At 44.5% G+C, this 72,089-nt stretch overlaps 1 long non-coding RNA gene across 1 annotated transcript; it reads left to right on the forward strand.

Moving 5' to 3' along the window:
• Nucleotides 1-23,999: 23,999 nt before the first annotated feature.
• Nucleotides 24,000-56,188, forward strand: LOC103887651. Its single transcript, XR_002524373.2, has 3 exons — nucleotides 24,000-25,662; nucleotides 43,805-43,890; nucleotides 55,837-56,188. It is a non-coding gene; the product is annotated as an uncharacterized LOC103887651 (long non-coding RNA).
• The last annotated feature ends 15,901 nt before the right edge of the window (nucleotides 56,189-72,089 follow it).

Raw genomic sequence — 72,089 nt, forward strand, 5'->3', positions numbered from 1 at the left:
GAGGCCTTTAGTCAAGATTCTTCACAGATGACTAGAGAGCAAGAGTGAGAGAGGAAGTGAGGGAGATATATTTTAAGGGACTGTAGGGCAGACTGGCATGCTGTAAATTCAGAGAAGAGTTGATATTGAAATCTCTAGTCTGAGATTTGTAGGGCAGGCTGGCAAGCTGGAAACTCAGGCAGAATTTCTTGAGGCAGAATTCCTTCTTTCCCAGAAAGCCTTTATTTTAGTATGTAAAGCCTTCAACTGATGGAATGAGGCCTGCCTACATTATAGAGAGTACCTTCTGTACTCTATAAGTCAATGTAATTGTAAATGTTAATCACATCTGCAAAATACCATCACAATAACATCTAGACTAGTATTGGATCAAACACCAGGACATCATAGCCTTGCCAAATTGACACATAAAATTAACCAACACGAGGGCCAAAGAACATGGCCTGTTCCATGACCTCAGATCATACCTTTCATCCCTACCATGTCAGAGTGTGGACGAACCCCTGGAAAGCCACCTTCTTTCTGGGGCAGAGATTCTATGGGCTTGGCCCCCACCTTGGGATTTGAAGGGTGGCATTAGCATTTGAGAGTTGCCTGTATGGTGGTTTGTGCTCTGTTATGCCCAACATGGGCCTAATTAATGAACTCCTTTGGCTAAGTTTTTTAGTGAAAAACAAGAAGGTCACTCCAATTCAAACAGCTACCCACCTTGTTGGAGTGCCAAGCACAGGGCTGAAAATTCAGATCCTGTTTATTTGGGGCCACACCACTGGATTGTAAGCAGCAGGCAGTTCTTTCCAAGGGGTCTTGTACAGCTTCTAAGTCCCCTGCTGTGGTTTGACTAATTCTGACTACAGAGAAAAGGGGCAAAAAAATGCTCTACGGTCCTCAAGGAAATGTCCAGTGAGCAAACGCCATGCCATGGGAGGGCAGTAACAGGCACATCTGAGACTTCACGTTTGTGTTTATTCAGGTTTCCCAAGGCACTTTCCAGTCCGTGATTTCATGTTGTTTTCAGTATAACCTGGTGGGACAGGCAGTGTAGACAGTTAACTTCTGCTTTTCTTTTCCCGATTCGAGGAAATGGTACCATCTCCTGGTACAATTGCCTCGAGGTGGATGGCAGATAGGCAAGTGCATGGCTGTGGAACCTGGCCAACTTGAGTTGGAATTCCTGCTCCATCCATTACTATCTGACTGGTCCTGGACAAGTTACCACAACTTGTGAGCCTCGGTTTCTATATCCGTAGTAATGACCTTGAATGTTTGAAGTGAGGATTACGTCACATGGCACAGTGTCTGTCATCCAATAGATGCTTGAAAAATGGTGGTAACTTTTTTTCCAGGGAAAAATTTATCTGGGGGAAAAACCTGGGGAAGTCCTGAGAATCCCCCTTGAGTGTTTTTATCATGACTGCAGTAGACATGCTGTGGGGTGCTGCCCACCATCCCCCTAGCACCCCTCTCTGGCCCTGCTGAGGCTCCTGGTTTATCCTGAGTGCCTTACCCTTAATCGCAGCTAGCTAGGTGAAGGAAGGTTGCTTGACCAGGATGGACTTGGATTCCTCTCCTGGGAATTTAGAATTGGGACATTGAGGAACTGAGCCATTGAGCTGTTGGGAACTGAGCTGAAAGATTGTATGGTCTTGGGAACTGAGGCAACCGTGATGACAACTGTGCACACTGAGGTAGTGGCAGGGAAGCCCTTAGATGGAGAGAATGGGAGATGTGAGAAGAGGCATAATAAGGAGAGATGGGTCATGCGGCCCTTGGAAGATAGAGCCATCGTTCTTAACAGCTTCCTGGTTCCCATGAAGCCAGGTGGAATCTTTCCTGCCCTCGGATTCCATGGGACCTGTATTAAAATGAGTCACCTGCCCTTTTGCCATCTGGCTTGAGTGTGTATCCATTCCTCATTATGAGAAGATCCATGATGAGGAGCAGAAAGATGAAGAAATAGGGTTTCTGAGAGGCACGAGTACTTGATGAACCTAGACGCCCAGGCCAAGGCTCCTGCTCTTGGCTGTCATGTCTGGCAAGTGCAGTTGTTACAACGGCCATTCTCTCTGGTCTTGGGCTGCTAATAGGGAGTCTGTGGAGGTAGGCCGGGGAAGAAAGTGTGGCCTAGGAGGGAATATGCGGTACTGACTGCCTGATATTTTCCCTCACTGACTCCTGCTTTCCCCATGTTCCATGCAGCTGCTCATCCAGGCTCCGCTCAGAGTTATGAAGGTACCTCTGGTGTCTTCCTCCTTGAATTAGGCACTGGTTTGCAGTGGCCCTGCCTATGCTTCTCCAGAGGGGAGAAGTTATTGGATTAGTGGAAATGGATCCCAGGGGATCTGGTTCAACTTGGCTCCCATCCAGTGAAGTCATCCGGCTTAGAAGTCAGGTTTCCCTGATCTTTTGGACCAAACCAGGGAGACTAGGGCTGAAGCATAATAAAGAAAAACCTGGGGAAGTCCTGGGCACTCCCCCTTGAGTATTCCAGAGTAGCTGGTCATCATGGAGCTGGAGTATTGCAGGGAGCCTGGGTACCACCTTAGACTTGGCTGTCCCATGGGCTGGAATGTCGGACATCCCACTAGGCTAGAACTGTGCTTCCCAAATTTGAAGGCACTAAAGAGCTGACTACATCAGAACCACAGGGGCATTTGTTAACATACAGATTCATGAATCCCTTTCTGATTTACAATATACAGGATGAGGCCTGGGAAACTCTAGTTTTAACAAGTACCAGGTGAATCTGATAATCAGCCATGATGGAAACTACCCTCACATAGGTGGCTCGTTAATGTCAGTCTTAGATTCTTTGAAATGGTCCTGCAGCAAACACCATGCATGAAAATTTCTGTAGTCTAATTCTTACCCTCAAAATAGATGCTGTTATAGATTGAACTGTGTCCCTCTCAAATTCAAATGCTGAAGTCCTAACCCCCAGTACCTCAAGGCTTGATCTTATTTAGAAATAGGCTCATTGCAGGTATAATTAGTTAGGATGTATAATTACTAGAGTAGGATGGGCCCTTAATCCAACACGACTCATGTCCTTGTAAAAAGGGAAAAATTTGGACACAGAGACAGACACATATGGAGGGAAGATGATGTGAAGAGACACAGGGAAAGTGCCATGTGAATTATGCAGCCATAAGCCAACGAACATCTGGGACCACCAGAAACCGGAAGAGGCAAGAAAGGATCCTTCCCTTGTAGGTTTCAGGGGAGCACAGACCTGCCAATACTTTGATTTGAGACTTCTGGCCTCCAGAACTGTGTAACAATAAATTTCCATTGTGCTCGGCCTTCCGGTTTTAGTTATTTACAATGGCAGTTCCAAGACTCTAATGCAGATGCTAATAATTTTTTAGTTTTTTTTACAATATTATTTTATTTTTTAAGCTCACAAATAATAACTGTACATATTCTCGGGATACACAGTACATAGGGTACATTCATGGGGTACATAGTAATGTTTTGATACAAATAATGTATAGTGATCAGATCAGGGTAATAGCATTTCCATCATCTCAAACATTTATAATTTGTCTGTATGGGGAACATTTGGTATCATTCTAGCTATTTGAAACTCTATTATTATTACTATAATCATCCTACAATGCTGTGTAGCACACTAGAACTTATTCTTCCTATCTAGCTGTAATATTATATGCTTTAACAAATCTCTTCCTCTACCATTCCCTCTGCCCTGAAATTAATTTTTTAGTTTTGAATATCAGCTACTCTGCACATCATTCCCTTGTTCCACTGAGTTGATCTGCCTTACTTCTTGTGTGTGAAATGAAGCTTCCATAGGGCCTGGGTGTAGCCTGTGGGTGTGCCCTCTGCCTGGGGCAGGGAGTGGTGATTCACAAGCAGGAAATCTTCATTCCCATGAGGAATGTGACAGTGCCTTATGACGCCAGTGAGATGCCAAAGCCTTAACGTAGAAAAGTCGGGTTGCTTCTCCCTTTTATCCCTCCACATAAATCTGACAGACATTTTCAAAGGCCAACCATCTATTAACGTCTGCTGATTCTCTACATTTGGAGTTTGTGATTGTAGGTAGGACAGGAGCTCTTATGTCTAGCATCCAAGTAAATTCGTAGCACAGTGGTTAAGAACAGGGCTGTGGAGCCAAACCGCTGGTGTTTAGATCCTACTTACTGTGTAGTTTTGCCGAGTTGCCTGGTCCACAAGTCCTCACACTTGAGTGTGCATCAGAATTCTCTGCAGGGTTTGTTAAAGGCTAGATTGCCCCACTCCCAGAGATTGTGATTCAGTGTGTCTGGGGTGGGGCCTGAGAAATTTCATTTCTAACAAGTTTCCTGATGTTGATGCTGCTGGTCCTAGGACTAACACTTTCAGAGCTGCCAACCTTAGTTTCTCTAAACCTCTGTTTTTCCATTTGTAAAGTGGGATTTGTGAAGTTGCTAATTTATAGAGTTGTGAGGATAAAGTAAGATGATGAATGTAAAGTGCTTAGCACATTGCTCTGTGTGAAGCTAAATGCTGGTGATCACTGGCTGTCATTAACATAAATTGAAACCCTCTTCTATGCTTGACTTGCTAAGTCTTGCTAACATTCAAAGGAAATTCTAGATGGGGGGCAGAAAAATGTTACCTCCTCTTTTCAGGGGTTTTCAGGGAAGTAAATTATTCTCCTGAAATCATGGGACACCTACTGCTATGCTGAGGTTGCATCTCTCATGGGCACCAGTAGTTGGGCCCTAGGGGATGCCTTTGGAAGAGGTGAGTTTAGAAGGAGAGGAGAGGGGTTGGGTCTCACCCTCAGATTCATCAAGCAGAAAGCCCTGACCGTCACGCTCAGGAATTTGTGAACATTCCTGCCGCCTGGACCTACAGCTGGCTGCCTGTGCTGCTCCATGCGGGCGGGGCCCTGCCCATCTAATCAGAAAACGTTGCCTGGTCTGTGTCCTTTCCCACACTCCCAGTTAAACACAGTGATTGTCTTGGTGTTCAAGTGTCAAGTGTTGGAGGCTTTCAGAAGCCACCGTACATGTTTGTTTTGCATCTCCCCCAATCTGGGCAGAGCACAGAGATACAGACTGTTAATGGGTTGGCCTTCCTAACTCCATATGACACCCTGGCTCTGAGTCTTCTCATTAGCTTGGTCCTTGGGTTTCCAGCTCTGCAAGCAAGACAGTTCATGTCGATAAATAGTGCTTTGTCTTAGAGATTCTGGCTCCATCAGAGGACTGGGGTTGTGTTTGGGAGCTGCTGTCTTGTTGCTAAGATTCTTGGACTTCATCCAAGTTCACATTTCCCAGGATGGTGGAGAATAGTTAATGATTATAAAGCTCTGAAAATGTATATGCTGGTTTCATTCCAATACCACTAAAAGAAAAAAAAAACCTTAATTACCAAGAGGACAGTATTTCTGGTTTTGTTTGATTTTTGTGTAGTTAAACTTTGAAGGCAAAAGTCCTTTTTTGCATATGTGTTTTGGTAAAAGCTTCCCCACTGAATGCAGTGAACTCTTCTTGAGCACTGACTGTGCAAAACAGCCATGTGTGGGGTGGTAAGAAAAAGGCAAGCTTCTTCTAGTTGGAGGAGGTGAAGTGGGTATGACGTAAGGTGAAGCAAAAGGCTGCTGACTTTGGAGAGAGAAGATGTAAAGACATCCTGTTTTCTGTCTTCATGTTTTAAAGTTCTTTGCCCAGCACATGAATCATTTCCCTTAATATACTTGCCTTCCCCTGTTGTAGGGCAACTTGAATCGTTGGCAGCTTCTAACTGTATCTTCTTGAAGCCAAATTGTCTCTGAGTTACCCTCCCTCCTCCATCCTCCTCCCCAAATTCTAGTTTAGCTCCCCAAGCAGACTCACCACTGTAAGTTAATGGGAAAACTCATTTGTTTTCTTGCCTGCTTATTTGTGGTATTTTTCTATCCAGTACTTTCCCCTGATTATGGGTTTTAATTGTATACTTATTCACGGTCTCTCCCTCTAGAATATATTATTCCTGTGGGTAGGGGCTTTCTCAGAGAGTCTGACTTGGCAGTCAAATTGAAAAGGCAAAAATGAAATCAAAGGGCAACTCTATAGCATATTAGTCACCAAATCCAAGTATGCTACAATTTAGGATTATACTTTGAAGTTTGAACAGTTTGTTTAGTACCAGTAAAAGTAGGGCCTGCTTTCTAGTTCTCCACTGTGGGAAGTAAACTCATAACTTACCACTCTCCCCCTATTTTATTAGATAATGCTAGTTAGAAATTGTTTTTTTTACAAAATCAGGCTTTACAAAGCTAAACACAGTCTTTCTCGTACAATCCATCAACCGTGCTCCCTGGTATGTGCCCATATGAGTTGAAAACATTTTTCCTACATAAAATCTGCACACAAATGTTTATAGCAGCTTAATTCATTATTGCCAAAAACTGGAAGCAACTAAGATGTCCTTTAATAGGTGAATGGATAAATAAACTTGTATGTTCAGACAAAGAAATATTGCACAGAAAGAACCACTGAGCCACAAAATGACGTGGGAGAAGCTTGATTGCATATTGCTAAGGAAAGAAGCCAGTCTATAAAGGCTATGTGCTATATGATTCCAACTATATGACATTCTGGGAAAGGCAAAACTGTAAAGGAAGGAAGATGCATAGTTGCCAAGGGTTAGCAGGGAGGTGGGGATGAATAGGCAGAGCACAGAAGGTGCTCAGGGCAGTGAAAGTATTCTTTATGATATGGTGATGGTGAATACAGGACACCATGGATTTGGCAAAACCCACAGAACTGTACAACACAAAGAGTAAACTTGATGGTAAACTGCAGGCTTTAACGAATAGCAATGTATCAGTATTGATTGATCAGTTGTAAGAAATGTACCACACCAGTGCAAGATGTTTATAATAGAGGAAACTGGCCAGATGCTGTGGCTCATGCCTATAATCCCAGCACTTTGGGAGGCCAAGGTGGGAGAATCACTTGAAGTCAGGAGTTTGAGACCAGCCTGACCACCATGGTGAAACCCTGTCTTCACTAAAAATACAAAAATTATCTGGGCGTGGTGGTGGATGCCTGTAATCCCAGCTACTCTGGAGGCTAAGGTGGGAGAATTGCTTGAACCTGGAAGGTGGAGGTTGCAGTGAGCTGAGATCTGCCACTGCACTCCAGCCTGGGCAACAGAGTGAGACTCTGTCTCAAACAAACAAACAAACAAACAGACAAACAAAAATAGGGGAAACTGTATGTAGCTGCGGCAGGGTGGGTAGTGGGGGGCAGGAGGTGGTATATGAGAATATTCTGTACTTTCTGTTCACTTTTTCTGTAAATCCAAAACTTCTCTGAGAAATAGTCTATTAAGTAAGAAACCCAGCATAATAAATTCATTTATTCACTTATTCATTTTTTATTTTCAAGAAATATTTATTGAGCACCTAAAAGGTATCAGACATGCTAGCCACTACATAGCCCACACCCTTTAGGTCATCTATGGCACTTAGAGGGTATGCCAATGTTGTTTTTTAAAGAAACTCAGTTCTCCACAAGGTCGAAATGGATAATGGCAAACATCAATGAACACCCAAAGGGGGCTGTGGAAGAGGTCTCAACCTTTGAGGATAAAGCCAAAGGCCATGAGGCCTTTCCATAATCCATTCCCCAAAGGTAATGATATTCAGAGCTCAGAGCTTTTGCACATGGAAGTATAAAGGGAGGAGGGCTCTGCTACTATATTAGACACAATAATTATATCCAGGGAGAAACTGGGAGCAGAACTCAGGCTTAAGAAGCAATACATTTATGGCTTTTTCTAAATAAAAGTAACACAGCTTGAACACCCTGACCCTATTCTTCAGGTAAAGGAGAAATCCAACATCAGTCATTAGTGGGGCTTCTTCCTTCTCTTCCACTGGAGTGTACCAGATTTCTGGCTCTGGGAAAATGTGGGAGGCACCCGAGTTATAGCTCATGGTAACTCCATTGTTGCATTGCTCCTTTTGCTTCCCTGATGGTGTCTGGTGCTGTGATCTTCCATCATCTGCCCAACACAACTTATTGGAAGGGTATTGTATTAGTCTTGCTCTCCTTTGCAGATTTTAAACCTACTGACCACAGTCTCAGCCACAGGGACCATCTCCACGGCTCAAGGCCACTGTGCTTAGTCTCGGCCATTTGGCAGTCACCTCCTACCCAAAATCCAGGCTCTGTGGGACACTGCATAGGAGTAGGGTATAGGACCCTGCCTCTTAGCTACCCTTGCTCCTCTGTCCATCATTCTCTCCTCCCAGGAACTCTCCTTTACTTTCCTTAGCTACTTCCATTCCATCTTGTATCAGCCCTGTCTATATCCCAGTAGTGCTAGCTTTGGAAAACAAATTCCCCTAAACTCTCCATTGGTGCAAGAGAACCTCAGATTTCCTGGAGTAAAGGAATATGGGAGGAAACAGCAGGGAAAAGAAAATGCCTTTCTTTCTTTCCTGAAATCCTCCCCGAATACATTCCCCAGTTGGGTTATCCAGCCACACTGTAATTGCTAGTGGTGAGAAACTTAGCTGTCTTTATTTTAAAAACAATATCAGTTTTCATGAAACACATATCAATTCATGTTGGACTTCAGGCTCTGGACCCTGGGCCTTCAGAATATCAGGCATCCAGACAGCGGAGTCTTATGGACCTGGGGATGGTTCCAAAGTCAGCACAAAAGATTAAAAGCTTATGCAGTCAAAATTCCCCATGACTCTGCATTGGAAAGTGACCCTTTGCAGTATTTCACTCAGGCCATCACAGAGATCTTATTTTTCAGCATTCAAACATTTCACTGTCTTTGGATGAGCACAAGATGAATTGGTTGGCTTGCATTTAGAAGTCACAACGAATGAAGAATACTTTTGAACACAACAGTCACCTTTAATGTCATGTGAAGCTCTCACTAAGACAGCCCAGGGGACCCGGCCTGTCTCCCTTCTCATATTTACTCAGGGGCATGCATTCCTGGAGTATAATGTCTGGTGCAGTCAAAGCATCGTTTTACCGTCTCTCTTCTTCCCCCTCTTTTCTCTCTGTCTCCATCTCCACTCCCTCAAGTGCATAGAGTTTGCTTGGAATAGGAAAGAACTCCACTGTGCTATAAACACCTGCCTGCTCTGTGCCAGGCCCTGGACAGGTCGAACAAGCCCTGCTCTGTCAGTATCACTTCCTGGGCTCCCTGACCTCTCTGTCGGCACTTTCTGTGGGCTCCCATCTTTGATCATCCTTGGTGGCTCTTGCTGTTTTTTTGATTCCTAACCTTGACTAGATACCTTTCACTCCAGAATGTGTTTAGTGATCAGTTAGGCCTTGGGGTAATCCGGCTTTGGCCCAGGCTCCGTTTAGAGTCATGCTATTTTAGAATTGATGATGATAGCCACAGGCTCCCCTGCTCTGCTGTGATGCTGCAGGAGATCTTCCTTCCCAGTGTCCTGGGCCTGTTCTTACTGGCCTTTTTAGAAACTAAGATTCTTCTCTGTATTTCCATAAGTTCCTGCCTCAGGACAAATGTTTCTCTGCTGAGCACAATTTTGGACATCTTTTCTCAGTGATCTTCCTGGAGTTATAATAAACCAAGTTGTCTGATGCTCATTGCTTTATCTAAGCTGTGAGCAGTGGGGGAAAAAAGGCTTTGCCTTAAGACAGCGTTTGAATATTGACCCTGCTTCTAGTTGTGTGACCCAGCACAAATTCTTTAGCCTCTCTGAGCATCTCCAGAGACTCCACTGTAAAATGGAATTGCATTACCTACCTTGGAGGTTACTACAAGGAATAGAGTTAGACAAAAGGGCCGGGCACGCACAGATCTTCAACACCTGTTAGCTGTTAACTATTACCTCATTCCGTGGGGGCAGGGGTGGGTTAGGTGAAATGTGGGACAGCTGCTTCTGCTCAGAATGTTTGAAGCCATGGCTTCTCTTCCTTTGTATGGCTAGTCTGGTTTTGTTTTAGACCAAGGCAAAGTGCGGCGGTGGAGGCACACCTGGTTCAGGTTCCCATCCTGCCACTCAGTTGATGCCACCCTTGGGTAAGTCTCTGGTCTCTCTCAGTGCAGTTTTCTCATTTATAAAATGAGGGTAATGTTATCCAACTTGCTGATTATTGGAGGAGTAGGAGATAAAGTATGTAAAGTGGTCAGTTCAGTGCCTGCCTTGAAAATCATCACCTGATACTGGGTGCGCCCTTTCTCCTCTCAGATCATACGTTCTTTGTGGGAAGGAACATGTTGGTGTCACTCCTGGCTCAGTGATTGGCACGAAGAGAGGCCTCAGCAGCTAGCAACGGATCAAACAAATAACTCTTCTCTCCCTAGTTCTCAGAAGACCCCGTTTGAAGGCTGTAACATTAAGGTCCCATAGCAATTTAAAAGATAAACAAACCCAAAATAGGCTCCTACAGCATTAAATAGGGCAACTTTCAAATGGGTCATGATGGAAAAAACAAAAATCTCAACTGTGTTATGTAAAAGCAGGCTCACAGGACTTGGTTCACATAAGAAAAAAGCTCTGGAAAATTGTACTTGGGATTTCAAACCAAAGGCAAATATATCTGTGGTAAAAAAAATATTACACATGATTCACTAAACATTTTTTAGACAAAAACCAGTGTTTTAAATAAAAACACGATGATCATAGATCCCTGTAACTGTTATTCTGGGACATAGTTTCCCCTTTTCCAAAGTTTGAGGTCTGGGTTAGATCTAGGGGCCTCGCAGGCTTTGACAAGATGTTTGGATTTTTCCCAAAATACAGAGAGAAGCCACTAGAGTTTTAAGCAGGAGTAGGCTGGATTGATTTATGTTTTTAAAAGCCTGGCCTTTTTCTTACTTCCCCCTGCTACCCAATGACCATTCTCCATCCTGCCTCCATTCTGCCTTCTGCACTGTATCTCCTGTTGGCTTCTCTTTCCACACCATCTCCTCCCCAACCCAAATCACTTGGGCCCACGGCAATGGCTTCTTCCTCTTTGCTCATAGCATTTGCTGGGATCTCATGCACACTCGGCCCCATGACATTGCATGCTATTATTAGCTTCTGCATATGTTAGTTAATGAATTAATTCAGCAAGCATGTATTGAACAGCTGCCGCATGTCAGGCACTGAGCTAAGGGCAAGGGATAGATGCAATTAGGACACGCTCCCTGCTCCCAAGTAGCCTAGAGTCTGGGAGCGGGTTCAGCTATGTAAACAGTGATAAGCCTGGCAAGGTTTCTATGGGATCTGAGATAAGGGACCTCTAACCAAAGGGAGAGATGGAGAGGGTAGGGGTGGGGAGGGTTAGGGGAGACTTCCGGATGAAAAAAGGTTGGGACTGATTCTTCAAGGCTGACTAGGAGTGGCAGGGAGGGGTGGGCGCAAAGGGGTCAGGTTGAGCAAAGGCATGAGGCAGAAACAGGTGAGAAATTGCAAGCAGTTCATTGTTGATGCAGCATTTCATGAAAGGCTGAGAAGCATAGGAGATAAGACTGGAAAGCAAGTGGGAACAATGCAACACAACACAAACACAACTCAACACCCAGGATGTCGCTGTTCAGATCCAAGGAATTCTGGATCTCAACTGGGGAAAAGTCCCATGGTGGGATATAGGAGGCCAGCGGTGTTAGTCATTTATTTATTCATTGAAGTACCGTCCTGGGGATACTGCAGTGAGAGATCCCTGCAGTGAGGGATCTCTGCCTTCAAGGAGCCTGAGGAAGCCCTTGGGGAAGAGCCCTGACCCAGCCTCAGGGCTTAGGAAGCCTCCCTGGAGGTGGTGTCCTCTGGTCAGTTCTGACAGTGGGCTTCATGGAGTTGAAGGGGTAGGGAGTGAGAAAGCCGCCATGCAAAAGAGGTCCTGGTGGCCCACCTTTCCCTTGACCCACCCCCCAGCCTTCCAGGCCCAAGACACTAAGCCACAGATGTGGGCTGGAGAGGCGGGGTGGAAAGTAGGCTGGAGAGAGGCCGGCAGAGCCCTCCTTCCTGACTGTTTTGCTGCCTCCCCAGTCATCTCCTGGAACATGGGCCTGTTTTGTAAACACAGCAAGGCAGCCCAAATATGTGGGGTTTGGCTCTGGCTTGGCCAACCCAGTTCACTAAGCAAATAGTAAGGGATTATTTTCCCCTTTTCTTCCTAAACTAAATCTTCTCTGGGTGCATAATTTACAGAACTGCAGCGAACTGCAGTTTGGCGTCCTTCCCAAGGAAGAAAAACACCTCCTCAGATTTTCCACACGCCCGCCCCATCCTGCTGGCCTAGTGCCAAGACTTGACTGGGGATAGGGCTGCTGCTGCTGCTCTGGGGAAGGGCGGCCGTGGGGGGATGTGCCACCACCCCAGGGTGGCAGCATAGGCCAGAATTTCAGGAGATAGTGGGAGAGTGGGAAATAGGTGTGTAGTTGGTGGGGGGACAGGAACCTATGCAGATAGAAGCATGGAACCATGCTAGGAACCATGCTAGGAACCATGCTGGCACCAGCAGATCCTGGAACAGCTCATTAATGTTGCAAAGCACCTTCTCATTTCATTTCATCTCCCAACAAACGCGTGAGACAGGCAGAGTACATGTGATTACCATTCCCATTTAACCAATGAGTTCGCAACTTGAAATTGGCCTGAACCAAGTTAGGATTCCATCTCTGCTATTGTGTGACCTTGGGCAAGGCATGAACTCTCTTGCAGCCCCCTCTCTCTACTGGGGATAATAATAGTACTTTCCCCAGGGTTGTGTTGAGGGTGAAATGAGATACTGTGAGCAAGGAGCCTGCTCCATGGCTGGCCCTAGCAGGTGCTCCCCTGGTTCTATTATAATGGCTGCAGAGGTTACCTGACTCCTCTGGGTACTGCTGGGACTGTGCCCCAAGTGTTCTGACTTTCAGCACAGCCTTTTATATTGCCTCAGTCACCCCCATGCCCACCTGGCCACTCCTTACTCTGTCGCCTGTCCCTCTCACCTTCTCATTTCTCCCTCCTTCCCTCTCCCCCACACTCCCCCAGCAGAAGATGTTGCAAGCTTTGAGGTTGCCCATGTGCTTTCAGCTCAGAGATCTATGCTGACAGCTGAGTGGTCTGTAAGTCCACCAGGGCAGTCCTTAAGTCCAAATTCCTGCCCTACTCTGTGGGAACAAGTGACCCTAGAAACTGCATAACGGGTGAAACTTAAGCTTCAGAACCTGAGCCCCAGTTCACAGTCTGCCTGTTTCCTCTTATAGTCAAGGGCAAGCATCCAAATGCCCCTTCATTTATCATTGTCATTGCCACTCTGAAAGGTCAGAGCGCATTCCTCTCATTGCCTCCAGACACTTGGCTCTGGGCTGTGATTAGACTTGGAGGCGCTGAGCCTTGCATGCATTCGGCACTCATGAATGTTTGTAGAGGAGGAGTCAGGTCATGCCCCTTGCCAGGGCCTGCAGGGTCTATGTTATCACAGCATATGGGAAAACAGCATTTTCTCATCTGGGTCAGCTCAGTGGCTCCTTTGTCATAGACCCAGATTATTTCCCTAATGAAAACTCAACAACTTTTATAACTATTTCCTCTGCCCTCTTCCCTTAGAATTCTCAGGCTCATTGTTGCTTCCTTAAGGGCCTGTCTAACCATCCCATTGAAAGTGACTCCTCCTGCCCCACCCAAGGCACTATCTCATCATCTTTTTTTTTTTTTTTTCATGCTACTCCATACTGTCTGAAGTTATTTCTTTGCTTATTGTTTTTGTGACTACAAAGCAAGCACCATGAGAGCAGGACGTTTTCTATCGTGGCCACTGGTATCCCAGTGCCTGGCATGCATGTAGCTGGAACACAACATTTATTCATTTATGGATAAGTGAAGCAACCTGAAGATCATGGAGTTCAATGTCTTCATTTTGCAGACAAGGTTGCTGAGACCCAGAAAGCTTAAGAAGCCTAGTGTCAATTCTCTTGGGCAGAGCCCTCTGCCATGAGCTCTTTCTCCAGGATATTCTTCCTCAATTCTGAAGGGCCTCTGGAACCAACATGTAATGGTCTGCTTTTCTATTCAGGAAGGAGGACAACTTTGTGTCTCTGAAGAGTTACAGCATTAAAAATGTATCTGACAGGCACCCTAATAAGCCAATGGACAGTTTGCTCATTGGGGCTGAAAATGGAAAACACAGAGATGTACAGAAAACACCCTGAAAAGAAATTAACATGAACCCACTTGTGGGTAAGGATTGATTGTATAATATGATGTCATCCTTTTGGGTGTCAGCTGGCCAGGGAAACCCATAACTGGGTCATGACTATTGGTGTCGGGGGAGATGTTTCCCCTCTAGATTCTGGTGGAAGAATAAGGGGTCCATGATGAGTCATAGGGAGCAGTGGGCTGGGAGGCTTCCTCATAGTGTAATTTGAGGATTAACTACGAAGAGATGCATAAAAGGTTCAGCATGGTACCTGCCCAGTAAGGAGTAGTTCTGTTTTCATCCCTAAAGATGGATGATTCTGGCTGAGGACTTATTTGCTTCTCTGTTTCACTGACTCCCACTGGTTTTCTCATATTTTTCTTATGGGAGATGACAGGAGATGACTCATGCCAAGTAGCAAAATGAGCCAGCATGCTAGCTCCGGTAAAACATTGTGTGGGGCAGTAAGGAACTAATAATAATAATGATTATAACAGTCACTGCTTCACTTAATTTACAAGTTTTATGTCCCAGCCAATGGGCTAAAGGCTTAGGTGTGTTACCTCAGTCACTTGTCTAAAGTTGGAACTATTTTTGTCTGGCTTAACAGATAAGAAACAATCATTCAATCCTATGAGAAAGGAACTATTTTTACTCCTATTTTCCAATTTAAAAAATGAAATTTGGAGAGGTCAAGTGGCTTGCCCAAGGTTACTTAGCCGATAAGGGGCACGGACAGAATTCCAGCTGTGGCACGTGATCTGACTCCAGAGCTCAGGCATAAAAATATTTCCTGTACTGCCTCTCAGGAGGTTAAATAAATTAGAGGTGGTAGAGTTTTGGTGACTGTCAGTCTCTTGTTGTCTCTAGCCCCTTTGTTTTATTAACCAGCTATAGATAACACATGTCCAGTAAGAATTCATAGGCTATATTGTCACAGACAAAAGAGAATGAGTTTTACAAGAAGACACCTGGGGCAGCATACATGATTGTCATAGCCATGACGATCCAATGAAGTGAATTTCCAAGCAATAAGTGTTCTGTGCTCACACCACCTTGCACCTGAAAGGCAGGGATTGCATTATTTGTATTCGATTAAATAAAAAAATATACAAAAACACTGGCTCAGTGCCTGGCAAAAAGTAGGCACTTAATTGCAAAATACTCTCATCTGTACCTTTATTTCCCTAATGCCTAACACAGTGCTTGGCGCATAGTAGGTGCTTAAAACATATTAGTTTTTTTTTTTTTAAACTAGTAGCACTTAGTACTCAATAAAATGACTATTTATTGAGGTTCCATGCTAAATATTTCAAGACAGTATCACTTCTGCCCCCTATACTCATTCAATGAAGTTGTGGTTAATAACCCCATTTAGCAATATGACTTCCCTTAACAGAAGGAAAAGCAGGCATATGGAGGTTAAATACTTAGGATACCGAGCTGTCAAGCTAGTAAGTGGCAGAGCCAGGGGTTTAAGTGAATGACTTATCAGAATCTCCTTTGATGGTCCCCATAGTGACCAGAGGAGATGAGTGTCATTCTCTAGGTGATCTGTGGGCCATAGCTTGAAGCTTGCTGCTTCTTAGACTCTTACTTATTTTTTAAAAAGTTTTGCCATCTTTGCTTTCTAATATATCTATGGTTAATTCAATCTAAATTAATGTTTGAAGCCATTGACAAGTTTCATTACTTAAATCATGCTCTCCCCCAATCTTCATATTATCTTGATGCTTCAGAAAGATGTACCATGTTTGTCCTGTGGCTTCCCATTCTCCTGGCAGACCACCAGGGACATGCGCATTCTAGGTTGAGCATGGGACTGCGGGAACCTGGGAAGCTTCCTGGGAGAAGTGAGTCTTGAACTAGAATTTAACTAGCTGGCAGAGGCAAAACTGGGACCTGGATCTTATAGCTCTTCTTCCATGCGTTCCCTGCTCCTTACCCCAAATCCTTTCACCCTTTATTCCTTGGTAATGGTAGAGCAGAGTGGAGGCTCAGTACAGAGCTTAGAATATATGAGGTTGTCAGTGGCAAATAAATGAATGAATAACTGGGTGGATGGATGAAGTCTGGTCAGTGATAGGTATCAGCATCCCCTTGGAAAGGCCAATGGCCCGAGAGAAGCCAAGGAGGGGCTTTATATTATGAAGGGCTCCCTGGAGGAGGAGGCTACAGCCACCAAGGACACCATAACCTTGCCACCTAAAACGTCTAGGTTTTAGGCTATTATTGATGCTGCTGTGATCACTAAATGTCAGTCAGTGAGGGAGCATCTTGTGCCACTAGAACTGGGCACTCATAATCAATTGGGAAGGTAATTTAGAGGGTCCTAGAGATTTTCTAGTCTCTTCTTCCCATTTTATAGATTGGGAAATTGAGGCATAGAGAGGGAAAACAAATGACCCAAGGCCGCATGGCTTGGTGGAACTGTTCATTGCATATTCAATAGCCATTTCTTGCTCCTTATTCCTTCTCAGCAGAGCCCCAATTTTGATTGGTATTGGGCATTCATGGTTTGATGGAAGACCTTACCCCTCTCTGTCCCTAGAGAATAAATCTTGGTTAGTTTGAGCCAATCACAATCATTTTATCCTCTTTGCCAGTGACTGGTTTGGGATGAGCATGTGATTGAATTCTAACCAACAAAACACGAAGTGAGGGGCTTTGGGGGAAGTTTTCCTCCATCTTAAAGAGCAATGACAGTAAGGGCTACACAATCTTAGTCTCCATGGTTTTAGAATTTGCTGGATGAGGACAGGGTGCTTGGTGTACTTGCAACCAAAAGAGTCACACTGAGGACAAATGCCGGCACACTGTGTACCAACCACGGTACACTGTGGTTGGTCAAGTTGCGTGATGAAAAGAACCTGAATCCATGGTGGTGTCACTGAGCCACTGAATTAACAAGTTCTGGAACTGTTCTACCTCTGGACTTCTTATCAAATGAGACAGCGAAATGTCCTTATTGTTTAAAATAGTTGACTTGAGCTTTCTATTATCAGTCACCCAATGCATCCTTATTGATACATATCACCAGGTAGGATCAGATTCCCAAATCAGTGTTTAGATGGCCCTTTGGAGTGGCTGGAGTGGTCTCTGAGACCACCAGGAAGCAACAGGGGAAGTAAAGAAGTGCTTGGGATTATCCACTGGGTTGCGTCTCGATTGCTCCTGTAGAATATTTGAGGCTCCCAGGAAGATCCCACAGTCTGGCCTTGGATTTGGACATAAACTTTGTAATCAGTAGAATTAGGGTTGGCTTCTATATTTTAATGTTAAATATGATTTTTACTTATTTATTTACTTATTTATTTTTGAGATAGCCCATGAGGCAGGAAACACAAAACAATGATTTTTACCCTCAAGGCTTTATTCTGTCACATAACATTAGTTGTGGCAGTTCCATAAAGACATTAAGGACTCGGACTCCTTACACATCTCTGATCCATTATTTTCAGGGTGTAGCCCTCACCCTCATGTCCAAGATGGCTGCCAGAGATCCACCATCACATCTATGTCCCAGACAGGCAAATAAAAAAGGTGGGAAGAATGTTACCCCTCTTTTGTTTAAAGGCTGCAATAAGATTTTATTGTTTTCTGAACTGCTCTTCCTCATCCCTTCTCCCCTCTTTTCTTTCTCCCTCATCCCCAAATGCCAACACAGGGTCTCCAAGTAGAGCCTCCTACATTTCAAGTTAGTCTTTTGATATGTAAGTGCTCAATAAATGTTTGTTTCTGATGATGAGGGGAACAAATGACTCCCTTTGCATTCCAGGTTCTGGGGCAGGGCTCACATTCCCCAATGCCTTGCAGAGCCAGGGAAGAAATGATAGAATGAATGTAACAGTTTGGTATAAGAAAAACGAGGAGTGGGCTAGGCGTGGTGGCTCCCTCCTGTAATCCCAGAACTGTGGGAGGCTGAGGTGGGTGGATCACCTGAGGTCAGGAGTTTGAGACCAGCCTGGCCAACATAGTGAAAGCCCATCTCTACTAAAAATACAAAAATTAGCTGGTCGTGGCAGCACATGCCTGTAGTCCCAGCTACTTGGGAGGCTGAGGCAGGAGAAATGATTGAATCTGGGAGGGGGAGGCTGTAGTGAGCAGAGATCGTACCACTGCACTCCAGCCTGGGCAACAAGAGCGAGATTCCATCTCAAAAAAGAAAAAAAAGAAAGAGAGAAAAATGAGGAGTGGTAGCAACCCTCCTGAAAGGAGGTATTGTTATTCAGCTGCTGCCAATTGTTGTCAAGAGGGACTACAAGTTCCATGTTATCAACTCTTCCATTATTCAACAGAAGCTGAAAATTTGTATTTTAATGTTAAATATGAGTTTTACTTATTTATCTTCTTATTTATTTTTGAGATAGAGTCTGGCTCTGTCACCCAGGACGGAGTGCAGTGGCACGATCTTGGCTCACTGCAACCTCTGCCTCCTGTGCTCAAGCAATCCTCCTCCTTCAGCCTCCCAAGTAGCTGGGACTACAGGTTCGTGCCCTTGTCTAATTCTTAATTTTTTTGTAGAGATGAGGTCTCAATATTCTCCAGGCTAGTCTCAAACTTCTGGACTCAAGTGATCCTCTTGCCTCAGCCGCCCAAAGTGCTGGGATTACAGGTGTAAGCCACTGCATCCAGCCTAAATATAATTTTTAAATGTTAGGCAACACTGTGTGTTTTTTGGGTTGAGAGTAAATCTTGAGGTCAAATGTTGTATTTGATTAGTTCAGCAGAATCTGGAATATAATGAGTACTCAATGTTTACTGAATAAATACATTAAAGCTTTCCAATGGCTTTTTTTCTCCCAGCAGATTGAATGAAACATGTGGAGCAACTGATGAAAGACAAAGGCACTCATGTCTTTGTTATATATTAATTGTTCTAGTGTTGTTTTATTTCTCTCTCTCAAACTAGAGGCTAAGCACTCAAAGACAGAGATCATATTATCTATCACATCAGCCTCTTCCTTTTTAAGGAGAGTTCCCCAAAGGTCTGTATTAGGCTTCTTCTTCTTCTTTTTTTTTTTTTTTGAGATGGAGTCTCGCTCTGTTGCCCAGGCTGGAGTGCAATGGCGTGATCTCACCTCACTGCAACCTCCATCTCCCAGGTTCAAGCGATTCTCCTGTCTCAGAGTCCCGAGTATTTGGGATTACAGGTGCCCCCACCACACCTAGCTAATTTTTGTGTTTTTAGTAGAGATGGGGTTTCAAGGCTGGTCTTGAACTCCTGACCTCAGGTGATCTGCCCTCCTTGGCCTCCCAGAGTGCTGGGATTACAGGCGTGAGCCACCACACCTGGCTTGAGGCTTCCTCTTATATCTCATTGGATAAAACAGTTATATTGTTGGAAATCTGGGAAATTTAGTCTTTTACTGAGTTATAGTTGTTCAGCTAAAAGCTGGAGTTCTTTTACCAATGAAGGAGGAAAGGATATTGGGAAGCTACTAGTAGTCTCTTCCACATGACCCTGAAAAGAAAACTATGGGATGCTGCAGTCAGCAGTCACTGAATTCCATGCTATAGTAAATAACGTGAATTGTAAAGTGTCAACACTAGAAATGGTTGCTCATTTTACAGGTAGGACATTTGAGGGACAGAGTAGTGAAGGGATTTATCCAGGGTCACATGATAAGAGAAGCTGTCCTTCTAACTCTGTCTTATACTTGATGTCTCGCCAAATCTTGTGAGTGTCTAAATCATAGCATTTATCCCTCATTGATTCCTTCCTGCCATCGTGAGGCACCCAGGCCCTCTTACCTTCTCACCACCTTCTAAACTTGGCACCATCTCACCCTTTGCCCCAATCAAGTCTTCACTAATGACTTTCTCAGTCCCTCCAGCCCACAGTTAGCTCATCATTTTCATCATAAGGAGCAACTAGTATTGATTGGTAGAGGCTTCCAGGGATGGTCTCTCATGGATAATTCTGAGGACTCAGTGAAAAAGAGTACTGAGATTGATTAATGAGGTTTACTGTGGTTGTTCAAGAAATGGTGCCTCTTGGGGCAAGAGTTCATCTGAACCCTGGCTTCTTTCCTGTAGGGGCTATGAAAAAGCCCCTTTCATGGTCTTACCCTACAAGGTATCTGGCATTCATGTAGAACAGCCCTGTTCCTACAAGCTAGGTGAACCTCCAGCCACACTGCAGCCATCTGGGATGGGAGTGGGCAGTGGTGTGACTTATCACATATCAGAAGTTCAAGGCCATCTATCACCAGGGCAGACCTATCTGATTCTGTCTTGCGTCAGACAGATAACTCTTATCACCACTCTACAAACCTCAGCATGTAAAAATAGACAGGATTAGGTTGTGACCAGTGCCCTGGAGTTACTGAGGCAGCCACATAGTGAGATTGTAATGACAGCTCTCTCACAGGCCAGATGCTAAATATATCTTCCCCACAGTTACAAGGACGGTGCCAGGGAGCACACCAGCTGCGTGATCCTTCCCGGTCACGAGGGGAGAGATCCTGAGGACTTTGCTCTCAGAGTCTATTCCTGAATCAGGCTCAAGCCCAGACCAAGAATAGATTCTCTGTGTCCTGGCTAGCTGTCCTACCTGTGGTCTCCAGATAGGATACCATATGTCACACCCTGACAAGCATGTAGGCAGCTGTGGAAGAGATGGCAGGACTCTTGGGCATGTCTTGAGAGAAGTCTTTGGGTCGGTAGGGCACATCTTCTACCTGCCTCATGAACCGTAGGAAAAGGAGGGAGCCTTGGGTTGGTGGTATTGGAGGGGAAAGGGCTCTGGGAGTACCCCATCTCCCCCTGCAAATCCACAGAAGCAGCCAATCTGATTCACTCCAAAGCAAATCCATGGTTGATGACTTAGATTTGGTCATATGTGCCCCTTCCTTCCCTAACACTTCATTTCTTGAATAGCATACAGCTATTTGCCAGCTTAGCTAAAATTTTAACTACACAAGTATAACATTAATGCATTTTTATTGTAAAAACCTTCAAACAGCACTTTGGGAGGCCGAGGTGGGCAGATCACCTGAGGTCAGGAGTTCGAGACCAACCTGGCTAACATGGTGAAACCCCGTTTCTACTAAAAATACAAAACATTAGCTCAGCATGGTAGCACACACCTGTAATCCCAGCTACTCAGGAGGCTGAGGCAGGAGAATCGCTTGAACCTGGCAGGCGGAGGTTGCAGTGAGCTGAGATCACACCATTGCACTCCAGCTTGGGCAACAAGAGTGAAACTCTGTCTCAAAAAAAAAAAAAAAAAAAAAGAACACTGGCTTTTTGGAGAATCCTTTCTCCTGATCCCCAGACAATTTTCTTTTTTGATTCAGCAGAGGGGGTGCTTCCCTGGACCTGCAGACAGGTTGACAATACCTAGGCCATGGCAGAAATGTCTCTGCTATATAATATCCTTTAACTCACTTAGTCAGTTTCATCACTGGGAAACATAAAACAACAAATTACTCTATAAAAGCTAAGAAAAGAATTTCTCTTCATCCTTTTCTAACGAAACATGCTTGCATAGGGTTACAGTGAACTGATCTTATATCAAATTCTGCTCAAAAGCAAACAGTGTTCTAGCAGAGGAAGACCAGGGTAAATCTCCCACTTGATGATAGCCAATGCAGGGAATGTTGGCTGGTACATTATCCAGGCGGAAGAATCATATCTCCTGGAAAGTGAAGTGGATCTTTAGTGAAGTGAAGAGAAAATATTTTAAGAGTCTCACTATTGATATAAGAAGAGATTGAGTTAAAAAATATATAAAAAGCATCCTGAGTTTGTTGAATGTAATTGGACTCTTGTAGACAATTCTAGAACCAACTTCATGCCATGTATGGATGCAAAACAAGGGCTGAAGTAACCCATAATCATCAGACTTTTGATAAATATAAGTGGGGCTGGTAGCATCTTAATTTTCTGGTATGTTACAGTAGAAAGAAGGTATTTCAGAGTTCCTGGTTGGAATCCAATTTCCAGTTCTTACTAACTATGTCACTCTGAGCCAATTACTTTCTCTGAGCTTTAGTGTCCCTCTTTGTAATACTACCTACCTGACAGGGTTGTTATGAAGATTTAAATAAAATCATACAGGCAAAATGTCAGGCATACAATATTGCTTCTACTACTACCACTACCTCTGCTACCACTACAAACACCATCGCTACCACCACCACCACTACTACCCCTGTTACTACTTCCACTGTTCCACCACCACTACCCCTACTGATACTACTACTACCGCTACTGCTATGATTTGTAATGCAAGAGACAAAGCAGGCTTCCCATTACTGTTAGCACTCTTCTGTTCCAGATGGAGGTATTTTAAACAAGGAAGACAAATCTTCTTTTCAATGAACTAGGAGGAAATAAAACCATAGACTCAAATTCCTTTTCCCTCTTGAAGACAAACTACCTTCCTTTGGGTTTTGGAAGGAACATCTGGCATGTCAATTGGTCTTACTGCTTTAGGCCAGACAGTGGAAATGTTGTCTGCATCTCCGCTGCCTGGCTCTGTAACTGTGTTTGGGATTTGAGGTCCTTGCAGGAGGCATGCAACATACCTATGCACTGTTCTCTTTGCAGGACTATGAATTTCAGTTTCTGTCTTCTAGGAAAAATTTATGATTTCCTCCCTAGTTCCCCCTCTCCTCTGAGTTCCTGAATGAAGACATTGCTTCCTTGACCACCTGCAGATGCTGTGGGGTACCATATAAAGTCTGCTCACATGGTGGGTGTGAGGACAGCAGTATGGCCAATGTGAAATTCTGTCTTTTGGCTCCCCTCTTCCCCAGCCAGAGGGGGCTTTCTTCACTGATGAGTAAAGTGATGCTAAAAACAGTGCTTCTAATTTTTTTTTTTTTTTCTGAGACAGAGTCTCACTCTGTTGCCCAGGCTGGAGTGCAGTGGCGTGATCTTGGCTCACTGCAACCTCCGCCTCCTGGGTTCAAAAGATTCTCCTGGCTGGGCGTGGTGGCTCATGCCTGTAATCCCAACACTTTGGGAGGCCGAGGTGGGCAGATCAAGAGGTCAGGAGATCAAGACCATCCTGGCCCACATGGTGAAACCCCGTCTCTACTAAGAACACAAAAATCAGCTGGGCGTGTAATCCCAGCTACTCGGGAAGCTGAGGTAGGAGAATCGCTTGAACCAGGGAGTTGGAGGTTGCAGTGAGCTGAGATCATGCCACAGAACTCCAACCTGGAGACAGAACGAGACTCTGTCTCAAAAAAACAAAACAAAACAAAACAAAAAAAAACAAAGATTCTCCTGCCCCAGCCACCTGAGTAGCTGGAACTACAGGCACCTGCCACCACGACTGGCTAATTTTTGTATTTTTAGTAGAGACAGGGTTTCACCACATTGGCCAGGCTGGAGTGCGTCTAATTTTTAAGAAATGCTGCTATACCTTCCTTCTTCAAAAACATGTTTTCCTTTTGAAAATTGTATTGCACTCTCATTATGAAAAATATAGATAAACAAAAAGGAAAATAAAACTAACTACAATCAACAGTGTATCATCAGTATTAACAAACAATGTGGATGCTTTCAACCCCTTTCCTGTACATATTTATACACTTTATTCTCAAACTGGAATGTGATCACAATCCGTTCCAGTTTGGAATGGATTGGAAAGCCAATCACCAATGGCTTTCCACATCTTTCAGTACTCATCTTCAACATCATATTTATTTATTTATTTTTTGAGACGGAGTCTCGCTCTGTTGACCCAGCTGTAGTGCAGTGGCCCAATCTCAGCTCACTGCAAGCTCCGCCTCCTGGGTGTACACCATTCTCCTGCCTCAGCTTCCCAAGTAGCTGGGACTACAGGCGCACGCGACCAAGCCCAGACAATTTTTTGTATTTTTAGTAGAGACGGGGTTTCACCATGTTAGCCAGCATGGTCTTGGTCTCCTGACCTCGTGACCTGCCTGCCTCAGCCTCCCAAAGTGCTGGGATTACAGGTGTGAGCCACCGCGCCCGGCCTTCAACATCATTTTTAATGGCTCATAGAATTCTATGTTATGGGACATCATCATTTACTAGTTTATTTACCCGATTTCCTGTTATTGGACATTTGGGTTGTATAAACTTTTTCCACCATTACTAATAATGCTGTGGCAATTAATAGCCTTTGCACTCATCCATGATTTTTTTCCCCAGGGCTTATCAGATGATTTTTCTGGAAAGGGTGTACATATTTTAAAGGTTAAAAAAACTCATGTCCCTAAATGGCCTTCCCAGAAAGACTGTCAATTTGCACTATATGTGACAGCATCTCATACTTTTTAAGGTGCTGTCTCAGTGGCTTCTCAGCATGGCCCTGTGTGATAAGCAAGGCAGATATGATGACTTATCTTTCGGAAACTGAAAAAACTAAAGTGCAAACAGATCCCCCCAGGGAATGTAACAAAGTGAGTTGCCATAGAGAGACACTGAATCTGATAAAACAATGAAACGCCGGGAGACAGTTGACAAAACAAAAAGCTATGGTAGCTGCTCTGAAGCTCCTGAGAGAAATTAGATCTCAGGGACAATTGTCTGTTAAGTGTTTGGCAATCAAATCATGTCATCGGCATGCAGGAGAAAGCATACCTTTCTGTATTCTGTTGTGAGAGCAAGCACTTGAGGAGCCAGGAGTCCAGCTCATCCACGATTCCAGAGTGGATAAGTGATTTAGACAAGGCCACTCAGAGAGTTAGTGGCCGACTCAGAATGGAAAGCCAGGTATCCTGACTCCTAGACCAGTGCTCTCTGACAAACAATGTGCGTCTCCAAGACACCTGGGCTGTGGCCATTGACCAAGTCACTCAAACTTCAGTAGTTGTCTAGACTAGAGCAGTGACCTGGGGATCTTATTAAAATGTAGATTCTGATCCAGTCTGTCTGGAGAGGGGCCTGAGGTTATGCCTTTCTAGCAAGTTCCCAGGTGATTCCTATGGTCCAAACCACTCTTAGAGTAGCAAGAAGCTAGAGAATGGCTCAGGTTAAAGACAAAGCAAGTGACCTAGATAAAGACAGGGCTTATTGGCAAATAATACAGCATTTTAAATGCTGATGATGGAAAAGGTGTTCTTGGTTGTTATGAGTCTTAAAATAAAGGTCTTGTCCCTCTTCTGCCATAAACACCCTGACATGAGACCAACTCAACAAGCCAAAGGAAAGCCTAGGGCCTTGGTGGCAGAGCGCGGTTTGAATACACCCACCAACAGCACAATTGGCCCCTTCATTATGTGGAAGAAGCCGCAGCAAGGCAGCCAGAATAAAAACCACTTTGTTTAACATTCCAAAGGCGTTCCCAGTGTCCCCCAGAGTCCTCATTAATTACCTGGAGAATTACCAAGGGGTTCTTGGACAGGATGAGAGCCTCCTTCCCCTGCAACTCACCACCCTTATGACACTCGGATGACGAAAAACAGCCCTTGATGAGGAGAGAAGAGGAACGGAGCCAGGGCACAGAAGAAGGGCATTGACCTGTGAGATTTCCAAGGCACAGACATGGCTTGCTCTTTCTCAAACAGAGGCAAAGGATGCCGGTGCTGTTGACAGTCCTGAGCATGAATCTTTGGGACTGCAAATGGTAAAGATTTTCAACACTTGGGGAGTAGGCCAGGGAGGGGTGTTTGGTGCCATGGAGGAGTGATGGGACTGGGCCCAGGCAGGGCTCAGCCTGGGGCCAGGGAAGGACCATTGTGCATACTCACTGTTTCTTTGGATTTGGAACCAGGAAATGCTGGCATTAAAGCTAGAACAACGGAGTCACAGGAAAAGATCTTAGAGGTTGCATAATCCTGACATTTTAAAACCAAGTTCCCTGGAGCTCTACAGAGTCTATGTGAAGGTGTTTTAGGGACTGCCATTTAGTGTGAGGTCTATGAGGATGTGGGACTGGTCTCCCATTCTGGCATCCCTTTGTATCTGTCTTATACATTGGGACTGTAAATGTGATTGATTTCTGTAAAGGTTCTTGCACTTAAAAATTGCTCTTCTGGCCCAGTACAGTGGCTCATGCCTGTAATCCCAGCACTTTCAGAGGCTGAGGCAGGAGGATCACTTGGTCCTGGGAGTTTGAGACCAGCCTGGGCAATATAGTGAGACCACATCTCTACCAACAATTTAAAAAAAAAATAGCCAAGCATGGTGGTGGGCGCCTGTAGTCCCAGCTACTCAGGAGGCTGAGTGGGAGACTTGCTTGAGCCTGGGAAGCAGAGGTTACAGTGAGCTAGGATCATGCCTCTGCATGCTAGCCTGGGTGACAGAGTAAAACACTGTCTCAAAAAAAAAAATAAAATAAAAAAATAAAAATTGCTGTTCTTTTCTGACCTGTTTGTTTTATAGCTCAGGAAAGAATGATGACTTTTTAAAGACTCACAACTCATTCATGACATAACACCATGCGTTCTCCCTGACAGGGTGTGGTGATACCAAGGTATTCTAGGTTAAACAAGACCCTAAACACCATGTTAGATTCTTTCCCCTTAGAGCAGACTACTTGTTTTGCTTCATTTTTGCAGTTTCGACCCCTCCAAAACTCAAGCTAGTGTCCAGATTTCCAATATTCCAGTGACACTATGGTGTGGAAAGAGGACTGGCCTCAGGTCTGGTAGAGGGAGTTGCCTGTGTGGTGTGATGTGTGTGGGCCTCAGCCAGACCCCAGTAAATTCTTACCTAACTGGAATTCCCACTATGGGTTAGGCCAGCAGTTTTCAAATGAACTTAGGTGCCAGTGTAGCTGAGGAAAGAATTCTTGAGTGACTTAATTCCATCACACAAATGAGAAGCAACTTACCAAGTATGAAAGCTAACTGTATGATAAGCACACAGTAGAACATCGTAAATTACACATACTATGTTAGTTGCTAAGACTAGTTGCACATATTTTGGCTGTCTGTATCCTTTGATAAGGCATGGTCACATAACATGTTTTAGACAAAGAAATCTAAGTGGAAGCTTTCAAAGTCAGTGTATGATCATCTTCATCCCCTTCCCTATGGTGCTGTATTCGTGAAAGTCCACCAGGAGGTGGAGTCTCTGTTTGCTGGAGTCCCAGGGTTGCTATGAGGGGTACAACCCTTCTGCCAACCCACATCAAACATACAGTGTGGACAAGAAATACGTTTTTGTTTGTTTAAGTTATATTTTGGAATTTTGTTACCACAGCAAAACCTAGCCTATCCTAACTGATACAGACATTTATCAAAAATAAACCAATGAGCTGTTAAATGGGACATTGTAGATTTTGTCATAACCTTTCCTTCTCTTCTCTTCCCTTCCCTTCCCTTCCCTTTCCTTTCCTTCTCAGTCAGTCTTGCTCTGTCACATGGGCCGGAGTGCAGTGGCATGATCTCAGGTCATTGCAACCTCTGCCTCCTGGGTTAAAGCAATTCTCCTGCCTCAGCCTCCCGAGTAGCTGGGGCTACAGGCCTGCACCACCACGGCCAGCCAATTTTTGTATTTTTAGTAAAGACAGGGTTTCACCATGTTGGTTGGTCTCGAACTCCTGACCTCAAGTGATCCACCCACCTTGGCTTCCCAAAGTGCTATATGACTCATCTCTAAGTCTGGAAGTCTTGTACCAAAGAGCTATGTGATTGGAGAATTTAAAACTGTATAGGAAAAATATATATATTAAATGGACAACGATTACAGATGAACTGATGAAAGCTTATAATCTTACATGCATTAAAACAGACCACAAAGATGGTGCAACATATAATGACAAAATCAATATTTGACGCATGATAAATTAGTATCAGTGGAGTCTGAACCATTAATTTCTATTTATCATCTTTATCCAAGAAGACCTTTTGGGGATTATTCTCCTTCACATGCTAAGAGGCTTCTTTTTTCTGAGTCTGGTCGTCTATTTCAGACTCCATGTCTTTCTCATTTAATGACAAGAGGTGGCAGGCATCCATCTCCTTTAGTCCTTATTGGTACCAGAGAACGAAAATAATTTGGATTTTTGAGATTGAAATTATTTTGTGCAACCCATATTTAATTTTTCTCTCAAACTGTCTTATAGCTATACAACCCTAGCTCTGTTCGTGCTAATGTCATACTTGCTTTTTATCTGGCTTTCAGCTAACTCATTGCCAATACTAGTTCCATTTTCACACATTTGTATGGCTCCAAATAATTGAATCAGTCCCTAAGTCTTAATTCTAAATTTCTGAGAGAGATAGAAAGAGAATCAGATTGGCCCAGCTTGGGTCAGGTGTTTACAACTATAATTGATTATAGTCGGCGGAGGATCACATGGCACATAAAGAGCAGGATGAAGGACATTAGGACTCTTAGGCACAGAGGAACTTGTATTCTTAGCAGGAAATGTTGCTGGTTTCCAAAAAAGATTTTACAGAAGCAAAAGACATATTCTTGAATTCTATGTGAGGGATTGGAAGATGCTATTGTTTCATTTGTTACTTGCTTATTCTGTTGACTTTTAGCATTCACTAGTGGAAAGCAGCCATGCATGCCAAAAATATAAGAAAAATTCATTGGACAACTTTAAGTAACATGTTATCCACCAACTAATTTTTGCATAAAAAAAGATTTTTAAAAAGTATTTTCATGGCCTAACACTTTGGGTTGGCCTGTAGAGTATCATGAAGCACTGAGTTAGATAAAAAAGGAAGAGCATTATCTTCATAAGCCCCAAGTGATCATGAGTGTAGGGATAAAGCTGAGGCTCTGATCCTTTGTTATTCATTAGAATCATCAGGGGAACTGAAAACAAGATAATATCTTCACACAGTCACCAGAATGGCTTAACAATAAAATTGATGATAGCAAATGTTGGTGAAGATGTGGAATAACTGGAACTCTCACACAATTCTAGTGTAGGGGGTATAATTTGTACAGTCACTTTAGGTAACTGTTTCACAATATCTGCTAAAGAAGAATGTAGGCATATGCAGTCACCTGAAATTCCATTCCCAAGTATTTATTCAAAAGAAATGCATGTAAGATGTTCATCAAAATATATCTACTGGAATATATACCATTTGTAATAGTCCCAAGCTGGAAACTACCCAAATGTCCATCAACAGTGGAGCAGATACACAAATTGTGGTGTATTCACACAATGGAATATTACACTGCAGTAAGAGTGAAAAAACTATGACCACACCAAACAATGTGGATGAATCTCACAGACAGTTTTTGGCAAAAGAAATCAGATGTAAAATAGGACATTTTGTATATTCTATTTATATAAGGTACAAAAAGAGACAAAAGTAATCTATATATTGGAAATCAGGGTAATGATTATCTTTGGTGTGAGTTTTAGGTTCTGGAGATCTTTTGTTTCTTGATCTAGATTCATGAGTATGAAAATTCATTAATGTGTACATTTATAATTCACTTTTCTGTATATATGTTATGCTTTATCTTAGTCTGGGCTGCTCTAACAAACTACTTTAGACAGGGTAGTTTTTAAACAATAGAAATTTATTTCTTACAGTTCTGGGGGCTGAGAAGTCTAAGATCAGGGTGCTGACAGATTCAGTATTGGTGAGGGCCTGTTCCTCATAAATGCCTTTTCTGTGTCTTCACAGGGACAAAGGGGCAAACAGCTCCCTTAGGCCTCTTTTATAGGGTTACTGTCTTAGTCCATTTATTGTTGCCTAAGGCTGGGTAATTTGTAAAGAAAAGAAGTTTATTTGGCTCACAGTTCTACAGGCTGTACAAGAAACCATGGCACCAGCATCTGCATCTGGTGAGGCCTCAAGTTGCTTCCACTCCTGGGGGAAGGCGAAGGGGAGCCAGTATGTGCAGAGATCACATGGTGAGAGAGGAAGCAAGAGAGAGGGGGAGGGGCCAGGCTCTTTTTAACCATCAGCTCTTGTGGTACCTAATAGAGTGAGAACCCTATGACCTAAACACCTCCCATTAGGCCCCACCTCTAACACTGGGGATCAAGTTTCAACATTAGATTTTGGGGGACAAACATCCAAACTATAACAGTGATTAAGCCCATTCATTAGGGCTCTGCCCTCATGATTTAATCACTTCTAAAGGCCCCACCTCTTAATACTGTCACATTAGTGATTACATTTCAACATATTAATTTTATGGGGACACATTCAGACCATACTTCCATAGCATACTTTGATAAAAATCTTTTAAAAAATTAGTGATGTCTGGATGCCACTCTAGACAGATTGAATCCTCTGTGGGGATGTGAAGCCCAGATACAATACTTTACAAAGCCCCCCAGGCAATCTTCATGCACAGCAAGAGGTGAGAACGGCTGGTCTAGTGGAAGGAGTCTGGGAACAGGGAAACCTGGATTTAGATTCTGACTCTGTTGCCAAATTATGGAGTGGCTACGGGCAAATCACCTCCTGCTCTGGGCCTTGGTTACCAGGGGACTTAGCAGATGACTGATTCCTACCAGCCCTATAAGACATTACCATGACTCTTAGTCTAACAGATTAGTTGACATTAATAGGTTCTGAGGGGATATGATGGTTCAATTTTATGTGTCAGCTTCACTGGGCTAAGGGATGCCTAGATAGCGAGTAAGATATTATTTCTAGGTGTGTCATATGCTATTCTCTTCCAGAAGAGAATAGCATTTGAACTGGTAAATTGAGCAAAGTAAATAGCTCTCAACCAATGTGGGTGTGGGGCAGGAGAATAGAATCTGGAGGCTGTTTCACACTGAGTTCCTAGAACTAAATTGAAAGGAAAACCCTAACTTTCCACACCTAAATAACAAGAGGAGGAGAGCCCACTCCCTTTGACTTTTTCTGTGTGGCAGATGGGAGACTGGCTGTCCACAACAAATCATACTAAGTGGGCATCAGGTCTTTGTTTGCAACTTTGTAACTTCACTCCAGCCTCTAAATGGTTGCTGTCCACAACCAGTCAGACTGATTGCCGGCTACCACTTCAGTTACATGAGATGAGCATGAAGTGGCTAATGGGAAACCTCTAGTGGGTATTTGAACCCAGGAAGATTCTGTATCTGGGTCCTTGGGCTGCTGCTGCTCGGGTCTGTTCCCACACCGTGGAATGTACTTTCATTTTTCAGTAAATCCCTGCTTTCATTCTTTTATTGCTTCATTCATTCTTTGCTTTGCTGGGCGTTTTGTCCAATTCTTTGTTCAACACACCAAGAACCTAAACAACTTGCAGTCACAACCCTGTATCGGTGACAAGTGGGCATCATCCAATCCACTGAGGGCCTGAATAGAACAAAAAGGTGGGAGAAGGGCAAATTTGCTTTCCCTTCTTCTGCTGAGATGTACATGTCTCCTGCCCTTGGACATTAGAGCTCCTGGGTCTCCGTTTTCAGACTGAGACTAGGACTTACACTTTCCCTGATGCCATCCCCTCAATTCTCAGGTCTTTGGATTCAAACTGAATTACAATATTGGCTTTCCTGGTTCTCCAGCTTGCTGATGGCAGATGGTGGGACTTCACGGCCTCCATAATCACGTGAGCCAATTCCTAAAACAAATCTCTAAAATATTAAATACATCTATATATATTTTACTGGTTCCGCTTATCTAAGAACCTTGAATAATATGGGGAGGATATGATGAAAAAACAGATTTGTTGTGGAGGTGTGTGTGAGGATTATACTCTTGCTGTTTACTGGCCCAGCAACACAATGGCATGTTTAGGCTGGGTGGTGTCAGAATGAGAGATGTACAGAGGACATGGGAACCTATCTTAGTTTCATTCACAATTTTTCCTGGAGGTGGAGCCAAGTGGAAATTAAATTCACTTTTTTTCAGTTCAACTGCATTATCCCTTTGGAACAGGCTATGAATAACCCAGGAAATTAAGTTGGAAAAAAATCAGAGCTTGGTGGAATACTATAGATCATTTGATTCAGGAGTTCACAACCATTTTAATGATATCTCCTCTACTTTTCTCCAATTAAATTTATTGCAGGACTCAAATTTATACCTAAATAACAAAGATGAATGGATTCGCAGGAAGTTAGAATTTTCATTTTAGTGAAGAATATTTCTTGACAAATCTCTAGTATCATAGAACAACTTATATGGGACAAATTTCCAATTTTATAATTGGGCAATTGAAGTTCAAAGAGGAGAAATGACTTGCCTCAGTCACATATTAACTAGTGATAGAGACAGAAACAAACCTTAATGTCCTGACTCAGCGATTCTTTTACTCATTCAGCAAGCATCTGCTGAGCCTCTACAAGTTCCTAGTACTGTGCCAGGCTTGGGGGATCTGATGGTGAACAAGCTACAGTGAGTCCTGCATCTGTTTCTTGTGACTAGGGTCTAAACTGATGTCTGTCACCTTCGTCTGTGATTATCCCACGGGCAGAGTCTGGCTTTCCATAGTAACCCTTGGAATGGCATCTATGGCACTCGGTACAGTGGGACTCTGCAGAGACTCTCCTCTCTGAAGATGGGATGGGGATAATTCAAGAAAAGCTTGGCTGCAGGAGGTGTTGATGTGTGGGAATGGCACCATTCCAGGTTGTCCATCACTGAAGGGTGTTACGCAGGCTGGGCACCAATACCAAGACATGGTTGAGCTGTACAGAGAGCTCCAAGTGACCACAGCAGGGCAGCGCTCTTGGATCCAGGGTCATAGTATTTGGTTCTCTCCTGTACTCAGTGGATGCTTCCAAAGTATGACAATGTGAGTTGTGCAGTGTAGCATAGCAGGTAATGGCGCTGTCTTTGGAGTTACTTGGTTTGCAGCCTGGGTCTCTGTTTTTTGGCTGTTTGGTCTTAGGACATGTATGTTGCCTCTCTCAATCTCATCTGTAAAATGATGACAATGGTTTTGCCTCATGGGGTTACTGTGAGGCCTAAATGAAATAAGCCATTCCTGGGACACAGAAAGTTAGCTATTCATTCAATAAATCTTTATTGTGGGCCTACTATGTGCCAGGTCCTCAGGATCTCATGATGAACAGAGTCTCTGCCTTCATGGGACTTATATTTTAGTAAGGAAGAAACACAGCAAACAAATAAATCATAACAATAATAGCTAGCATGTATTAAACATTTTCTATGTGCCAGTCACTGCTCTAAGTATTTTCATGAATTATTCTATTTTTGTCCTCACAAAAATCCCTTGAGCTACATACAATTATTACCTGCTTACAGATAGGAAGCGGAAGCTCAGGGAGTTAGTAATTTGTCCCAGATCACAAAGCTAGAAAATGTTGAAGCCAGGCCTTGGATCCCCACAGACAATTAGACATCAAAGCTTGCTTTTAAGTGTTAGGAAGAAAATAAAGCCAGGAAAGAGGAGAGGCTGAGGGGTGTACCTATAGCGGGTAAGGGAGGCTAGGGAAGGACTCTGAGATGGTGACATGAAGCTGGGAAGGTCATAGTAGGCCGAGGGAGGGGCTGATGCAGAGAATTTGAGGCAGGAATGAGCTAGACGTGTGGAGCTGCAGGAAGGTCAGTCTAGCTGGGTGCAGTGGCTCACGCCTGTAATCTCAGCTACTCAAGAGGCTGAGGCAGGAGGATCACTTGAGCCCAGGAGTTTGAGACCAGCTTGGGCAACATAGCAAGACCCTGTCTCAAAACAAACAAACAAACAAACAAACAAACAAAAAGAAGGCCAGTCTAGTCAAGCTAGTGACCAAAAGGAGAAGGGTATGAGAGGTTGAAAAGTTGTTAATATTGATTATTTTAACTGCTAGTAGTTTACAGCCACTATAATTATAGGTCTTGCTTCTCCCTTTAGCCTGTGAGGCAGGAACCTATTTGAGTGTGCCCACAGGGCCCAGCTCTATGCTGTGGTCATAGCAGGTATTTAATATCTTTTTTTTTGTTGTTGTTGATTAGATTTTCAATCTAATTGGGAAAAACATGGGCCGTGCTGAAAGCAAGAGAAGGCTTTGCATCCTGACCCTGTCAGGCTAGCATGCGTGGGCAGCTCACTTTCTCTCTCTGAATCTGCTTCCTCGTTTGTCAAATGCAGAAAGGTCACATTTCCCTTTATAGAATTTTGTCAGGATTAAGAGAGATAATGTGTATATAAAATAGCCACTGCATTGTAGACAATCAATAATGATTCCTTCTTAACCCTTCTCCTTCTCCTAATGCTATGATCTCTTATCCTTAGAACCACCCACTAATCACTCCCAAGACTTTTCTCTTTTAATTCCATGAATGGCTTGAAAAACTGAACCATCCTGACTTCCCAGATGATGTCCATGGACAAAGGTGTCCTCTCCCCTCATTGTCTGGGTTCCGTGGAAGCTTGGCATCAACACACCCTTAGCCAGTCCTTGCTCCAGGTGTCCTTTGCAGGGACCACCTTGACAGCAAGCTAAGATTTCAGAACTGTGCATTACTTCAGAGGTCCCACTCAGCCCACAGATGCCAGCCAACTCAGGCCCAGGAGGGAATTGGGGGGACCTCCCTCTAAGAGGAGAGCCAGGCTGCAGCCCTCCCCTGCTGGCTGGGAGCCCACCAAGGTGGGCAGTATAATTTACCTTCCCCTCCCAAGTGGTTCCTCATAAGAGACCTTGTGTTTCCTCTGCTAGACGTAGGATTCTGATGTTAGCTCTGGGTCAGTTCTTTGATGATAACATTACCCAGGACACCCTCAAATGGGAGGCTACCTCTTTCACCATTGGTCAGTCCCACTTCCAGTCACTAAAGGAATGTAGGCCTTTTCCTTCTTTAGTCTGTGACCTAAGAACTAAAACATGGTTCCTTGTTCCTCCATCCCCCTTAAACTTGTTTTGCAGTGAATCATCTAAAGCATATGACCCAGGGTTAAATTTTACAACCTTGTGAGGAATTTCAGGGTATATGTGATGTGCAGGAAGGCAATTTGCAGGCATGCTCCAAAATCTAGCTTGGCCCAGCTGTATGCATTGTACTCATTTCCCAGTCTGGCCAGCGAGTTTGCTTAGCCCCAGCTTTTGGTGAAACTGAGTCTTCTGTGGCTGGAACTCAAGTCCAGGTCTTCTGCAGTCACTAAGTGCTATTGGTTCCTTCTCCTGGATTCTATACTCACTCACTTGGAAATCTGTAATATTTCCTCCACCAAGGCCACCTTAAGTCAGGGGAGTATTTTACTGATATTCAGTATCTCCCCTTCTCACTCAACTTAAAAATAGTTATCTTTTCTACAGGCAGGTACCCACTTACTCCCAGACATACTTTTTTCTTTTACATCTTCACTCAAAGAATTTTTGTTTATAAAGTAGTTATATATTAAGATTATTGTTAGTCTCAGCAAAAACAGGAAAGATACACAGTGTTAATTGAACCTGACTACTTCCCAGGTCATATAGTAGTTGCTGGAATTAAATTAATTTTTTGATGAATATATAAGGTTACATATTTTGCAGAAATCCAACCCAATCCTTAGTGTGTACGTCTCAGCTAAGATGCTTTCAGCTTTATCACTTGCAAGTACTTCTGTCTTTTTTGAGATAAGGTCTTTTTCTGTTCCCCAGCCTGGAGCACAGTGGCATAATTATAGCTCACTGCAGCCTCCAACACCTGGGCTCAAGCAATCCTGCTGCCTGAGCCTCATGAGTAACTGAGACTACAGGCATATGCCACCATGCCTGGCTATTTTCTTTTCTTTTTTTCTTTTTTTTTTTTTTTTTTTTTTTAGTAGAGACAGTGTCTCACTGTGTTGCCCAGGTTTGTCTTGAACTCCTGGGCTCATGTTATCCTCCTGCCTTGGCCTTCCAAGGTGCTGGGATTACAGACGTGAGCCACAATGCCCAGCCAACTTTCGAGTACTTCTGTAGGAAGGCAGGAGACCCTTTTTCATAGTCCTTTCAAATGGAAGAGGTGGTAACTGGCTAAGGAGCAGAAAGAGGTAACAGTAATGAAGGCAGAGCTTGTGCTACAATTTGATTAAAGCTTCAACCTTATTTATCATCCACCAGCTTAACTGTAAGAGGGCAAGTGGGGTACTGCAGTGCCCTGTGCTGTGTGGCCTTCTAGTGTTCTAGCTGCAGGCCCAGTGCACTGGCAACTGTCACACTGACCAACATAGACCAATATAGAATCCTCTAGCTTGGCAGGCTCTGGAGACAGAGGCTGTGGCCTTTTAAACTTTGCATACCCATTGCCTGGACTTGGTACATAATTGGTGCTCAATAAGTATTTGTTCAATGAATGAACAAATCAAGATGTGGACTATATATATAAATGCTATAGGAATTTTAGAAGAGATATTATTGTGGACTTTCTCTAGACCTTGAACCTGAGATCGCTGTGCAATAAATTACTGGGTAGGAAACAACCTGCAAAAACCACAACTTAGAGTAGAAGCTGCCAGCATTCCTTTGAGAAGATGGACATAGTGGGTCACCTTGGTTTATGAAAAGTTGCTCAAATGGTGTCTCCTAGTTAAACAAATATAAGCAGACACCTATTGGTCTGGGAGAAAGATGTAATGGGGACTTATTTTCTTTTGTGGCTTAATAGCAACTGTTTCTCCCCTTGGTTTGCAGTGTGCAGAAGTTGGGTTGACTTGCATAAGAGGCTCAGGATTTTTCTGGGTAGGAAAGTACAGAAGCACAGGCTCTTTTTATGGAGTTTGGAAGTGAGAGGAACGTCATGAGTGTATCCTGGGGTAGCCAGGACCTCGGAATGATTGGCAGAAAATTACTCTAATGTGTTCAGAGTGGGAGTTACTGTGGGGGAAAAGGGTGTCTGGCTTTGTGACTTGGGCTTATCACAAACCCTAATGATGGTTGTGGGAGCCACCAGCATCAAGCTCTGGGCACATGACACAGCACATAGGTGTGATTAGAGGAGCTGAAACCTGCAAACTGGGTCAGGATCTGGGCCAAGGACATAACCACAGGGCAGACAAATATCCTAAGCTAGCAAAGGCAGAGCTTCAACAGCATGAGGCAACAAGAAGCAATGACAGTAATGACCAGATTAGATTTTTAAGTTGTTATTTCATTTGACAAAAAGAAGTCCCTGGAATTCTTATATAATTTTGAGAGAACAGAAAGAGGGAAACATAGTTCTAATAGGAACATACAGGACCTTCAAAGCGTGAACTGAAAAACAAAGTGTGACTATGTTTGTATCCCAAGCTAGTGAAGTAGGTCACACCAATTACAGGTTGAGAAACAAAGGAACTTTGTCACACAGGAGGCACCAAATGAGCAGAGGGGTGGAGATGGAAATGAGTCTGCTGTGTGGTTTGTGGGGGACCCACAGTGAAAAGGGTCAAGTTGGCAGTGGTCAGATATGAGCTTGTGTGGGTAAATGAATGATATGGTTTGGCTGTGTCCCCACCCAAATCTCATCTTGAACTGTAGTTCCCATAATCCCAATGTGTCATAGGAGAGACCCAGTGGGAGGTAATTGGATCATGGGGGCAGTTACCCCCATGCTGTTCTTGTGATAGTGAGTGAGTTTTCATGAGATCTGATGGCTTTATAAGGGGTTCCCCCTTTTTGCTCTGCACTTCTCCTTGCCGCTGCCATGTGAAGAAGGACGTGTTTGTTTCCTTTTCTGTCATGACTGTAACTTTCCTGAGGCCCACCCCCTCCACAGCCTGGTAAAACTGTGAGTCAATTAAACTTCTTTTCTTTAAAAATTACCCAGTCTTGGGTATGTCTTTATAGAAGTGTGAGAACAGACTAATACAGTAAATTGGTACCAGGTAGTGGGATGCTACTGTAAAGATACCTGAAAATGTGAAAGTGACTTTGGAACTGTGTAACAGGCAGAGGCTGGAACAGTTTGGAGGGCTCAGAAGAAGAAAGGAAAATATGGGAAAGTTTGGAACTTCCTAGAGACTTGAAGGGACTCAGAAGACAAGAAGATGTGATAAAGTTTGGAACTTCTTAGAGATTCATTGAATGGCTTTGACTAAAATGCTAATAGTGATATGGACACAAAACTCCAGGCTGAGGTGGTCTCAGATGGAGATGAGAAATTTGTTGGGAACTGGAGTAAAGGTCACTCTTTCTATGCAAAGAGACTGGTGGAATTTTGCTCCTGTCCTAAAGATCTTTGGGAACTTGAGAGAGATGACTTAGGGTTCTGGCAGAAGAAATTTCTAAGGAGCAAAGCATTCAAGAGGTGATAGAGCATAAAAGTGGAAAATTTGCAGCCCAATGATGCAGTAGAAAAGAAAAATCCCATTTTCTGGGGAGAAATTCAACCTGGCTATAGAAATTTTGCATAAATAATGAGGAGCCAAATGTTAATCACCAAGACAATGGAGAAAATGTCTCTAGAGCATGTCAGAGATCCTCACAGCAGCCCCTCCCATCACAGGCCTGGAGGAAAAAATGGTTTCTTGAGCTGGGCCCAGGGCCTTGCTGCTTTATGCAGTCTTGGGACTTGGTGCCCTGTCCCAGTGTGGCTAAAAGGGGCCAACATACAGCTGAGGCCATTGCTCCAGAGGGTGCAAACCCCAAGCCTTGGCATCTTCCACATTGTGTTGGGCCTGTGGGTGCACAGAAGTCAAGTATTGAGGTTTGGGAACCTCTGCCTAGATTTCAGAGGATGTATGGAAACACCTGAATGTCCAGGCAGAGGTGTGCTCCAGGGCTGGAGCCCTAATGGAGAACCTCTGCTAGGGCAGTGCAGAAGGGAAATGTGGAATGGGAGCACCCACACAGAGTCCCCACTGGGGCACTGCCTGTTGAAGCTGTGAGAAGAGGACCACTGTCCTCCAGACCCCAGAATGGTAGATCCACTAACAGCTTGCATCATGTGCCTGGAAAAGCTGCAGACACTCAATGCCAGCCATAAAAGCAGCCAGGAGGTGGGGCCATACCCTGCAAAGCCACAGGAGTGGAGCTGCCCAAGGCCATGGGAACTCGCCTCTTGCATCTCATGTGATCTGGATGTGAGACAGGGAGTCAAAGGAGATCATTTTGGAGCTTTAGGATTTGACGGCCCCGTTGGATTTTGGATTTGCATGGGGCTTGTAGCCCATTCATTTTGGCCAATTTCTCCCATTTGGAATGGGTGTATTTACCCAATGCCTGTACCCCCATTGTATCTAGGAAGTAACTAACTTGCTTTTGATTTTGCAGACTCATAGGCAGAAGGGGTTTGCCTTGTTTCAGATGAGTCTTTGGACTTAGACTTTTGAGTTAATGCTGGAATGACTTAAGAATTTGTGGGACTGTTGGGAAGGCATAATTTTGTTTTGAAATGTGAGGATATGAGATTTGGGAGAGGCCAGGGAAGGAATGATATGGTTTGGCTATGTCCCCACTCAAATCTCATCTTGAACTGTAATTCCCATAATCCCGACATGTCGTGGGAGGGACCTGGTGGGAAGTAGTTGAATCATGGGGGCAGTTACCTCCATGCTGTTCTCATGATAGTGAGTGAGTTCTCATGAGAGTTGATGGTTTTATAAGGGATTTTCCCCCTCTTTGCTCTGCACTTCTCCTTGTTGCAGTCATGTGGAGGAGGATGTGTTTGTTTCCTTTTCCATCATGATTGTAAGTTTCCTGAGGCCCATCCCCCACCCAACCCTGCAGAACTGTGAGTCAATTAAACCCCTTTCCTTTATAAATTACCCAGTCTCAGGTATGTCCTTATACCAGTGTGAGAATGGACTAATACAATGAAGTTAGATTATGGATGGGTTATGGTGGTGGCAGACCGGAAATGTGGGCATTATTCCCAGAGGCTATGGCTTTTGAAGCATGTAAGCCCAAGCAGTAATTCTTTTTTTTTTTTTTTTTGAGACGGAGTCTCGCTCTGTCCCCCAGGCTGGAGTGCAGTGGCGCGATCTCGCTCACTGCAAGCTCCGCCTCCTGGGTTCATGCCATTCTCCTGCCTCAGCCTCCTGAGTAGCTGGGACTACAGGCGCCCGCCACTGCGCCCAGCTAACTTTTTGTATTTTTAGTAGAGACGGGGTTTCACCGTCGTCTTGATCTCCTGACTGTGTGATCCGCCCGCCTTGGCCTCGCAAAGTGCTGTGATTACAAGCGTGAGCCACCGCATCCGGCCCAAGCAGTAATTTTGATGGTGCCTTGAAGAATGAGTGACAGGGGTAGGGGTCTGGAGGCAGGGAGGCCAGCTGAAGGATTGGGTCCAGGGGATGGCTGCCTGATGCCTCGAGGGCATGGATTGAGTTTTCATCATCCCCAGTCCCCAGTGGAGTGTCTGATGCATAGTAAGTGCTCACGAAAGACTTGCTAAATTGAATTACAAGAATGCTGTCACCTAGTGGGAAGCAATCTCTAGGTGCTAAATGGAGCTCCTGGTTTCAGAAACTGGGATACCTGGATTCCAAGTTCTGGCATTTCTTGTCTATGTGATGTGCAACTTATTTCACCTTGTTGGAATTTCAGTTTCTTTAGGTATGAAGATCATTCAGCTATTCATTCACCAAGCACTTGTTGATCATAGCCAAGAACCACATATTTTGCTAAACTTGGGAGAATCAAAGAGGAACAATATGATATTCCTGTCTTCGAAGACTTTGTGATTTAGTTGGAGAGATGTATGTACAAGAAAATCATTTATGGCCGGGTGCGGTGGCTCAAGCCTGTAATCCCAGCACTTGGGAGGCTGAGAAGGGCGGATCACGAGGTCAGGAGATCGAGACCATCCTGGCTAACACGGTAAAACCCCTTCTCTACTAAAAAAGTACAAAAAAAAATAGCCGGGCGAGGTGGCGGGCACCTGTAGTCCCAGCTACTTGGGAGGCTGAGGCAGGAGAATGGCGTAAACCTGGGAGGCGGAGCTTGCAGTGAGCTGAGATCCGGCCACTGCACTCCAGCCTGGGCGACAGAGCCAGACTCTGTCTCAAAAAAGAAAAAAAAAGAAAGAAAATCATTTATTACTGCATAGAGTGTGTTTTCATTGAGGGATGCACAAAGTGCAATGGGATTGCAGAATGATCCCTAACGTGTATTCAGCACTTACCATGTGTTAGGAACTGTTCAAAGTTCATGCAGGTATTTAATCCTCATAATAACCAATGAGGTAGTTATTTCTATGATCTCTATTTTCTGGAAAGGAAACTGAGGCACAGAGCTTAAATAACTTTCCCATGTTTCTACATTTGATAGATGGGAAAGGGGCAACTAGCAGAGAGACTAGTACAAGTAAAAGTGCAAGAGTCTGAAATAACATTTTGTTTGCTAGAACAGTACATGAGACTAGAAAAGAGTACGGAACCAAAGCATAATGGGCTTTGAATGCTATATTAGAAAATTTGGACTCTACCTAAGAAAGCTTTCCAGCATTTTCCAAAGTGTTTGGAGGAACTTAAGTTCTGAGAAACCTTAATATAGTTGTGTATTAGTCAGAGAAACAGACTACTGGCTCTGTTCTTCAGAGAACAGAAACAGAATCAATAAGTTATGTTTTTATGTACTAACTTGTCTACTCATCTTAAACAATTACAGGTTGAAAAAGTCCAAGATTTGCAGTCTGCAAGTTAGAGACCCAGGAGAGCCAATGTACAGTTGCAGTCTGAGTCCAAAGGCCTGAGAACCATAAGAGCTGATGGTATAAGTTCCAGTCCAAAAGCCAGCAGGCTTGAAACCCAAGAAGAGCTGATGTTTCGTTAGAAAAGATCAATATCTCAGCTCCAGCAGTCAAGTGGGAAGAATCCCTTTGACTCAACCTTTTTGATCTATTCAAGCCTTTAATTGATTGGATGAGGCCCACCCACATTAGGGAGGGCAGTCTGCTTCACTCAGCCCACCACTTCAAACATCAACACTTCAAATATCAACCTCATCCAGAAATACTCTCACAGACACACCCAGAATAACATTTGACCAAATGTCTGGGCACCCTGTGGCCCAGTCAGGTTGGCACATAAAATTAACTACCACAAGGTGTTAGGTGTAAAAAGGTGTCTACAGTTGCAGTGAACAATGCTGGCTGCTTACCATTCTCCTCTTTGCCTTCTTAATGGAGCTCTAGTTTTGTTCAGGAATCTGTTCCTCCTCCATGCAGCTTTATAGTTAGGGAAGCTGGCCCACCTCCAGCTTGAGAGGGATTGGTCAAAGGAAAAATTTCATTTGTTTTTTTGCTCAGTGATTGGTTCAGGAGTGGATGTGTGACCAGATTCTGGCCAATGAGACTTGAGTGTATACCAGGGAGATTGTGGGAAACTTCTCTCCTAAGAGAGGCCATGTGAAGAAATGATCCTTCTTTTTCCTCTGTCAGGCCTGAGTGTGATGCTGTAACTGTCATCCTACTACTGGCCTGAAGATGAAGCTAACACTGAGGGTGCTAGAGTAGAAAAATGTGGACACAAATCTCCCAAGCTTGTCCTACGTCTCTGAACATCTGGTTTGTGAAGCGTGACAAACAGTTCTTATTGTTTATCCCAGTTTTGAGTCAGGGTTTCTGTCACTTGTAGCTATATCCTACATGATATGATCATAAAATAAGATTGGAGGCTTGGCTTAAGCAAAAATAATGAGGCTTTTAAGATTCCAGGGTTTCTCACTCAGTGCACAGCATTTAGTATGCAGGTGTGCTGTGCAAATATCCAAAGTTGGATATAACACACAGCATTTCCTAAACAGGTGTGACCCGGGAAACCTTTGTAGAGAAGAATCCACGGTACTGATGTCCCACAGAAATACTCCCATAGGCAATGGGAAGACTTGGGAATCCTCAAAGTAGGCGGACAGTAACATTACATGCTCAATAAAATTCCACCTTCTCCTCTCTAGCTGTGTGAAGTATCATGTCTCTGATGATCATAAAATGTAAGGGAACTCAGAAATACCTCCCCAGAAAAAGATTGCAAGCCCTTACTTACTAGACTAACTGATTTCTTAGTCCCCTTCCAGTTCTCAAATGCTGCAGGGCTTGCATAATTTGGTACATTCATCTCCGAGCATTGAACAAAGTTTCCCTTCCTTTTCTTAGTCACTTGCCAACATCTGTGAATGAAGTTGGTGATATATATATATATATTCAACCAGTTATTTTCTGGATTGAATTATTTAAAATAACCCACTAAATGAATCCCTGCTCAGTAGGTCTTTGACTTAAATGCCACTCAGGCTCTGAAACGCATTTTTTATTTCTCTGGCTTTTTATTTTTTTAAGTCAAACAGCCCTAGGGAAATGGCTTGAGGCTACAAAGGGCAGTTTTTAGAATGTTTTCTCTGCAGTTAGTGACAGGGCAGACAAATAGCATAAAATAGAAGACTATACTCCATTCCAGATGGGAAACATTGCTTCTGTTGTTTTTCTTGATTTATGTTAAATTCATCATGGTTTCAAACTGAAACCACTTTGGCCCCTAAAAGCAACAGGAAAAAAAAAAAAGGAAGAGAAAAAAAAAGTGACACATCTCTATGTTAAATAATTGGATCCTTTAGAGATATAAACTGCAAATCTGGGCAGGTCAATGATCCTTTCTCCTGCTCCATACAATGGGAGTACTGGTAATTATTTCCCAGGATGGCACCACGGTTGTGTGAACTAAGAGACTTAGCAAACAGTAGAGCTCTTGTGTGATGAGGCGGATACACGGCTGCTGTTTTCTGTCCTCATGTTGTACTGTGGTAAAGTCACCTTTGAGAACAACCTTGGCTCCAGAATGAGGGTGACTTATTGTGAACTGGAAGCCATGAAAGAAACACTTTCTCTATCACGGTCTCTCCTTTGTTAGAGGAAAAACCCCATTCCTATCCCCAAAGCCCAAACCTCAAAGATCTTCCTTAGATCTCCCTTTAATTCTTTAGAGTCCCATGCTGTTCAGCTTGGGTCTCACATTGACCCGGGGTTGCGCAACTCAGAAGTCCCTCAATTCTTTAACAGGTGACTGAGGCCAAACCAGTATGGGAGCTCCTTTGAAAAACCCAGCGAGGGCCAGGAAGGCCAGACAAGTGGACTTTCATTGCAGGGTAAGTATTGCATGTTTCTTCTGACCAGGTAATTATCGGTTATAGGACAAAGAGGAAGCCCGATTTATCAACAAAGTGAAATTAAAAATTAACATGCTCCTGTTTGCTCAATTGTAATCTTTGAAGCAGTCAATATCTACAGGCTGTGCCAGTAACCTGATTTCAGGGCAGCCACAGAGTCTGCTCAGAGACCAGCCCAGTTAAACAGTTAAGGCTGAGATCAGTTGGGGAAGACTGGAAATTAAATATGTTTAGGCAATGAATACTCACAAAGTGCTTAGGGATTTCTCGCTGGGGGCTGGTATTGGTGGTGCGGGTGTGCTGGGTTTGAGAGGACCCAGAGTCCCAGTCTTTCTGGATGATGTTTACTCCAGCTCTCCATCCCAAGAAAGGCAGGGGCAGTAGGCAACACATTTTTCTTTTCTCTTCTCTTTTCTTCCGTTTTCTCTTTCTCTGGCCTACCACGGCAGACAATATGGCAGGTGGAAGAGTGTGGGACCTGGTCAGAATTAAGAGTGATGGACTTGTAAGAGATTGAGGTGCAACCAGTTAGAACCTGGGGATTTGTTGCCACTCCGTACCTTCATTTTCGGGGGCCGAAGTAGATACTTAGTTATAATAAGTTTATTGAAAATATATCTATGAGCATAGGTCCTAGCACATCACAGGTATTTAATAAATATTTGGGGAATGAAATAAAGATTGAATAATTGAACGAGGCTCACACAAGACTGGAAATCAGAGAACAGGAATATTAATTTACATTTAACTAATTATAAACAGTTGTTGATACCTATATGTATGTATCACTATCTCCTCTTTCTTGCCTTTGTTTACTTGTTTTCAACTCACTTTCACTCTGTGGATGTATATAGAGTGCTCCTCAACAGGCATGGGACACAGGGGAGTAGGAGGGAGTGGCAGGATATAATTTTGTCTGCTGGGGGACATTTATCAATGTCTTAAAGTATTTTTGGCTTTCACAACTGGGGGAGTGCGACTGGCATTTGGTAGGCAGAGGCCAGATATACTGCCAATCATCCTACAACAGAGAATTATCTGGTTCCAAATGTCAACAGTGCAAGACTGGGAAACACTGACTAGCACAGGAGCATGTCACCAAACTGTTATGATGATTACTTATGGGGAGGCCTGTAGAATAGCGTTTTGGAAAACTTTACACTTATTAAGTTTAATCGTTTATACCTATTTGGGGGATTTTTAAAAATAACATGAGGGTATCACATTTGTAATCAGAATCAATGAGAGAGGCACTGAAATATTTACTGGACATTTAGTATATCTCAGGTGTGACCTAGATCCTGGGGATACAGCAGTGAGTAAATAGTAGATGCTGCACTAAGGGACCCAGTTCAACAGGAAAGATCAGACAAGTACTCACTTAGCAAGACAGGAAGTGCCCAGGGCCTGCTGAAATAGTACTTTTTTTTTTTTTTTTAATTACGAAGAAAAAGTGCTTGGTGTTCCCAGGTGTAGTTACTGAGCAGCATGGTTCCAAAGGACAGCTAAAGCACTTCCTGCCTTAGAAGGAGGGGAGGCTTTGCCAGGCCTAGGAAACCCGCATCTGGATCTGGCCTCCAGGGTAGCCTCCTGTCTGCCTCCCTGGTCAGGCTCAGCTTCTCCAGTTCCCCTCGCCCTGAGGGTGCAGGGGACAGGGTCCCACGGGAGCATCGGTGTGAGAGGGAGCTCCCAGCACTGAGGGAGAAGCAGGACTCACTGACCAAACCCTGTGTTTGTGCTGGAAGGGCCTTAGGAACATCACTGCAAACACGCTCATCTTATGGAAGAGGAAAGGAGGTTCAGAGAGGGAAAGGCTTGCCTGAGGTCACACAGTGAGTTAATGTCAGGGTGGGGCTGGCATGCAGGTTGCTGATGCCTCAGCTTGGGGGTCTGCTGCTGTTCTAGGACACCCCTTGCTTCTTACTGGGCTGACCAATTTCCTGCCTTCCCTTCCTTACCACAACAGCCTCCAAGCATGTCTGCCTGGCCCCGAGCTTGGTCTGTGTTCCCAGGTGATAGTGTTTACCCCTGAGGGTCTGAGTGGGGGGTGGGGATATGACAAGAGCAGCCCACTCAGAAGCACAGCCTGGGCCAAGTGCACTATCTTAACCCTCCTGTGGGAGTCAAGCCAGTGTGGTCTGGAAGGCGGGGTGCGAGGGGTAACTACACGGCAGTAACCTCAAGTTTTGCAGGTTAGGGCTAGGGGTGGAGGCAGTGCCAGTATCAATAACCTTGGGGATGATGTGGTGTGGGATGAGGTGGGGTGTGTGCACATGTATACAATGTGTGTTTGTTAGCATAAGTAGATGTGCTTATGTGCTTGGCTATTAGGAAGAGTTAGACCCATATGTTCCGAGCTGAAGGAATGTCCCAGATATAGTGTTAAAGATGCAAATTGCTGAAAAAGAAATTTAGTAATAATCCTATTTTTAGATCTAACATTTCTTGATGAATGTTTATATATGTTTGCATCAGTACAGAGAAAGATACAGAAAGATATGCTGCAAACTGCTAACACTGATTATGTTAAGACAGGGCCCCCAACCCCTGGACCGTGGACCAGTACTGGTCCTGGCCTGTTAGAAACTGGACCACACAGCAGGAGGTGAGCAGCGGGCCAGTGAGCATTACTGCCTGAGCCCCGCCTCTTGTCCGATCAGCAGCAGCATTAGATTCTCACAGGAGTGTGAACCCTATTGTGAACTGCACATGTAGTTGAATAAAAAAGAAAGTATGTAATTATGTGTGCACATGACTATGTTGATGTGTGTACACACGTCCATACATGACTTTGTGTTTATGTGTGTTGCATATTTGTATGTACGGGGAAGGGAGTCTCAAAAGAGAGCAGAACTTTTGGCACAAATTCCAGACAGTGGTCACATCATCCAACCTTTGCGCTTTGGAAAGAAACCTCAAGGGTGTATACCTACTTGAAAGTTTTGACATAAAGATCACCTGCCTTGCAGGTGTGGGCTGCTCTGGGGCTCCTGGCTTAACCAAATGGCCTTGGATAAATTACAAGTGAGAGAGGCTGCTTCCTTGCAGCCAAGACCAGTGGTGGTTTAGAGCCTTCTCCAGGAAAATCTGCAGCCCCCTGCACAGTGTTTGTGCAGTGCTTCCAGTGTGTAGAGCGCTGTGTGCAGTAGGAAATGGTTCTTCTGGGAGGCCAGCTGCACAAAGGATGGGGCTTAGAAATCTCAGCCTGGGCCAGGCGCAGTGGCTCACACCTGTAATCCCAGCACTTTGGGCAGCTGAGGTGGGCAGATCATGAGGCCAGGAGTTTGAGACCAGCCTGGCCAATATAGTGAAACCCCGTTTCTACTAAAAATACAGAAAATTAGCTGGGCGTGGTGGCGGGCGCCTGTAATCCCAGCTACTTGGGAGGCTGAGGCACAAGAATCACTTGAACCCGGGAGGTGGAGGTTGCGGTGAGCTGAGATGGTGCCGTCGCACTCCAGCCTGAGCGACAGTTCAAGACTCTGTCTCAAAAACAAACAAACAAACAAACAAACAAAAAAAGAAATCTCAGCCTGTGCTGGTCAGTTATATTCTACAGGTAGAACCAGTTTCCTTCCCCTGCCCCATTATTCCTGATATCTAGATTTTTTTCAGGTACCAGGATTTATTAATTTACTTGACCATGGCTCAGCCAACTGGTTACGGCTGGTTTCTGTGCTGATCTAGGCTTTCTAATTCCCATTTACAGCTGCAAGAACCCATTGAGACCAATGTGGGGGGCGGTTAGAATGACTTTTTCCTAATGTCACGTGAGTTCCTGTGTGTGTGGATGTGTGTGCACACACATGTGAGAAGAGACAGCCCTGCTCCCTTGAGGAGACACAGGAGGGCGGACAGAGAGTTGTGCGCCCTGTACCTGGCCACAGGCCTGAGCATACATGCTCGCTTAGCAATAGAAGTTGATTGTGCTAGCTGGCTGATGCTCTTCCTGCCCTAAATGTCGCTTCGTCCCCTCTCTCCACAAGCTGGTTAGCAGCAGCTTGGGGGTTTGGAGGGCAAGAGGAGGTCCCTATGTGCTCTGAACCCTTCTTTTTGGACAGGTTTCTGGGGACGCAGCAGGAGCCAGGCTGGTGGGAGCAGCAGGCCGAAGTGTTTTAGAATCTTCCAGAACCCAGCAAAGGGGTGGATCTGTCCTCCAAGCACTGGGGTGGGGTTGGAGGGGCAGTGGGAAGAAACTGTGGCTGCTTTTCCTGCAGAAGCCAGAAAGTTCGAATAGGAGGAGGAGGGGTAGAAGGAGAGAGGGAAAGAGAAAGGGGTGGGTCAGGGGCTGGGGAAGGAGAAGGAAGAATGGGAAGGAGAAACAGATACTCCTTCATGGAGATTTCCAAAAGGCCTGGGAGGGACCTTGCCAAGCCACTTCCTAACCATCTTGGGGTGTCAGTGTGAGGCTTAATGGGAATGAGGAGCATGCGTATATGTCCTCAGCCTGCACAAGGGGAAATTCTGGTCTCCTCGAAAGAAAGCCCTGGAGCCAAGCCTCTTGGCCTCTGTGTCCACTCTCTGCATTTACTCTTGGAGCTCCACTCTTCCTACCTTCGTTTATGTTTCCCCAATCTGTCCATCTTTGTTCTCGCTGACTCTCCTCTCCCGCCTCCAACCACTTTGAAACTCAGGCTTCTGTTTCAGGGGTGGGGGCCCCTAGAGATTCTCCTTGTCTCTAGCTCCCCCTGCCCACCTCAGCGGGACCAAGGCCACACTACTGCCCAAGAGCCTGCGTCAGCTGCCAGTAGATGGCAGGCCTCATCAAATTCAAACTCCTCACTCTGCCCTTCATCTGTTCTCAAGATCTTCTCTCCCTGGTCTTGTCCTATTCTCTGACCAGGCTTCCCTCTGAGTCTCCCTGGTGAGCCCTGAACGTTCAGAGTTCATCTCTACCTCTCTGCCTTGCTTTGCCGCCCAGGTCAGTTCCCACTCCCCAGCATTAGTCTAAAGTCAACTCATCTTCAAGTCCTGTCCCCAGGAAACCTCCCTGGTCACTTCAGCCTGACTACATCATTCCTTAGTTCCCACTGCATGTTCAGTTCAGAGCACCCACAGTTTTGCTTCTCATTGTTTTTGGTCTAGCTATATGTAGGCTCTATAAGGGCATGAACCGTGACTTTCACTTTCTTCCATCTCTGTCTCAGCCCCAGAACCCAGAAATGTGATTACTGATTGATAAAAAATGGGCAAATTGTAGTCAAAGAGATTCAGGGTAGGGAAAGGCCAGATATTCCCCCAAGGTCTTTTTGAGCAAAATGGCATTCTCTGGGGCTATTTTACATGTTTGGCCATGCTGTGTTTTGCCAATACTATGGCAAACACTTGGGTGTTCAGTTGCATGGAGCCATTTGCATTTTCCCTTTCCACATACAGGCAGATGATTATTGAGGATGGGAAAACATCAGCATGGAAATGGATTTGGGGCTCAGCTCTCCTGCTCATTTTCTGATATAAGAACAAATCACTTGAGGCTGGGCACCATGGCTCATGCCTGTAATCCCAGCACTTTGGGAGGCAAAAGCAGGTAGATCACTGAGGTCAGGAGTTTGAGACCAGCCTGGGCAACATGGTGAAACCCCTTCTCTACTAAAAATACAAAAATTAACTGGGTGTGGTGGTGTGTGCCTGTAGTCCCAGCAACTTGGGAGGCTGTGGTGGGAGGATGGGAGAATCACTTGAACCTGGTAGGCGGAGGTTGCAGTGCACTGAGATTTCACCACTGCACTCCAGCCTAGGTGACAACAGAGTGAGACTTTGTCTTAAAATGAGACAAACAAACATAAAGAACCAATCACTAAATTGATCAGGACTCCCTCCTCTCAAGACAATCCACTGAGCCTCCAGTATTTACAAGCATGGGAGCGTTCACCCTTCTTCAGAGGGCAAGCTTGCTTGCCAGGGGGCATCATGCTGGTCATCCTGCCACTGGCATTTGGAATTGTCCCCGTACTTTCTCTCCATGGTATTATGGTCTCTTTTCCCACAGAATAAGGGGTCAAGGAGGGTAGATTTGAATGAGATTATCAGTAAAATGTCTTACCATTTAGATTTCTGTTCCAATTGTAATAAGCATCTTTATCACAATGAGTCAGAGAATCTGGTTGCAAGTGACAAAACCCCTACAGATGTCTTTAGGTGTCCTCATTCTTCTGGTAAGTACATCTTTCAGTGAAATACCAATTTGTGTGGCAGACACTGTGTCACTTCCCACAGCCATACCACTCTTCCTCTCCACTGACAGAACCCCAAGGTGACCAGTCCCCAGAAAATGAATCATTCTTGGTCTAAGACCATTGTGACTATCTGTGTCAGGGTCCCCGAGATCACTCCCAGGCCAGTGATTTGCTAGGAAGACTCACAGGATTCAGCATATAGTCACACTCATGGCTAAGATGTATTACAATAAACTGATACACTGAAAGCAAAATCAGCAAAGGGGAAAGGTGCATGGAGCAAGGACTACAGGAAATCAGACACAAGCTTCTAAGAGTTCTGTCCTATTGGAGTCACGCAGGCCATGCTTCATTTCTTCAGGGAGTTGTCAGTACATGTGAAATGTTGTCTCTCAGTGAAGCTCATTAGAGACACATTGCCCAGGGTTTCTAATGGGGGCTGGTCACGCAGGCACCCTTTGCCTAGTATATACTAACATTCCAGACCTCCAGAAAAAACAAGCAGGTGTTCAGCACATACCATATTGTTTGCACACACAGTTTCAGCACAGTGAACCATGCTTATCAGTTCGGACAATGGTTGGACCCCTCCAAAAATCCAAGTTCCCAGATGCCAACCAAGGGCCAACCTTGTAAGCAGGCCTTCCTCGGAATAGCTGTCTTAGGCCTATTATGTTAATTCTTTTCTGCATACAATCAATGCTTTTTTTTTTTTGAGACAGAGTCTTGCTCTGTCACCCAGCCTGGAGTTCAGTGGCATGATCTTGGCTCACTGCAACTTCCACCTCCTGGGTTCAACCGATTCTTGTGCTTCAGCCTCCTAAGTAGCTGGGATTACAGGTGTGCGCCACCATGCCTGTCTCATTTTTGTATTTTTTGTAGAGATGGGGTTTCGCCATGTAGGCCAGGCTGGTCTTGAACTCCTGGCCTCAAGTGATTCACCCACCTTGGCCTCCCAAAGTCCTGGGATTACAGGTGTAATCCCAGCACCCGGCGTGCATACAATCAATTTTATATCTGACACTTGCTTACTCAGCCTCCCTTGCAGCTATGAGTGGCCGCATGACTCAACCGTAGCCAATAAATTCTAAGGGGAAAGTGTTGTGATAATATCTGGAATCCTGGCCGCCATCTTATGACAAGTGCAAGGACAAAACCTCAATATATCAAAGGCAGCATATGGGAAGGTGAAAAGAAATGAGGTCTTTGGTAATATCTTTAAGTCAATGCACCATTCCAGGGACAAAATATTGCCACACTTTTTTGTTGTTGTTATGTGAGATAATTAAATGTATTTATTGCTTGAGTAATTTTGAGTGGGGTTAAGTTGAATGCAGGTCAGGTGCACTCCTGACATGATGTGTTCCTCTCTGTTATGGGCTGCCTTGTGGCCCCTTCCCCCAAAATTGGTATGTTGAAGCCCTAACTTCCAGTATCTCTGAATGTGACTGTATTTGGAGATCGGGCCTTTAAAGTGGTGATTAAGTTAAAATGAGGCTGTTGGGGTAGGGCTCTACTCCAATCTGACTAATGCCCTTATAAGGAAAGAAAATTGGGACCCACACATGTGCATTCTCAGAGCAAAGACCCTGTGAGGGCACAGCAAGAAGGAGGCCATCTACAAGCCAAGGCAAGAGACTCATTAAAAACCAAACCTGCCAACACCTGCATCTTAGACTTCTCACCTCCAGAACTGTAAGAAAATCAACTTCTGTTGGTTAAGACACCCAGTTTGTGGCATTTTATTTTGTCAGTTCTAGCAACCTAATGTGCTCTCCATGTGTAGATATGGAAAAGGCAAACATAGCAAATTATAACTGACAAAGTGGAAACGTAGATGAAATGGTCAGATCTGGTGGTCACATACAACACCCAGGCAAGAAAAGGATCCAGGCGGGGGAGCCAAGAGAATGGACTGGCCAAATGCCCCCAGAGGAGAGCCGGCTGCACCCACTCAATCGCTCATCTTCCAGAGGCTAAAGCTTCTACACAACTGTACTAATTATGATGAGATAGTAAAGAGACAGCAGGTTCAGGGGTGTCCAGTCTTTCGGTTGCCCTGAGTCACATTGGAAAAGAAGAATTGTCTTGGGCCACACATAAAATGCACTAACTAATGATAGCTGATGAACTAAAAAAATATATTGCCAAAAAGATCTCATAATGTTTTCAGAAAGTTTACATTCAAAGCCATCCCGGGCTGCATGCGGCCTGCAGGCTGTGGACTGGACAAGCTTGAGGTAAATGGTAAATGGAGATAGGATATCTGGTGACCATAGTTAATACACAAAAGAGAGGAGGGGGAGGCCCTAGCGAAGGGACAAAGGCAGAGAGAAGAAAAAGTCTGTATTCCTGGAAATGTTGATAAACCAGATTCCTCTTTGTGTCACTGGGGCTTGGACAAGCCACGGCAGGTTATGGGCTTTCTGTGGAGGCATGGTTGTAAGGCGAGAATCAAGGGAAAGCAGTTACTGCTGTGTGGCTTCTGACTCATTACTAGGGAAGATGGCCAATTTCATGTGGGCTGCCTTGGATATGTCCTTCTGGTCAGACCTGAGTTGGTCCTACTAATTTGGGGCTTTTTGAAGGACACTATGTGGTCCCACATATTGGCTAAGGTGTGAGTGAGGCAGAGTAGCCGCAAAACCAACTCAGATTGATTGAAGCAAAAAAGAGGAATTTATTGTCTTATGTAACTAGCAAGTTACTGGATCAAGGGGCTCATCCAGGTTGGTTTTCTTCCTCTGCCTCTCTGCTTGTCTTGCCTCTCTATGGCTCATTCCTTTGACTGGCTCTGCCTCCATGACAGTAAAGAAAGCTGCTGGTACTCCTGCCAAAAGTGTGTAAATGGAGTCTAACCATGAGGAAGAACCAACAAACCTACACCAAGAAACATTTTACAGAACAACTGGCCTTTCTTTTTTAAAAAGTGTCAATGTCGTAAAAGAAAGGCTAAAGTGCTCTTCAAATTAAATAAGACTAAAGAGATATGAAAACTGAGTGCAATATGCCATCCTGGATCCTGGATGAGATAGATGGGGAAAAATTCATTATAGCAGACATTATTAAGACCATTAGTAGAACTTTAAAATGTACTGTATATTAGATAAGAAAATTGTTTCGATGTCAAATTTCCTGAATTTGGTCATTGTATTGTGATTATGTAAAAGAGTATTCTTGTTCCTAAGACGTAAATGCAAAGTATTTAAGGATAAAGGATCATGATGTCTACAATGTGCTCTCAAATAGCTCAATCATGACAACAAAAATCCTGTATTACATAATGTAATAAAGTAAAATGAACAGAGAAGGTGAGACAGAGAAAGTGATTGATAAAGCAAATATAGCCAAATGTTAATCTAGGTGAAGGGCATACTAAAATCATTCTATGATTATTGCTACTTTTTCATGGTTGAATATTTATTTATTTATTTTTTGAGATGGAATCTCAGTCTGTCACCCAGACTGGAGTGCAGTGGCGTGATCTCAACTCACTGCAACTTCTGCCTCCTCGGTTCAAGTAATTCTCCTGCCTCAGCCTCCCGAATAGCTGGGATTACAGGCACCGCCACCATGCCCACCTAATTTTTGTATTTATTTTAATTTTTTTAGTAGAGGCAGGGTTTCCCCATGTTGGCCAGGCTGGTCTCAAACTCCTGACCTCTAGTGATCCGTCTGCCTCAGCCTCCCAAAGTGCTGGGATTACAGGCACAAGCCACTGTGCCTGGACTTCATGGTTGAATTATTTTAAATTTAAATTTATTTTAAAAAGGTGTTGATGGCAGACCTCTGTCTCTTACCATCCATGTATCAATCTCAGCGAAGAGTCTAATTGGTTAGCCTGGAACATGTGGTCTTTCTTTTTTTTTTTTGAGACAGAGTCTTGCTCTGTTGCCCAGGCTGGAGTGCAGTGGCACGATCTCGGCTCACTGCAAGCTCCGCCTCCCAGGTTCATGCCATTCTCCTGCCTCAGCCTCCCGAGTAGCTGGGACTACAGGCACCCGCCGCCACGCCCGACTAATTTTTTGCATTTTTAGTAGAGATGGGGTTTCACCGTGTTAGCCAGGATGGTCTCGATCTCCTGACCTTGTGGTCCGCCCGCCTCGGCCTCCCAAAGTGCTGGGATTACAGGCGTGAGCCACCGCACCCAGCCATGTGGTCTTTCATCAAGAGGCAGGGTTAGACACTGTGACTGACAGCCTGGGCTCACCAGGTATCATATGAACTGGAGAGGAACTCCCCAAAGAATCACAACCTCTCTAAGTCTTTTCTGTTATAGCTCCTGGTCTCCCAGATCCTCCTCTGCTGGTCACCCAATGCCCACATGCCACCTGGCTCCGTCTTCCCAAGCCATCCCTTCCTTCAAAATGGCACCAGACAAAGACAGATTTTTCTCAACAAATAGCTCCACATTTGAGCCTTTTTACGATTCCTTTCTCCCCTCAACATTCTCATCTGGACCCAAATTCCTCTTGTTCCTACTTTCTTTTAGCTCATTGATAAGGGAATCTGTGTTCATGTGAAAAGTGTTACCAAGAGTTACCTTTGTGCTCTTACCTTGAGTTTACAGATCCATATTTTAACTGGTCTTTAATCCAGGGAAGAGAAGCCAATGGCAAGAGTTTCACACACAGAAGCAGTCCAAGGAGATGAATGATTTGGGGCAGGTGGGCTTCTGGCTTCTTTTGCATCTTTCTGTGTTGGTGGCTTTTTCCTTTATCTCAGGCCAGAGTTTCTGACAGGGAGGCCGACCGCTGTCCCTCTTGGTTGGAGAAAGCCAGAGTAGCCAAAAGGAACTAGGCCAGAGTCACTTCATTTCCTATCAAGCAATTTTGACAACTGATTTGTTCCCAACCAGTAAAGCAGAGTTAGCAATGAGGTTGCTGGGACTCAGTCAGTGTGGTCTTGGCATGGCTACCTCTGCATTCAGCCTTTTTGAAAACAAGGCAAGATTTAGGGAGTCCGTTTGCTGAGGGTGAAACTCGTAAGGCTAAATGAAGAAAATTCATTCATTTATTGTATATTAATCCATTTATTTATGAAAGATTGAACTGCATAGTTTTTAAGGTAGGCCCACATGTACATTCTTGAAGGTTATTCTGTGTGTTCTGCACAACGCCAGGGTGCTGTTCACAAGGATTATACAGAGCTGCCCTAAGTGAGGGGCACTTGCTCTGAGATTGCGTTTCCTGGTTTACAATTCGTCTCCACCACCTCCAACTGTGTGGCTGTAGGCTAGATTCTTCCCTGAGCCTGTTACCCAGTGGCCTCATATATAAAGTGAGGATGATCCCTGCCTCAGAGGGTTGGTATGAGGATTAAGTGAGTGAATGCATTCCAAGTACTCTGGAACACATTCAATAGCATTATGATTACCCATCACATTAAATTAAAGGGTTGGTAGAATACTCTTGGGAAGCCATCTGGGTGTAGGGCCTTTGTATGTGTGTGTGAGAGAACGGGTGGGTAGGTTTTTCCTGGACATTTAAAGTCAAATCCCAGACAGCATCTTCTTTCACTCATAATATATGCAATATATGCATGTATATTGCAAATATTTCAATATATGCCTGTAATAGAAAAGAAAAAAAGCAAAACCCACCAATAAAGAATGCCATTATTATTATATATAATTAATAATTCCTAAATACCACTAATATCAAGTCCTTATTCAAATTTCCCTGTCTGTCTCCATTTTTTGTATCCAAAACGTGTTTATTGGGATTGTTTCCCACTCTCGTTGATGCAGGTGCCTTCAGTGCTGCTGTCAGAGGAGCATCCTTCTGTGAGCCTTGCTTTTCCTTCTGCAAACTGGCTAAGAGCTGCAGAGCACTCGACACCCATAACCACAGTGTGTGCGTGGCTGAAGGCCGACGCGACTGTGTCGCATCCTGGGCATTTTACATCTATGCAGTAGGAATTGGGGCTTTACCCTGGGTGCTTCTTGGGTTCCTTCTTCTCTACCTGAGAGGGATGAAGGTGATCTTTTTCAAGAGGCTTATTCTCGTGGAGACATCATAGCTTGAAAGCTCAGTTACTTTTTTTTTTATTATTATTATACTTTAAGTTCTAGGGTACATGTACACAGCATGCAGGTTTGTTACATATGTATACATGTGCCATGTTGGTGTGCTGCACCCATCAACTCGTCAACACCCATCAACTCGTCATTTACATCAGGTATAACTCCCAATGCAATCCCTCCTCCCTCCCCCGTCCCCATAATAGGCCCCAGTGTGTGACGTTCCCCTTCCCGTGTCCTAGTGATCTCATTGATCAATTCCCACCTATGAGTGAGAACATGCGGTGTTTGGTTTTCTGTTCTTGTGATAGTTTGCTGAGAATTATGGTTTCCAGCTGCATCCATGTCCCTACAAAGGACACAAACTCATCTTTTTTATGGCTGCATAGTATTCCATGGTGATATGTGCCATATTGTCTTAATCCAGTCTGTCACTGATGGACATTTGGGTTGATTCCAAGTCTTTGCTATTGTGAATAGTGCCGCAATAAACATAAGTGTGCATGTGTCTTTATAGCAGCATGATTTATAATCCTTTGGGTATATACCCAGTAATGCGATGGCTGGGTCATATGGTATTTCTAGTTCTAGATCCTTGAGGAATAGCCATACTGTTTTCCACAATGGTTGAACTAGTTTACAGTCCCACAAACAGTGTAAAAGTATTCCTGTTTCTCCATATCCTCTCCAGCACCTGTTGTTTCCTGACTTTTTAATGATTGCCATTCTAACTGGTGTGAGATAGTATCTCATTGTGGTTTTGATTTGCATTTCTCTGATGGCCAGTGATGATGAGCATTTTTTCATGTGTCTGTTGGCTGCAGAAATATCTTCTTTTGAGAAATGTCTGTTCATTTCTCAAAAGTGAATGAAAAGTCATTCACTTTTCGATGGGGTTGTTTGTTTTTTTCTTGTAAATTTGTTTGAGTTCTTTGTAGGTTCTGGATATTAGCCCTTTGTCAGATGAGTAGATTGCAAAAATTTTCTCCCATTCTATAGGTTGCCTGTTCACTCTGATGGTAGTTTCTTTTGCTGTGCAGAAGCTCCTTAGTTTAATTAGATCCCATTAGTTTTCAAATCAGAATCAAAATCAAGTCCACACGTTGTATCTATTTTATATTTTTTCCCTATTCGCTTTCAATCGATGATTATCTCCTTTTCTCTGATCTTTTTCCATGAATCATTTGTCCTATAACATTTCTCCCTTCTGAATTTGGCTGATTGCTTTCCCACAGTGTTGTGTAATTTATCCTCTATCTTCTGCATACCCTGCAAATTGATCCCTTAGATTCATATTTTTGATTAATTTTTTGTGTGAAAATACTTCAAAGGTAGTGCTGAGTTATATCAGCAGGCACATAATATCTGGTTGTTTTATTTTTGGCACTTGATTAGTGGGTTCAGATATTGCCAACCTGATCTCTTTGTTTAAAGTTCATAAAAAACATTCAGCCACTGAAGATTGTTCTCTAGATCATTTAATTAGACGTCACACAATGGTGACTTTCTTCTTTCATTAATAAAATGTTTATGTGTATTTTCCACATTTATGATTTTTTTTTCCTTTTTTTGAGATGGAGTCTCACTCTGTCACCCAGGCTGGAGGGCAGTGGCATGATCTCAACTCACTGCAACTTCTGCCTCCTCAGTTCAAGTGATTCTCCTGCCTCAGCCTCCCAAATAGCTGGGATTACAGGCATGCACCACCGGGCCCAGCTAATTTTTGTATTTTTTTAGTAGAGATGGGTTTTTGCTATGTTGGCCAGGCTGACATTGAACTCCTGATCTGCCCTTCCTTGGTCTCCCAAAGTGCTGGGATTACAGGCGTGAGCCACTGTGCCCATCCCGGTTTACTTTTATAACTTAGTTTAACATTCTTAATCTTCCACTTATAGTTTTCTATTCTTAATTCTTAATCCTCCATTATAGAGTCCCTATTAATTTCCAAATGTGAGCAATAATAAAATCAATGTATTTCAATGTATTCCTTTTCCTTTATAAACTTCTCATTCTCTTTTACCACCTAATTTTAGTCAAAAATATTATTATTCTTAGTTTTTAATCTTTGTGCTGTGAAATATGCTTTACCTGTCTCTCTTCTTTGGCTTGTCAGCTTTTAATGACATCCTTTGACTCATTGTATTGTAAAGAAAAGGGCATCTGTGTATTTCTCTATTACCTACCACATTGCTTTCCCTTTTCTCTCCTTTGGTTAGTTACATCTTTTCTACATTGTTGGAACATATAGTGTTTGCCTTCTTTTCTGTCAGCTTAATCCCCACATGTGTTTTCTTAATAGACCTGTGGTTAAATGAAATCTACTAATTCACTGCCAGTCCTTTTATACAATTTTTGTGCTCACTGTGTGATTCACATGAGTTAGTCCTCCAGTATGTTCCTCAAGGGGGCTCATGAGAACAATATTTCCTTTTTTTACATGTTCAAAACCACTTGACTGTTAGCTTTTTAACTGAAAAATAATTTGGTTGGTACGAAGGAATCACATTTTGAGTTCTTTCCCTCCCTCCCTCCCTCCCTCCCTTCCTTCCTTCCTTCCTTCCTTCCTTCTCCCTCCTTCCTCCCTCCCTCCCTCCCTTCCTTCCTTTCCTATATCCCTTCATTTCTCAAAACACTACTTGTACAGGGCTCTCTCATTTAGGGGAAATTGGAAGCAGGGGTGGTATGGGCAGAGAACTCACTGAACTATAGCAACATGCAGCACACAAACACATTGTGGTTCTTTATTATTATTATTTGGGACAGTGTCTTGCTCTGTCACCCAGGCTGGAATGCAGTGGCACAATCATAACTCATTGCAGCCTTGATTTCCTGGCCTCAAGCAATCCTCCTGCCTCAGCCTCCAGAGTAGCTGGGACTACAGGTTCATGTCACCATGCCCAGCTAATTTTCAAAGAAATTTTGTGTGGAGCTGGAATCTCACTATGTTGCGAGTTGGGGTCTCGCTAGGTTGCCCAGGCTAGTGTCAAACACCTGGCCTCAAGCAGTTCTCCCATTCGGCATCCCAAAGTGCTGGAATTAAGGCATGAGCCACCATCACCCAGCCACATCCTGCTTCTTAAATGTCCCTCTAACACCCTGTCACTTGAGACTTTTCACTGCTCTGTGCTATACCTAGGAGCCCTGACCTCTTGTCATCTTGTCGGGTCCCCCATCTTCCCCTTGCAGCAATGTCTCCCCATTCCCGTGCTCCTCATTGCCTTCCTCTGGGATTGCCCATGGAAACTTCAACGTCTTACATCATTGGGCAAAGAACCTAGATCCTTAAGTCTTACTACTCTGCCTCAGCACGACGCTCTACGACTTCTTACTGCTGTGAAATGACTCATCAGAGTGTTGTGTTAAAGTCAGAGCTCCTCACTTCCCCAAACTCCCATTTCTATATCCTCTATTGCTCTGCCAGTGTCCTATTCCAGGCCAGCACAGTTGTTCACCTGGCCCATTGCAGTGGCCTTATACCTGCCTCCCGGATGCCATGCTTGGCTTTCTTCAGCCCATACTGTCCAGCCAGAGCGTTCTTTCCAAGACGATCATGTCATCACACCACTTCCCTGCTAAAAATGCATCAGTGGGGCTGGGCGTGGTGGCTCACGCCTGTAATCCCAGCACTTTGGGAGGTTGAGGAGGGAGGATCACTTGAGGTTAGGAGTTTGAGACCAGCCTGGCTAACATGGTGAAACCCCATCTCTACTAAAAATACGAAAGTTAGCTGGGCATGGTGGCGGGTGCCTGTAATCCAGGTACTTGGGAGGCTCAGGCAGGAGAACTGTTTGAACCTGGGAAGTGGAGGTTGCAGTGAGCTGAGATCGTGCCACTGCACTCCAGCCTGGGTGATAGAGTGAGACTCTGTCACATAAAAAATAAAAATAAATAAAAAATAAAAATAAAAATAAATAAAAATAAAAATCAGTGGTACCTGAGTGTCTTTCAGATAAGAGCCCAAACCCTCAATGTGCTCCCAAGGAAGTCTCTGCCTGAGTCCAGCCCTGCCTGCTCCGCATCCTCATCTCATCTGGGCTCTCTCTTGCTCTTGCCATCCATGCTGATTTTCCTTTCGCTCCAGTGGCCCCGGTTGTCTCTAATGGCCAGACCAGACCAGGGGCTGGTGGTTGTGCTGTCTCCCACCAGCCCTTTCCTCCCTCCTTTCCTCTGGCTACCTCCCACTCCCCCTTCAAGTGTCTGCTTCAGGATAACATCCCTCACCTCTCTGCGTTCCCTGTACTTTCCTCTCCGGGTGCAGCACTTACAACACTTGCAGTTTTTGTCTAATGTCTGCTTCCTCTGCTAGTATGTCAGCTCTGTGAGGGAGAGACTGTTCAATAAGACTGTTACTGTCTTGTTTATGACTCTATCTCCAACTCCTGATACAGCATCTGGCACAAATACTCAGTAAGTAATTATAAATGGAATTGAACATCTAAAAGAATGCTGTGACTGCCCACTGGTGCCATGGACACTGATGATAATGAGAAAATCCCAGTAACTCAAAAATGGAGTCATCACTTTTTTAATGAAATCAATAATGCTGCATTAGGCTGGGCGTGGTGACTCACCCCTATAATCCTAGTACTTTGGGAGGCCGAGGAGGGTGGATCACCTGAGGTCGGGAGTTCAAGACCTGCCTGGCCAACATGGTGAAACTCCATCTCTATTAAAAATACAAAAATTAGCTGGATGTGGTTGTGGGCACCTGTAATCTCAGCTACTTGGGAGGCTAACGCAGGAGAATGGCTTGAACTTGGGGGGTGGAGGTTGTGGTGAGCCACACCACTGCACTCCAGCCTGGGTGACAGAGTGAAACGTCATCTCATAAATAAATAAATGCTGCATTACGTTCAAATGCAGGTGCCAGGATCCTGCCATTTCAAAGGGGAAAAAGAAAAAAAAAGTGCATTCAAAGCTGCCCAGCTGGTGCTTACAGAAACACTAATCTGAGATGTTTCTTTCTCTACCCAGGGGAAAATATTTTTTAAGCCACAGTTCCAGAATTATATAGTTGCATGCAAAATGCCTCAGCTCCTGCTGATGAAGTGATTTCCGCAGAGAGCTGACTGCCTTCCAAGAGGAAGGAAGTGCTCCGGAGATGCATCTGAAAAAGATGAAAGAATTTCCAAAATAGCAGCTTAATGTTGTACCACATATGGGATTTTCAAATTTACAGCTGGTTAGGAAATCATTTCCGGCTTCAAACCGTTTGAGTTACTGTCTCCATGGCTTCAAGCACCCAGAACTTCGTTTGTCTCCTTGTTGCCAGGGGTTTCTCCGCCTTTTTCCTCCCCCGGCTGCCCCTTCCTGTTGATTATTTTCAGTTGTGTGATACTAGCATTTGACTAAGTGTCCACATAGAATATAAGCTCCATGGAGGTGGTGTCACATTGGGATTTTGTCCCTTTGGGTGAAAATAGCTGGATCTTAATATATATTCTTGAATTAATGAGTTCCTGATCAAAAGGTTATATACTAATCAAAAAAACATGAGAAAGAATCACCCATTGATATAAAAAGAACACTAATGTCAACCTAAACCCTTCATTTAAATACACTCACTCATGCCCATATGACACACACACCCTGTTCCAGTTAATGGTGCTGCTTAACAAACCACCCCAAAACTTAGTGGCTTAAAACGACAGCCTTTTTTTATTACGGTCATAGATTCTATGGGTCAGGAATTTAGGGCACAAAGGGTGTGGCATGCCTCTGCTGCATGACATCCAGGACTTCAGCTGGGAAGACTCAGAGGCTTGAGTGACTCGACAGGTGGGGCTGGAATCATCCTGAGGCTTCTAGGCTGCTATGACTTGAAGACCAGGACTGCTGACGAGAGTATCTACGTGTGACCTCTCTGTGTGGCTTGGGCTTCCTCATAGCATGGCAGCCTCAGGGTAGCTGGACTTCTTACATGGTTGGAACTGTTCCAGTAGCAAGATAGAAGCTGTGTCACTTTTTATGACTCAGCCCCAGATGTCACACCGGTCATTTCCTGCTATACTCTGTTAGTCAAATCAGTTCCAGGGCCACTGACATTCAAAGGGAAGGGAAATTGACACTGCCTCCCAGTGAGGTCATGGCAAGGTCACACTGTAGAAGAGAATGTGGGTTGGGTGATATTTTTGTAGCCATCTTTGGAAAATACAATCTGGCCCACTCTCTCAAGCTTCACCTGCTAATAGGTGGGTAACCAACTATCAGTGGGTCGGACACTGGGGGATGAGACATTCAAATCACCTAAATCACCTGCAGTCAAGGTAATGCCAGGCTCATTCTGAATCTCTGTGGGGTGTGGGGAGGGTTATGTTTTTCTTTTCAAGAAAGAGTCCTTGTCTTTTTCTTCTTAATCATGATTGATTTTGGTTTAGAAAATGATGTTTTTAATGCAAATATGTAGGCAAGATGAAACCAACATTTCCCACCTGTGTTATTTACTAAGACTTTAATAAATGTACTGATATGGTTTGGCTGTGTCCCCACCCAAATCTACTCTTGAAAGGTAACTCCACAGTTCCCACGTGTTGTGCGAGGAACCCAGTGGGAGGTGATTGAATTATGGGGGCAGGTCTTTCCTGTGCTGTTCTTGTGCTAGTGAATGAGTCTTACAAGATCTCACAAGATCTGTGAGACCAGGATCTGATGGATTTAAAAATGGGAGTTTCCCTACACAAGCTCTGTCTTTGCCTGCCACTGTCCATGTAAGATGACTTGCTCCTGCTTGCCTTCCACCATGATTGTGAGGCCTCCCCAGCCACTTGAAACTGTAACTCCGTTAAACCTCTTTCTTTTGTAAGTTGCCCGGTCTCAGGTATATCTTTATCAGCAGTGTGAAAACAGACTGATACATGCACCTTGGGGAAAAAGGGTAAAAAGTTTGGAAAAAGTTTTATAAATGATATTTTCCCCTTAGAAATTAATGCATGTTATTGTCATAAAGACTCTAAGTAGTCTGGCAGTGAAGAACTCTTTCAGTTTTATTTAATTTGGACACCGACTGGGTGGTCAACAAAATATTTATTTCTACTCCTGGCATGATCTCTGATGAACTGAGGCTTTCTGGGCCTTGATTTCTTCATCTATAAGGTGTGATTTGAATGTCTCTTTAGAATAATGTCAGTTGTAAAAGATGCCCAGTAAATGATAGCTCTTATTAGCATTATTAAGCTGTTCTGGCTTCTTTTTGCAGGAAATCAACTGCCCCTTCATTCTTCCTCAGGCCTTCACAATGAACAGAAAGCTGCAGTTTCTTCCTCTGTATTCTTTGTCCACTCCCACTCGCTTCATATGCCCCACTGACCCAGGTATGAGAAACCCGGCCTGCACCTTCTATAGCACCACAAGCCTAGACTGAGGAAAGATTCATAAACGCCACTCTTCTTCGAGTAGCCTACCTTCGCGAAGTCTCACCAAGTAAGTGGGACCATTTTGTGAAGACAAGACACCTAATGAAAGGAAACTGTAGAGTGGAAGGTGCTTAATTCCATGTGCTTCACATCCTCCCACCCCTACTCCTCAGGTCCCAGAGCACTTTCCCTGTCTCCTCTGAGCAGGAGATGCAGCCTCGGTATGCTCTGTCACAGCTGGGTTCATCCCCATCAAGGGGCCTTGGTTTTCCAGGGAAACAGGCAACCAGGGAGACTGACACACACATAAACAATATGGCAGGGTGAGAGGAGGGTCTGCAGGGCACACCTGGAGCTGAGCTTTGAGGCTCGAGCTGATACATGGGGCTGGAGTAACAGGGCAGGAGAAAGAACACAAATCCGGCCCAGGATACCTGGATACCTGTCCAACTTTGTCCCTTCCTTGGTGTTGACCCAGAGCAAGTCTCCTACCCTCACTGGGCCTCAGTTTTCCTCACCTTAAAATAGTGCTGGGGCAGGCCTTTTACACACAGATAATGGATTGGTTTAACTTTTGAAAGTAGTGTGGTATTACCTCCTAAAGCTGAGCATCTGCACACCCTATGACTCAGAAATTCCAAAAGATACCTACAAGAATGTGCAGAGCAGCACTTTTGTAATAGCACCAGACTGGAAATTATCTGAATGTCCATTTACTGTGAATGGATAAATATGTTGTACTATATTCAGACAGTAAAATACTATATAACAATGAAAAAGCTATGAGTTACAATTATAGGCAAGATCACTGGAAGAATCTCACAGACATGGTGTTGAGAAAAAAAGGTACAAATATTAATACTACATGATTCCATTTGTATAAAGATCTTAACACAGAAAAATACCTCAATTTCATAAGGATGGGTAGTTATCTTCAGGGTCTAGCATCTGCAAGGAGGTATAGTGGTGCTTCTAGGGTGATGTTCTGTTTCTTGATATGGGTGCTGGTTACTTTATTAAAAACTTACCAAACAAAAATGTTCTGGGTGATGTAGTGATTTAGTGGGAAAATCTCAGAAGTGGAAATTAGAGACCAGAGTCCTGTTCCCAGCTCCGCACTGATCATCTAATGACCTTGGGCAAGTTGCTTCCCTTCTTTGGGCCTCATTTTCTAACATTTGTAAAGTGAGAAAGTTGAGTTAGATGACATGAAAGGTCTGGTGGTGTCCACGGCAGCTATCAGTTCCCTAAAACAACCCCAAATCAACCCACAGCAGAGTGCTTGTCATGCACACCACGCATCAAGACAATTCCCCTTCCAGATCACTGACCCTAAGCAACACCAATTTAGAAGACCTAGAGTGGTCACTGAAGGTCCATTTACTCTTGCCCATCAGTCACATGAGGTTGTTGTGAGGATCCAGTGTGACAGTGTATGGCAAAGATGCTGTGTAAACTGGACAGAGATGATTTATTATTGTGTCACTCTAACAGCTCTAAGGCAAGGTCATAGTCTAACTTGTCTTTAGCATGATTGAATTGAGGAGTGGGTGTACTACTGATGGTACCATTGATCACTTGAACTTGTAAACAGTCTATTGGGAAGAAAGTTTTAGACAAACAGCCTGGAATTCATGGGATGGAGATGGGTGTTGAAATCAGTTCAGTAAACAGAAATTTCCACAAAGCCTTTGCAACATTGGGCAGAATGTTCTCCCGATGAAAGGGAGCAGGTGGTTGTGGCTGTCCTGTCTGTGGTCCCTATGAGACCCTTATCTTGTGACCCCACATAGAACATTTGGGATTTGGCCAGTGAGTGACACCTGCCAGTCAGCCCAGGCTGTGTGAGCTCCCATGCAGTGACAGTTGCTAATGTTTATTAAGTGCTTAATAAACATCAGGGCCTATGCTAGTGTCTCACAAGCTTGTTCCATTTAGCCCTCCTAATGGCTCTCTGAGTTGGGTCCTATTATCATTCCCATTGTATAAGTGAAGAAAGGGAAGGTCAGAAAGGGCAAATACTTTGCTAAGATTTGAATCTACATCTTCTGACTCCACAGCCTATGTCCTAGATCCTGCTGTAGTCCTTGGCCTCTGAGAGTTTACACTGTTGCCTCCGCCACGGAAATAATGCCTATTGAGTTAGGCAAGGAGGCAAGCACCAAACACACAATCTCTAGGTCTTCAGGCCCTGTAAGTTTCAGGTGGGTATTGTTATCCTTGCTTTAGAGGCGAAACTGGGTCCAGAGATATTAACAAGTACAAAGTCACACACAGGAAGTGAACATTTTAAATCTGCTTGGCCTAGCCCAGGAGTTTTTGCTCTTCATCCCTCTGCCCTCCTGATCCTTCCTGAGCCTTCATTTAGAAATGATTGCTCCCTTCTTGGGCTCTGTGGCTCTTTTAATTTCTCCTACAGGGCACACAGTCATGAACTGTATGTGAACCAGTGCATATAAATCCTATCTCCCTACTAGGTGGAGAACTTTGAAAGAGTAAGGCTAGGGTTATTTCATCTTTGTGTTTTCTTTGTCCCCATGCCAAGGGAGCAGAGAAGACATGCTAAGTTGCGTGGGGTTCGGAGCTGGACTGTAGAGAACCTGGTTGTAGAGTTCTTGGGAAGAATTTTGGGGGTTGAGACTACCAAGAAGGATCCTGAGATCTTATTGGCAGAGGGTAGTGAATTGGGACAAAGTTCTCTGTTGGAGGGAGGGTAGTAGGAATTCTAGTGCTTTGGGGATTAACTGCCTGGACAAGTACTTTGGAAGAAATATGGAAAAGTCGTAGGGATGGGGGTGCAGGGAAAAGACATGGAAGAGGCTCCAACAGTTGATTCCAACCAAGTCATAGTGTGAGGGGCTTCCTAGAGACCCATCACTCTCACACTTTTTTCTCTTTGGACTGCCCTTTCAGAGACACCAGGAAGACTGTGGCTTCACCCCACTGTCACTCCTCTGTCCACATGGTTTTTCCTCAGTGCTGTGCAGAGGCTTGGCTGGAGGCTTCAGGCATACTGAGCAGAGGCAGAAGGTAGATCATGGAGAAAGAAAAGGCAGAGGCCATCCTAATCACGTGATGCAGCGCTGGCCACCCCACACTGGGAAGCCAGGGCTACAAAGCCGTCTGGCAAACTGTCTGGGGCCAGTAATGATACAACTGCAGGCCAAGCTGTTGCAAGTTGACATGGCTCCAAGAGATCTTGAAAAGAGGAAGAGCAGCTTTGTAAAGGTCAAGCTTCCTGGGGAAACAAGGTGGAGCCTAGTGACGCCCTCGCCAGGTGTGTGATGGGGCAGGTCATGCTCTCCTCCCCTTAGGCTCTTCATGCAGCCTCACATTGAGGAGCTGGATTAGATGGAGGACTTCTTCTACTTATTAGGGCTCTAGAAGCTCTGAAGTTCTGCAAAGAGGCCATGAGAGAAGTGAGAAGCTGGAAGGAGCCCTGAAACTCTCACCCTCATTTCAGTGAAGCAGCTCCTCTAAGCACCTGCTTTTTGTGCTTAGCTGATCCTGGAAAGACTTTCTTCCTGCCTGTGCCATCCATACAACTGACGTGAGGGCTGAGCAATCTTCCTCTCTCTTCTCCCTCTGTGGATAGTGCACGCCCACACAAAAATCACGGGAAAATTCACTCAGTTCTCTACTGTAGGCTCACAGTGATGTAGTAGAAAGTTCAGCCAGGTACAGTGGCTCACGCCTGTAATCTCAGCACTTTGGGAGGCTGAGGTGGGCAGATCACCTGAGGTCAGGAGTTTGAGACCAGCCTGGCCAACATGGTGAAACCCCGTCTACTAAAAATACAAAAATCAGCCAGGTGTGGTGGCCCGTGCCTATAATCCCAGCTACTTGGGAGGCTGAGACAGGAGAATCGCTTGAACCCGGGAGGCGGAGGTTGCAGTGAGCCAAGATCATACCATTGCACTCCAGCCTGGGCAACAAGAGCAAAACTCCATCTCAAAAAAGAAAAAAAAAAAAAGAAAGAAAAGAAAAAAGAAAACTCACACTACAGAAAGGAATGAAAGGCTCTTTGTCTAGAGGTCTCATTTGAGGGCAGCTCCATCAGCATGGGGCCTGTCTGCAAGTGCACTGGGATGCCTCAGGTGAGTCAGCCAAGCAGTGTTCCCCAGGCTCCTGCTTCTCTTCTACACACCCTTCTCTGCACCTACTCAGGGCCCTGGATTAGTTTAGTTCCCCTTCGTAGTCCACTCCCCTAGACCAGGTCATCTTCAAGCCTTGGGAAGGGAAGGGAAGGGAAAGCTGTGATGCTTCATCCCACTCCAGGGCTGGAGAGGAGGGGAAGGCTGGCAAGGTGGCTGGGGATCCAGGGAGCCACTTGCCTTTTTGTGTTTTCTCGCATATCCTGGATAGCTAAATGGAAAATCTGGTGGAGCAAAAGCAGTTACTTTCCTGAAAAGGTGACCAGATCTTTATGGGCTTTATTTGCCCTAAGATCATCCATCTCCTTTGCAATTTTGCTTACGAAGTTTCTGGTGGTGTGAATGTTCCCTCCTGGGTGGTCCCTGAGTTCTGACAGCCTAGTAGGTCTCTGGTTCTATGGGTTCCATCCTTCCTCGAAGCCAGCCTGTGATACTGGCCACAGTAAGAGAGGCAAGAAAGAGAAAGCCTTCAACATCAACTTTCAGTGGCACAGAAATGACTTCTCCATTGTCCCCTTGTATTTGCATATAGAAGCTCAGAAGGAACAAAATCATTCCATTGGAAAATAACACCTCCTGAAGTCCCAGACCTGGTCTTGTATCCTCCCAACACTCCAACGCTGCCATCGCAAATAGGATTTTGGGTGGAAGACCTGGGTGGGGACTGTCTCCCCATTTATCGAATACTGGCTTTTTAGCCAGTAGGGTAGTGGGGGGCCTCCTTTTCCAAGGCCTTCTCTGTGCTCTTGGGTGGGATGGAAGGACCAGCCCTTTGGTACAGAGATGATCTGATTGTTTCCCCCATCGTTGTGTCCTTGAAAGGTGGAACTGAGGAGAGCAAAACTCTAGACAGCTCTGGAGGAGATGCTCTGGCTGTGAAAGGAGGCTGAATCTGAATAGGTGCTCTAGTTCTTATTCATTTCACCCCTGTAGAAGAAAGCACGTGCTTCCAGCTTTCAAGAGAATGAAGCAGTGCAGTGGCTGGATCCATATGGTGTCACTGGGATTCGAGTTCGTTGGAGAAAAAGCTTGGTGACTTCCTGGGGACAGACTTTGTTCACAGATAGTGAAAGCCTGTTTTTTTTTTTTTTTTTTTTCTGGTCCCTGGGGGTGTCACGCAGAAGCAATACTGTGCTGCCCACACATCTGCCTCGAATCCAAGCTCTGCTGCTTGCTGGCTGGTGACCTAGTTCTGGGCCTCAGGGTATGACAACGGGGCTTGTGTTCAGTGACATCTATCTCCCCATCATCCTGTGCTGGATGCCCTGTCGTGGTTGGGGGACAGTACGGTGGCTGCACCAACACCGGCAAAGGGTACAATGAGAAAGTGCCAGGCGGTGCCTCCAGGCTGGTTACCAGCTGGACTGCCTTTCTGCACAGACTCCAGGCCTTTGTGAGCCCCGGGCAAATGCCCTATCCTGAGACTCTGGGTGGATCTCAGGTTTTTTTGTGTGACTCTTCCAGCTCACCTGGTGCTAGATGGGTGAGGTAAACAACTTCGGTGGTTTGTCTGCACCCGTGTTCTCATTGACCAGAACCATTCTGAGGTCCATGAATCATATCACATTCAGTTCTGTCGAGAGAATGGCCTGGTTTTAAAACTTTAGGGAACCAAGGCTCCCAAAGAAATTGTCAAGACTGCAGCATTAACAAAGATGATGTGACTTTGCAATGGGAACAGCTCAGCCCCTCAAACTTTTGATCCATTTGTTACACATGCGTCTCTGAGCTAACTGCTAAATGCTTCCCATCGCTCCCTACGATCCCCGGTATCCCAGCCCAAGGTAAAGAGAGGCATGAGTGGGCCATTACTGCACATCTAGGCCCAGCAAACTCTGAGGAGCCCAGATTGGAATCCCAGGAAGGATCTTATTCAGTAGTTGACCACGGAATAGCCAAGTGGGAAGAATGTGACTTTGGGAGTCCCACGCATCTGCTTTGAATCCAAGCTCTGCTGCTTGCTGGCTGGTCACCTAGTTCTGGGCCTCAGGGTATGACAACGGGGCTTGTGTTCAGTGACCTCCAGGATCCCTCCCTCTTGAAAGCTCAGGGGTTCTGCCCCGAGGAATGGGAACTGACCTATTTTACCCACATGTACTGAGTGTTTTCCAAAACAAAGTCTGGTTACTAATTACCTGCCCTACATTCCCTGTGATTGCAATGGCAGGTGGCATAGCTGCACATTTCTAAGGAGGAACTGGAAAGGAGCTAATAGGAAGCACTCAGAGGCAAGGCCCTAAGGCTGGTATTGGTTGGGCAGAATTCTGAAATTCTGGTGGATGCTATTCTCCATCAACAAAAAGGGGATTTTGGAAGATCCCCTTAGTCTTTAAACACAGAGAAGCACTGTCCTAATATTTTCCTGGTTATAAAAAAAATATGAGCTTATTCTATATATTACATTGCAGGCATGATGGCTCAGGAAGCCTACTGCTGCCTTCCCCCTACTTCCTCAGCCCCCGGGATAATGTGGTTAACAGTTTGACTTATATTCTTGTGGGTATTTTCTCTGTAAAAACAAACATAAAAATATATTATTTTATGAAGATGAGATCACACTACACATGCTGATTTTCAGGTTGATTTTTATACTTAACTGTGTATTTTGGATTTTGTCCATGTCTGTTCATGCGATCTATTTTATTCCTTTTAATAAGATGTCTTAATGCATTGGGAAATCTAGAAAAGGAAAGAAACCATGATGCATATTAAAGCTGTTCTTTCATTTGAAATATTATTTCTGTATTGGGAGGAGCAGAACATCTGAAATTGTTTTCAAATACTTTAAATAGCATTTAGATTTTAAAAATCACAGGAATGAGAGTTGTACTGTTGTAGAAAATCAGTGAATACATGGGAAAGACTCAGTATGCTATTCTGACCATTCCTTATTATTATGTCCATTTTGTCTTCAATTCAATGATTCAGATAATAAAAAACTTTCTGTGGTAGGCAAAATACTGGCCCCCAAAGATGTTCATGCCCCAGTCTCAGGAAGAGACTGGTACCCCAATCTTGGTCAGTCTCCCTGGGTGGCCACGATTTGTGTTTGGTTTGAATTTCCCAATGCCTTCCTTTGAAGAGTCAGAGCAGGGAGAGCTTGGCAGCTGCATCCTTAGCTGTGATGTGCACAGAGAGCTTCCCAACTTTTCCTTTGACCACTGGAACCTCAGAGGTGACAGTTGAGAAAGAAAAGTAGGTTACTTGGTACAAAGTGGGGGATTTATTCCTAGATCTCCAGGTTTCTCTCTTGGACCAGGAAAGTGATCGTAGGCTCTCGGAACCTCAGAGGTCAATGCATAATAAACAAGGGCAGTTGTGTAACTTTTACTTAATAAATCCCTGAGCACTGATTAGGTGGGCTCTGGTTGGGGCTGTTCATACTCTCAAAGAAGCCCAATTCAGCAACAAAATCTGGAGACAGAAGCCACGTTTATCAGGCACCTTCTGTCTAGGCACTTCACAGGCAGTGTTGCTAGGGGTAGGTACCTGGCATCCATCACCCCTGCTGCGTGCAGGGTTCTAATAGATGGAGTCAACAAAAGGCTAACTGAAGAGCAAACTGTCTTCTAGGACATTCAACTCCCAAGAACAGGGCTCTTTTGTCAAATCAGTTTGGAGAATATGACCCAAGATCCTGCCTGACTGCTAGCTGTCACTCAAATCTCTTTCCCCTCCTCTTAGATACACAGCTGGACCAATTTTTCCGACTCCTTCGCGATGATGTGTGGCTGTGTATGGTAGACGTGCAGGTGTGCCTCCAGACGGGCCTTGCTCCAGCAAGTGCAGTCAATAGACAGTCTCCTGCCGTCACCTCCATCAGGGTCGGCCTCAGCTACAGAGCCTCATCCACTTTGCCCAACGTCACACCCTTCCAGGAACCTCCTACCTCTGGGGACCACATGAGGCACGGCTATTTTGGCCCAATAAAAGACACCGCCAATGGGTAACATCCACTGTAGAGGTCCCCACTGGGTTGGCCGTTGGTTTGTCAGGACTGTGTCATGGCTTGACTTCTCCTTCTGCCCAATTCCATTTCTTCTCCCTTTCCATTCAGAAGTATTGATTCCCAATACACTTTATGCGCCCCCAAACTTCGTGTTAGCATCTGCCTCCTGAGAAGGCAGCCTGCTCCTCTGTGTGGCTGTGTTGTCTCTAACAGTGTGAGCAGGAGTTGTGTGCGCTATTTTCGGGCCTGGCCCTTGAAGCCTTTGGAGTGAATCCATCTTGCTTTCTCCTTCAGCCCGCTGAATGTGGACTCCAGCGGTGCCCTAGGGGATGGTGGAGCCACCAGACGGAAGTAGCCTGGTAATCCTGAGAAGGAGAGATGCCTCGCTGACGTGAACATCTTTCCAGAACTGTTAAGTGAGTTGGAAATGAACTTCTACTACACAAAGCCGCTGAAATTTGGGCATCTGTTACTTCAGTTGGCCTACTCAAGCTTCTCTCCTCTCCTCACTTACCTATCCAGATG

The sequence above is a fragment of the Papio anubis genome, chromosome 11, assembly GCF_008728515.1.
Source record: "Papio anubis isolate 15944 chromosome 11, Panubis1.0, whole genome shotgun sequence".
In the NCBI taxonomy this organism is placed as follows: Eukaryota; Metazoa; Chordata; class Mammalia; order Primates; family Cercopithecidae; genus Papio; species Papio anubis.